Source organism: Xyrauchen texanus, chromosome 41 (genome assembly GCF_025860055.1).
Source record: "Xyrauchen texanus isolate HMW12.3.18 chromosome 41, RBS_HiC_50CHRs, whole genome shotgun sequence".
Lineage (NCBI taxonomy): Eukaryota > Metazoa > Chordata > Actinopteri > Cypriniformes > Catostomidae > Xyrauchen > Xyrauchen texanus.
The window spans coordinates 7,861,951-7,934,039 of NC_068316.1; the positions used below are offsets into that span (position 1 = coordinate 7,861,951).

The window sequence follows — 72,089 nt, forward strand, 5'->3', positions numbered from 1 at the left end:
CTTTTTTAGCAACTTGTTAGCAACATGTGCTTTTTTCCCACACTTTCACTCTGTTCGTATAGAGGAAGTCCTCATAGTTGGGTAAACATGACCCTCAACTACCATTTCTTTTTTCGTCAGTCAGTAGGCCATTGGCAATAGAAATGTACCATTTAATTTTAATGTGATTATAATAGAGAGAGAGAGAGAGAGAGAGAGAGAGAGAGAGAGAGAGAGAGAGAGAGAGAGAGAGAGAGAGAGCGAGCGAGCGCGAGCGCTGTGTACGAATGTGTGTGAATATCTCTTTAAGAATGAAATTGGATCTTCACGCCCCTCATCTCAGCCACCATCACATACTGCCATCATCGACTCACATCAGTTTCACATCAACATACTGGTCAACATGTTCTCACCGACTCGGGGTTATACAACTGACACAAGATCCAACTCGCTATTAACGGCGTTATTATAAAGACCTTATGTTTTTGTGATTGATATGAAAGCATGCATTTCATGTCACCGTGGAGGAGGGAGGATAATATTAAATGTTGCTGATTGACGAAAACACACGGATTTTTCAGCCCATGTTTTCAGAGACCATGCACAACTAACCAACATACATCATTGATGATTGATAAGAGGTAAGCATATGCATAAGTGCGTGCATTTTCATTGCATGACATGCAGCAATAATTTAATGCATATAAGCTGTGCGCTCAGCCAGCATTGCGGTGTGATCTGGCCTAAAGGAAAGCACGACAACAAGAGTCAATGTCCGTCCATCGCACTGTATTTAGAGAGCTTCAGGGATGTATGCACTTATTTATGTTGTCACATCGCCTTTGTATATTTTGCACATCTTCATAAAATCCACATCTAGCTACATAGACGTGTGCGTCTGTTACACAAGATGCAGTTCATGCCGCACACCACGGTTAAATGACCGAATCTATTGACAAATGAAGGCAAAAATGACATTAAAAGGCACAAATATGTGATTTAAACATGCACATAACTGCTTTGTGTTGAGTCTGAACTGAAGCAGCACGTGAATATGTTCCGGTTGCAATGTAAAGCATATTTCAGGTTTGCGACTGGAAAATCATGAACTTTCACTATGTCTAATGAAAGTATGAAAGGTTGCACAGGTTTTTAGGATGTATTTATTTTTGTTTTCTATTAAACTGTCCTGGTCTGACTGCAGAAAACTGGCCTACTTGCTCATGCATGTGGTCTTTCACCCTGCTCTTCCTGCTACGGATATACAGTTGAGACATACGCTTAGGTTGAAATCATTAATGCTAATTGTTTAACCACTCCACAGATTTAATATTAGCAAACTATAGATTTGGCTAGTCGTTATGGACATCTACTTTGTGCATGACACAAGTCATTTTTCCAACAACTGTTTATAAACACTGTTTTTTTTTGTTTTCACGTTTTAAATTTCAGGAATTGTGAAAAGTTTGTTTGGCTAAGGTGTGGGTAACTTCTGACTTCAGCTGTATTTATCTACATGATAATCTAACCCTTCAAAACAAGAACTTGTGAGCTGGTGAATCACTGTTTTAAAAGTACCAGCTCATAAGAGTCATTTAGTCATGAATTGTACTAAACCATTCACCATGTTTGTTGTTGAGGACAGCCGGTGAACATAACACAATAGAAAGGTACGCGGTGTTATTTCACAGTGCATGCTTTTAATGTCACCACATTCAATTCAGACTGCAATCTCATAACTTGGGTAAAATATGATTTCTTTAATGATGCTGGTAGTTCAGCGGTGGAGCAAAGGAAAATTGGAGCTGGAAAATAGAAAGATGCTTCTTTCATAGCAAACACTAGGCTAAAAAGATAAGTTTAGTTTTTTATGCCCACCAGCCACAGTGCTGTGAATGCCCAATTTCACCAGCCACTTTGACTGTTTTTTGTTTTTACCAGCTCCTTTGGTTATACATAAAGGTATATAAAACATCACTTCTGAAGCTGTTGTGAATTATGATGAGACATAACAATTCATTACTGTGGCTTCATGTCACTTGCTTTCAGGGGCGTCGGACTGGGGGGGTAAAGGGTACCGAGTACCCAGGGCCCGAGGCAGGGGGGGCCCCTTAGAAGTCAGTTTTCTATACATACATATTTGGTACGGGGGCCCAGCAAGATGGTTTGTACCCAGGGCCCAAAATTTGGTGCTACGCCCCTGCTTGCTTTGTATGGTTATGTATTAAGCAATGTTGTATTCACAATGCATGCAAATGCCAACTTCTCCATGGAAATCTAGCAAACTAAACTTGGAGCACCTCTTGAGATGGTCTGAAATAATTTGCAGCATTCTTATGGACGACACTGTTCTTGTAGTTGCAAACTATTTTCAGATGACTGAAATAGCAGAAACCGTGAGCACTCTGCATGTGTATGTTACATGAGAAGCGTTGCGCTTTTGGGTGGCAGAGTGCCTCTTTATACACAGCAAATCAACAGCTTTATTCTTTTGTCTATTCTTCAAAATATAATAAAGTGTGTTCAAATGTGCGTCTTTGTGTCTTGACAGCATTTCTTGTCACATGCAACTCCTAGATTTTAATAAGTTTCCCGTCACAGAAATAACCCACCACTGCAATGTTAGGTGGGCGCTGATTTTAATTTGATTAAATTCCATTGATCATGCAAGCTATAACATAGCTACATGCAACACCACAAATGTAAATGTTTAGCTGTTCTGCTGTTGCTAATAAAATAATATTCTGAATACATTTTGCCCAAGTTACAGGCTAAATAAACGTGAATGTTTTCAAACATTATTTTTTTTTATTTTTTTCTGCAAATCATCCCGCGGGTGGAGATGACTCGTATCTGGCCCGCGGGCCCTATGTTTGACTCCCCTGGTCTAAAGATTTTCGCTCTGTTTTATGGTTTTATTGTCAAAATAAACAACAAAATTGCTACCTAATACCCCCAACATACACAAAACAAAAATAACATCACACCCAAATAGAAATACATAAGTGCATAAAAAAGACAAAGTTCAACATGTAGGGAAAACAATGAAAATATAAAATTGTCTCCCTCCACTGCCCCACACTAGGACCCCTCCAAATGAAACAACTGCCACATTTTCTGTCATAAATCGACAGGTTCCCCAGCCATCTGGAAGCCATCTCCTTGAAAGCTGCCACTTTACCCAACACTGTGCACCACTCACGAAATGAGTGTACATCAGTTGACTTCCATTCCCTAAGGATTAGCTGTCTGCCAATCATCACGCTGGTTAGGTCCCAGCTCTTCATGTATTAATCTCCTATATTCAGGACCCCATCCATCACCCAAAATACACAGTCTGGGGCAAAATGAAAACTGAGTGTCCAGTATGTCACACACATAACGTTCCTGAATCTTAATACAACCCCAGAAAACATGGGTTGTGTCCCCATCTCCTGACTGGCATTGCCAGCAGGTGGGTCAGTCTTTAAGACCAAGCCTATACAATCTAGAATGGGTCCAGTAGAACCAATGCAAAATCTTATATTGCATTAGATGGATCCTTGCATCTCTAGATGCAGACCTGATGCTTTTTAGGATCCTAGCCCACTCTCCCTCCTCCAATACCAAGTTTAAATCTTTCTCCCATATTCTCTTGAGAGAAGATAAAGCTCCATCCCCCAGACTCTGAATTAACAGGGAGTAATAAACCGAAGCTTCATGACTTTTCCCATAAGCAGTAAGCACCATTTCCAGAGTATCTGCAGGTTTAGGTGGGTGAACACCACTCCCAAAAACAGCACAGAGTAGATGGCGCAGCTGTAAAAACCTAAAGAACTGGGATCTAGTAATCTTAAAATGTTGAACCAAATTATCAAAAGATCTCAACCCTCCACTCTCATATAGTTCACAGAGTGTAGCAACCCCCTCCCAATCCACTCTGACCAACAGAAAGGGGACTTAATAATATGTAATTTAGGGTTCAGTCGTAGGCTTGAGGCAACATTAAAATAAATGTCCAAATTGAACACTCGACACTGTAGTCCAAACCATGTGCAAATGCTTTGCAATGGCAAAATAGGGGCTATAAATTCTTGTTTAATAAGAATCCATGGAGGGGTCCTCTCATATAGAACAACCAATGAACCAAATGTCTAAGACCAAACACATAATAATAAAACAAATCTTGGGTTGGCCTAGCGCACCCTTGTAAATCGGCCTATGTAACTTATTGAAATGTAACCTGGGACGCTTTCCATTTTAAATAAAGGACTTCGCTATGCTATCAAATTGTTTGAAATAAGAGAGGGGGACATCTAAAGGGAGAGACTGCATTTCTGCTAAAACAATAATGACTCTTCCTGATTTATCATGAATCTGTTTGAGAATAGTGAATTGTATATGTTTATTAATCAATATAATAACTCCCTTGCTTTTACTTGAGCCAGCACTAAAGAAAACATCTCCACCCCATATCTTCCCAAATTTTCCAGCTTCCTGCAGGGAAAGATGCGTTTCTTGAAGAAACACAATATCATATTTCTTATGTTTAAGAAAGGAAATAACCTGGCTTCTTTTTATGGGGTGCCCCAACCCATTTACATTCCATGTGGAGAGAAATAACCTATTCATATTAATATTTTACATTTTGATATAATAGAAAAAATTAATTGTGTGTCAAAAACAAAACGATAAAGACCACATTTAAGCATCAGTGCAACAATTAAACCCGAACATCCCCCGAACAAAACAAATAGAAAAAAGAAAAACTTGCACATTAACCCCGCACACGACAGCGCCAACTGGCGTCAATCCCTCTAAACTCAGAAGGTCCATGTACGCCTACGAGAACCCCTGTGACAACTTTGCCGTCGGTTGCTCAATTTTGCCTCACAAATTTGTAAGGCAAAATTACATAACAGAAAATACTTTGTAAAATAAACCCAGCCAATAGGCAGAGTAAATACAAATAATGTGTAGATTAATTCACAAAACTGCCTTGAAAGTGTGTTCCTCCACAAAACAATATTCTAGCCGATATAAAGCCGGTCAGTGTCCTCGGACATTCAAACAAATTTTCAGTGAGCCGTCTGTCCGTGAATGTAGCAGATGAAGTCATCATTCCAATGTCCCACGGAAATACTCCACAAATCAAACACCAGCCAACAGGAGGCATAAGCACGAGAATACCGAAATACCTTGCGACCGTCTTTTGTGTCTATTCTCATTTTGGCCCAGAAACATAAGTGCAAAGGCAATCTTCCATTGATGTAAGATTTTCTTACATTCCCTGAACCGATCGCATTTCTCTCTTGTCGAATTTGCAATGTCTGGGAACAAGCAAGTATTGTGATTCTTCCAAGAAAGCTGTCCTTTGCTCCTCGCCTGGCGTAACACGAGATCTTTATCGGATGATCTCAGAAATTTGTCCAGGATTGATCAAGGCCTATCTCTCTCAGCAGATCTCCGAGCCGGGACTCTGAGTTTGCTCAATTTCCATTTTATGGCCTATTATGTCGAGCAGACTCTGGAAGAGCTCGTCTAGGAATTTCACCACATAACTTCCCTCCTCGTGCTCAGGAATTCCAACAATATGGACGTTATTCCTGCGGCTTCTATTCTCAAAATCTTCAAACTTTTCAAGGATATGTTCCAAATCAACTTTGGTCACGGGCGGACTAGCGGATAAATCCCTCTCTGATGACTCCAGATAATCTATTAGTTTCTCAACATCTGCCACTCTTGCAACAAACCCAGATAATTTTATTTCCATTGCCGTAATTAATCAACGTATTACAACGAGATCTTCCAAGTCAGCAAGAACCTTCGTCAGCATCACCAACATGCTGGATCTCCTCTCCCGCCACACCATCCAAATCGAGTCCCCGGTCTGTAGGCCTGTTGGGGCTTTCATCCAGAACACCTAAATGTATTTTAATGTCTCCAGAGCCTGAGGAGTTTTACTTCTTTGCCATGTTTTACCTCAATGAGCAAATGTGTAACTGGGTGTATTGAATTTCAACAGATTATAACATGAGAATTTTCACACTCACATGTCCGCTTCTTACATGGCATCACGTGACCCCCGACAAAAGCGTTGTTAAATATGAATCATAATTTAAAACACAATTGTTTCACTGCATTTTTATTTCCAAAAAATTTTTTTTCAGGAATTTCAGCTTTTAATATGACTGAATTTTTGTTTTTTTACTGTCTCTGGATACCAAATGTTTTACTTTAAAATCATATTGATATTTTTTCTGGGGTTTAAATTCTTAAACTCTGCTAATTATAGAAGAGGTGTGTTCAGGTTTGTGTAAATTGAATTTATGTATTTTTAATTTAACAGATCTGGAAAAGGATTTGCATGACTTCATTGACCCTTAAGACACATGGCCATATTAAGCACCTGTTACCCTCTATTATTGTATTTTATGATGAATTTTATGAAAATAATCCACATTATGATCAAGACATTTTATTTTTTCTAGATCTCTCGCTCACTGTCACAGACACATAACAGAACAAGTAAAGGACATTTAGTGTGTTTCTATGAAGCATGCTTAAAGAGTGGTGTAAAAAAGTTGTTCTACACACGCGTTTTATGGGTGAAACCCTGAAAATGGTTTGAGTTAAAAACATGTACACATTATAACTGTAAACTTTTCATAGCAATATCTTACATTCTGTTCTCTTCTTTTTAATGAAAGACAAAATATTTTCTTGAATTGTTCTCTTTTGAATTTCTAAAAGTGTGTGAAAAGTTTTAAAACTTACATTGCCTTCTGTGGCATAACATTCATGTGAACACTATGAAGGACAAATCAAATAATCACTAAACTCTATCATACTAGTGTTTTCAGAAAACCAACATCTTTGTGAGAGTGAGTGAGTGAGTGAGTGAGTGAGTGAGTGAGTGAGTGAGTGAGTGAGTGAGTGAGTGAGTGAGTGAGTAAAGCATCACCATGGCAGAATATATCCGAAGTGTCAAGATCTGATTGGGTGGATTTTTGCCATAGAAATCTGCAACCTTGACTAAATTAATCTAGAGGGGATTGTGGTTTACAAAGTGGGTGCCATACCCCGCTCCCCCTCAACGAAATTACTCAATGCCCATCCCTTACTTATTATGTTAGTAACAGTTATTAAAATCATTATGTAAAATAGAGAGACACATGCACGTTTTTAGTCTGTGAAAAGTACGTATGTTCCTGTATGTTATGTCACAGCTGTGGCCATACATTGCTACGTGACCTTTTTGGAGGTCTGCCCTTAACCAGCTTGAGAAACCCCATGCTCTGAGTGGGTGTAGTATGTATGCATATGTAGCCTATTGCTACATAAAGAACATCTATTTTTAGTGATGCCATGTTTTTTTTTACTCCGATCACCCCATAAGGAGATGTACTGATGTCATGTTTAGCTAACACTGTTTGACTATGTTCTGAAATCACACCAGCTCTGTTGAAAGTAAACATGTTGTTTATAATGTGTTATGTGATGTCCCATAAAGACCCAATGAACTTACTTTTGGTCCTTGTCTATGAGCTTTGAAGCCATCTATACGTGAGCTTACTCCTTAAAGGTGACAAAAAATGTCATTTTAGCAGATATACACATTTTAAACTTGGCGTTCTTCTAGAAAATGAGCTAAAATAATGATTACTCATTTTGTACGTAGTATCCAGTGTTTCCCACAGGATTTTGTGAAACTTTGCTGGGTGGACCCTGGACCCTGGACCCTGTTGGGGGTTCCTGGGGCATTCTCCCCCATAAGAAAATGTTATACATTTTAAAGTTAAATGAATCAATCTGGTGCATGTGTGTAGTGGTGGTGGCGGCATAGTGGGCTAAAGCACATAACTGTTAATCAGAAGGTCGCTGGTTCGATCCCCACAGCCACCACCATTGTGTCCTTGAGCAAGGCACTTAACTCCAGTTTGCTCCGGGGGGATTGTCCCTGTAATAAGTGCACTGTAAGTCGCTTTGGATAAAAGCGTCTGCCAAATGCATAAATGTAAATGCACGTTGAGAGCAAAATTAAGCACGTTTGTAGAAATTTGTGCTGTAGTAGTAATTTAATCAAACACATTGTTTGTATAAATATGAATGATGATGACATGGCAAAAAAGTCATACCCACAAAGCATAAACAAGACCGAGTTTTATGCAGTTCACAAATGGTCAAAACACAAAATCGACTAGCGCAGGTATTTAGCCAGGTCTCGACATTAAGCATTGTCATGTGCTTGTCCTATGGACAAGTAAATTGGTCATTCACTTGTCTGAGTAAAAAAGTTACTGGTCCGTAGAGAAAAAAAGACATTTAAGTTACATGCTAAAGTAACGTCAAATTTTATGTTGTATATTTTTCTAAAATTATGACCGATGCCCAACCTAATAGTGTACCTATGCAATCAACTCAATTCTCTGTGACAATAGTCGCCTCCCCTCCTGGGGAGGGGAGGAGGCTATTGTCATATGATCATTATTTTGTTACGTATGGCAGTCAAATAAAGAAAAGCCTCAATCGCCACCATTAACAGCATGGGTGCTCGTAATTTTTTGGAATGAGATCTACTTTTTCATCATGTTATTGCAGCAAGATCTACCCTGTACAATAAAGGCTATACATTATCACAATACCACAATTTCAGTAGTCTGTAGTGAAATTTTACTATCAATACCACAACAAATAATAACACTTAATATGTTATGGAAGAATGTTTACAAGTGCTTAAGTAATAATTCAAGACTAGTAAACAATCAGTAATAAAATAACAATAAAAAAAGCAATGACTAGAAATGGATTAAAAATAATAGAACAAAAAGTGCAAATAAAGAACTCAGCTTTTTTAAAACCGTATTAAAAGTTTTTAACAGCAGTAGGCTTTCAAGTATTCAAGTAAACATTCAGAATGAAATGCAACATAAAACAACTACTGGTCTTCAAAATATATGACTATAATTCATGAATACTTTTTAAAGCTACTGAAGTGTACTAAAGTATGGTTGTTTATTTATAATGACATACGACAGCAGCAGGTCTATTAGCTTATATTTATACTTCCTGCTGTTTACGTTCACTTTAGAAATCACTCTCTGTGTTTACATGAATACCTCACCAAGACGGGCATTTTGGCGGAATTTTCTCAGATTCAGAAAATTTGGGGGGGGACTGACTTGACGGAGTGAGAGAGGCTTTGCTGAAGCAGCAGCGCGAAACACAACATTAGAGATATTTTATGGTATTATGAGAAGTGTAAAAATATTTTCAGTTGAAACTGTGGCGGGACAAATTAGTCCGAAGACACCCCATGTTTTCTATTAGCTATTATGGGCCAAAGGTCACAAAACGTAGATCTGTGGGTAGTGGTGTCAGTACAGAGCACGCAGATGCCCCATGGAATATGGGTGGCATTTCTATTCTCAGAGGTAGTTTGGGGTAGAAAGGAAACCAAGAGGAAAGAAAGGGGAAATGATAACAAATTCTGGTTTCCCACACTGGGTCTTTCAGTGCAAATATGGCCTAGCCTCAGATTTAGCCCAATTGACCATGAGAATATTAACCCAATGGCATGTTCTCTAATAGACAACCATATATGGTGGGAAGTAAGAACCACTTAAATGCACTCAGAATAGCATGAACGAGATTTGCATTTAATTTTGTCTTGATGGCTTTTCTTCTGATCTCTTGATTATTCTCAGTGGGAAACGCTCCAATATTTTGCCCAAAGTTTTATCATTATGGATCATTGCTTTCTAATTAAGTGGTTTAAAGGGACAGATTTTTTGATCTGATACAGAATGAGACAGATATCAAGAGGAACTTTTAAACTGTAGCCCTTTTATTCTCAGACTTAAGATTTTACTTTCAGAACAACATTGGAGCTCAATAGTATGTGGGACATGTAGAACTACCATAAAGGTTCAGCCTATATATTTTATGATTTATGAACATAAAATCCCTTACAATGCTATAATAAGTAACATGTTTACAATAGAGCTGTGTAACATGTCTCAGATTTTGGATAGTGTTGAACGGCAACAAGCTCTTGCATTAAGCAAATTTTGTCAGTAAGACATTTGAAAGATGCCGGGGTCATACAGTATGCTGTGTCACGTATTTGTGCACAAAACCTGTATGCAAATGTTTTCTTGAAGAAATCATGATTCATCAGTAAGTTTTTTCTAAATTTAAGGTCAAATTTAAATCCAACTCAAACCACATTTAAGGATACGGTTGGAACTGTACAAGTGAGGTGGTGTGGAAAGCCCTTATATGAAGATGATTTGGGCATGAATCATGCTAATTACTAACTGAGGGAACACGCCCCCTCATTTAGAATAATCCTAGATAAACATTTTAGACCATCAACATTAGAACATGAACATTTATATGTGTAACTAGTGTGCATTTTAGTTTTTGTTATTTCTTTTTGAATTTTGTCTATTTTATCATATTTTTTTATAAAAATGTATTCAGATAAAATGGCATATATTAGTCAACAAATAGAATATTATGGTTGATGACAAAAATGTGTAAAATGAAAAGATATATAAATACATTTTAAACTGCAAAAGACCAAACTTAAAAAATTCAATTTTGGAACATGTATAAACATTTATTAATTGAATAAATTATCAAATATATAAAAGATAAACAAAATTCAACATAATTATTGTGGCGACATCCTTTTTGTGTCGTCTTTATTAGCTAACGAAGACAAGATGAAAAGACAATTAAGTGTTGTGACATGTTTTTTTGAAATTTTGTCAATACTTTTGTCATATTCATTTAAATCCATTTTATTCTAATTAAAATGACATCAACAAAAATAACATTATGGTTGATGACGAAAATGACAAAAAAGTGTGTCAAACTGTAACAGACCAAACTTTTTTTTTAATATATTTTGTACAATTTATAAACATTTATTTATTGAATCAAGTGTCAACTATATAAAAAATAAACAAAATTCAACCTGTAATTATCGTCATGATGCATCCTTTTTGTCATTTTTATTAGATTAGTTCACATCATATTCATTAATTTTAATAAATGTAATTCTAATTAAAATGGCATGTATTAGTCAATATAAATAACATTATCATTCATGACGAAAATGTGCAACATGACAAAAACAAGTGCCAAAGTTGAAAAAATGTCAAATATTTCAGTTGAATGAAACCCAGTGAACTTCTGTTCCCACAGTCAGTATTCTCTTTAAGAGTCCATGATAGATACGTGGGCTTTACAAACACCTCTTTTGTTTTTTTCCCTTTTAACATTGAGTTATACCAGCTGGCAGGTCTGCTAAACATTTACTACTGTAAGTGTTAGTTTCCACTGGGTAATGTTCACTGTGTGATCTCAACAGCACATTGTTCATGGCCTCATTTAAAGCGTCTTCACTTAGCTGTTGTGGTGTTTCTCTTGCAGTGGGGTCGGGTGGCCATGGACCCCTTCAGTCATCTGATTCTGCTCATCTCTGTGGTGAGTTTCTGTACCTTCCAGTGGCTCTTTCACACCGTCAGCCCCTGGGTGTCATCCAGAATCAGCCCTGGCTTCCTCAAACTCACCCACAAACAGAAGATCGAGTGGAACTCAAGGTACACAATTTATGGTCTATCTCCAACACTGAGAATGTTTGCACAGCACTTGTGTCATTTGTTAATTCATTTATTTGACCCATTTTTTTAACTTGCCTTCTAATAAAACTGATGGTTCTCGCAAATGTGAATACTTTGTGCAATTTGTACATAGCACATGGTTAAACTTGACTGGGAGTGGTTCATGAATAAGAAGGTAGGTTTTTGCACTGCAGTGCTGTGCTCAAAAGTGGTGCAAATGTTTAGTGAATTCACCCCTTAGAAAGAAAGTCAGAGAGGGCGAGAGAAAGCTGCCTGGGGATAGTACGCTCATTTTCAGTGGGCTGGCAAGAGTACAGGCAGCTGGAGAAGATCTTTAGATGTGACGCCCACAGCGCTTAGTTGATTGACAGCAGTCAATTGCCCCGTTTCGATTGTTTCAACTTGACATTGTTCTATGGTTGAAACAAAGTGTAAAATCTGTTGCCGTGTGTAATGGAGGAAATCTTTTCCTTGCATGTCTCTGCAGGACCGTGTCCACCCTCCACGCCCTGCTGGTCGGCCTTTTCTGCCTCTACATCCTGTTCTTCGATGAGGCCGTCAATCAAGACCCTGTATGGTGAGTGCTCGGTCTTCAAGACTGCCCTGTCACACTGGGAAAGTACTGCTGTATTGACAAACGAGATACTTCCTGTCATTCTGTTTGACAGGGTTCCCACGATCATTGAAAACCTGGAAATATTCTGAATATTTGCATTGTCATGGAAAAAGTTATGGAAATTAAAGGAATAGTTCAGACATAAATGAACATTCTGTCAGCATTTATTCACCCCTTTATGTTGTTTCAAATCTGCATGACTTTCTCCTGTGGAACGAAAAAGGAGATGTTAGGCTCGGTCACCATTCACTTTCATTGCATCTTCCCTTCAGTGAAAGTTAACTGTGACTGAGGCTAACATATACTGCCTATTAATATCTCCTTTTGTGTCATACAGATTTGGATCAAGATTTGGGGTAATTAAACAATATCAGAATTGTATATATTTTTTTTGTTGAACTATCCATTTCATATCTCAGAAGTTATGAAAAAATCACGGGAATATCTATTTTGAATATGTATATCTCCAAAATATTTTATATGCTAGATATTGCTCTTGTGAAGGGTAAAGCGTGCTCACAAGCCATAGTGATGGTCCGATTTGTGAGCGAATCATTCATTCATTCAATGAATCGGTCAAACTGGTATTCAGATCACCTGTATGATTCACAAGTGAGCCGGTCTAAATGTAATAATTAAAAAAACAATCCTTATAAAGTAATCACAAACGATTAGAACTGTTATAGACCGGTCGTAAAAAGTGTGGGAACCCTGCTTCTAATATGATCATGAACTCTGAGTAATTGTAGTACCTTCTGCTTATCTTTAACACAACAGGGGAGATCCTACTCTGGTGAAGATAAATGTGAGCATTACGACAGGCTACCTCATATCTGGTGAGCGCTTCCAGCAGCTGTATGGTACCTCTAATTTCGGGTCTTCTGATAGATGCAACATTTTTAATTGGTTACACCAAGCAACATTTATCTGTGCACCCCCAAATCATCTCTTTGTGGTTGTTTTAGCCTTGTTTTTAAGGATAACGTAAAGCATCAGTTATAGTTGGATGATATGATTGGTTTGAAGGATGTAGAATACAGAGGTATATAGAACAACAATATGTGAGATATATTAAAAAAGTAATTCATAGTTAACCCAAAAATCTTCATGTTTAAACCCGTATGACTTCCTCTGTGGAACACAGAAGGAATTATCTATTGTTGCTATTGTCTAAGGAATTATTTCCAGGTTTCTTTTTTTCCCATGTCTAACAAATGTTGGTCTTTATGGGGCTGTCAAGCTCAAAAATGACAAAAAAGCAACAAAAGTGCTCTATATAACTCATAACCTACATTTTGTGTTCTGTAATCTTTGACTTTGTGTGAAGAAGAACTAAAAAGAACTGATTTTCACTGAAAATCTTTCCTACTGCGTAGCTCTCAAATCTCAATGGTGCTTGTGGACATTTCAAAATTCTGCCTCAAGACATGATGGTGAAACCAAATTCCATTGGTTCTCCCGTTCCTTCAGAAGAATCATAACGTGGCACATTTGAACATTTTAAATGAAATGCAACCGGGAATATAATTTGAGAATCTTTATGGAATAATTAAAAAATTAGATATTGGGATAAAACGAGGTTAAAACGGCCACATTGAACCATTTTTGGAACGTCACTGGAGCAACATTTACTCGATTGATTGTGTAGGTTGGGCATGTTTTGAACTATCATTTCATTATTTGTAGACATTTGAAATGGACCCTTTTCACACTTCTGGTTTTCAAATGGTGTAAAACTCTTTAGTGGTGATGGGGAGACCACAGCACAAAACAACACAAAACACATTTCCACGACTTTCCAAAAGAGGAAAAAATTTAATACAGCAGCCAGAAGAGAGAAAAATGTCAAATCTACTATCACTCCCTCAGTAGCTGTATTAGAAACCCCATTGCAAGAGTTGCATATGAAAAAAAAAAAAATATTATGCAAGGCTAATTTAAAAGATATGTTATGAATGTAACATCAATATCAATATAAATATAGAAATATTGCTCAATATTAGTCTCTCTTAGCCAGAACTATGACTGCAGCTCCGACTATTTATGTTGCTAAATAAGGTAGAAATGCATCATCACATTGACAGTCTGTGAAAAGGGTAAATTGATTGAATTTCTTGTTTTTGAATTTTTATCTTTTCCACTTTTTTCTGTCTGTTTTTCAGATCTGCTGCTTATATTTTACTATTGGAGAGCAATAGGAGACAAGTTTTTTGTAGTCCACCACCTGGCAGCATTGTATGCTTACTACTATGTACTGGTGAGTTCACTGTTGTCCCATAACAGAACATGCAGGCAAGATGGGAAAGTGACAATCAAAAGTGAACAGTGGTGGCGCTCGGGTGTTCAACTGGTGCTGAGAGCACTTTGTTCCCCTCACTAACACTTTGTGGCATCGTTACAAATGTTGAGACCTAACACAGTGCTAAACCACAAACTATGGAGTAGGATGGTATAGAATACTGTTGGTTGTCAGAAGCTGAAAGTCAGATTTGTCCCATATGTCCAAGTCAGCACAGTTTCAGGCCAGTTTACATGAATGCTTACATTTGTGGCCGTTTTTTTCATGTAGTAATCAGGACTTAACAAGGATGGCCTTGGGTCACTGGCCGCATTTCCACTTTCGGGCTAGTGCGAGCCAAGGCTATTAACTGTTCAGCCAGACCAATAGCCTCAGACCTCGAGCAGCAAGACCAAAATCGGTGCATTCCCATTATTGGGCCAAAAGCCCTGCAGTGTTGTCCTAAAACCCACCCTTAATACACCGCCCTGGAACCATCGTCACACACCCTTCCCATTTCACAAGCAAGAGGGAAGATCAAGCTATGGAGATTAGATGGCCCTCAAAATGAACATGGTGTAGACTTAAGCTGACGTTTGTTTGCTTATTTCAGTCTTTGCTTGTTGGAAAGTGAGACCTGACTCGAAACGTCACCTCATTCCCCAAATGGCCTTCTTTGGCCCGCCGATTAACCTTGGGCCAAAGGCACTTGGCTGTTGGCCCTGAGGAAGTCCAAGAGGTGACAGTGGGAATGCGACTGTCCTTGGCACGCTCTAGCACACCCTCATTTGACCTGATAGTGGAAACTCGGCTATTGTGAGAGAATGGAACTGTCACATTCTTTGATCTTGTAAATGTGTTTTTATGCCATATAAATATTTGGATATCTGTGATGTATTAAATAATGTTGTCGGGAATTAAATGCTGATTTAAACTAAGGTTACATTATCTAGCCGGCCACCATAAATTAGGTTTGTCAAAATTGTGAGAATGGCAGTAAGAATGGATTGAAAATTACACATCAGTCAGTAAGGTTTTGCATTGTATGCCGTTGTTTTATACTTAAGTATAAACTTAACATGTGTTATTAACCACTAGGCTACACCAATAAAAGGCCACTGCTGTTCACTCTTGGTTCAGTTGAACCATTACCCTCTAGGTCACCAGGTTCTTTAGCTTATAATGGCTATGATGATAATGATGATGATGATGGTATTTTTTGCATGGAATGCTCATTGAAGGTTATGCAGAAGTCCATTCTCTCCTCTCAACACTTCTTCTGACCCACTGACCCCCTCAGCAACTGTATTGGTCAGTTCTGGCCAATTTTGGCCCAACTGAACCAGATTGTGTGCATGTGTTGATTCTCGCTGTTCCTGTTGCACTGGTGGACGGTTTCCTGTGTGCATGCTCTGATACCTTCCCCTGCTTTGAGCTAAACTTTCGCTTAAAGGGATCGTTCACCCAAAAAGGAAATTATTTCATAATTTACTCAGCTACATTCCAAACCTCTATGACTTTATTTATTTCATGGAACACAAAAAGGCTGTAGTGGTCACTCTTTTCCATGCAAATATAATGAATGAGGTTTCAGGGATCAAAAAGGATGCAAAAGCAGACAACTTGTCTGCTATATTCCAATCTGAAGACATGCGATAGCTTTGTGTAAAAACAGGCTGTTGCAACCAGATGCAACCATCATTAAGTGAGTCAAACTCGAGAAGCAGATTGAAAAGATCAAAATTAAAACGACGATAAATTGCGAATCGCGCCAGAGAGAGCTAGGAAGAATGTTACAATTTTCAGTGAATGAAAGTGGTCTGTATGACACGTGCGCTATATTCCAAATGTTCTGAAGCAGCCTGAAATTTAAGTTGTTGTTAACTTCTACCCTAGCTGAGAGAAGTGATGTCGGATTCGTGAATGAATCATCTTTTGACTTTGACTCAATGAAGATAATCTCTCTGGAGGTGAAGTTAATTGGTGAATAACAACATAAATTAAATCTGTTTACCACACAGACCTATCGAATGGCTTCAGAAGACTTGGTGTAATAAAATACTTTGTATTCAGCTTCAGTCCCCATTCATTGCATGGAAAAAAAGTCAACCATGCAACACAGCCTTCCAAATTTTCCTTTGTGTTTCATAGAAGAAAGTCATATGGGTTTTGAACAAAATAAGTAAATGATGACAGAGTTTCCATTTTTGAGTGAACCATCACTTTTAACCCTCTCACTCTCTCTCTCTCTCCTGCATCTCTCTTCTCATCTGCAGGATGAGTAACAGCGAGAAACCGCTTGTTTGTTGGGCTGTTTCGAGATCTCTCTGTTGAGGGTTCCAATGAGTCCTCGATTCACCCTCACTCACGTTATGGGAAGGCTTTGCTGATTACTCACCATTCCGATTGGCACGGAATATGCATTTTACCATTAACATGGATAAAGAGGACCATATGAATCTAAATTAGGCTACAGCTGACTCCGCATTGACATGGTATGCGGAACAGGTTGATCTGTTCCTCAACTATATGATAAACAACTACTCATGGGCCTTATGCTCTACTTTTATTAAAACATTTAGCAGAGAAATCATAGTTATATGGACAAATAACTTCTTAGGCATGGGTCATTCTATAAACTGACATCTTTTCCATTTTCAAAAAGAGGTTTTTAAATTACACTTCTGTGAGATCTTAAACATTCAATCAGATTAATAATGTACTTATGTTAATAAACTGCATTGTGCCATCTATTGCTAAATGAATATACCTTGTAGTAATGTGAGTTGGGATGTCAACTATAAAAAGTAATCGGTCGTATCTCAAAAATCTATTTTCTAATGCACATAATCTTGGCAATGAAGTTGACATTTAAAGATTTAACCAAAAGAGCAATGTGATTTAGTTGGGCCGTAACCATGCAACAACTCTAACTCACCTCATGATTTAAGTCATTATTAAAGTATTGTATGTTATTGACACACTTAAAAGGCAACCCTTGTGTAGAATGACTCATATAATGATTTTTGTTGGAGTATTTGTTCTTAGAAAATTAAAGAAATCCTTTTTCTACAAATCAGCAGTACTGAAATATGCCTGATACATTCAAATGCATTTGGGGCAGCGACTGTTGATGTTAGTGGCTGTGTTGTTGCTTACTTATCCCACAAATAACTTGCACTGAATGAATGGAACTTGAGAGTCGCTTGGAAACTGAACGTGCATTTTGTTGTCAGGATGTAGACCATACTGTCACTGGTCACTTTAATGACTGCCTAGGAATACATGGAAATGTTCAAAATTACCCTTATTACAAGATTGTTTATTGTAGCATCAAACTGGAAGTCTCTGTTGGGTCTCACTAAATAATTAAGTCTGTCGTTTAAGTCATAAGTGTCATTCGTTGTTATTGTTTCCTGTGTTATTTTCGAAATAACATGCTGATTGACGTTCTTTAGCTGTTTTGGGTAGCACTGTTCTTTTAGCATTTCAGTCCATTAGCGGCATGTTTTTAGGATTCTGTGTCGTTAAAAACTTGAAAAACGTTTATTTCTAATGGAAGTATTGTAGTAATTTTTTACAGAATCTACATATGGGTCGGGCGGTATGATTAATTGTGCTAATTTATTTTTATCGTAATTTGTTTTCCTTCACTTTTTAACATGCTAACACAAATTAGTATACAGGAAGTTTATGACAATTACTTTTTTTCTATGTTTGGGTATTTCAAAGGCTAAATTCAAATTTTCATCTAAATTCATCAGGTTAAGTCATTTGTAAAAATGAAGTGCAATAAACCCCCAACAATTTGTTTTGGTTTAATAATTGTGCTTCATCTTTAGAACAACTTTTTGATTAGATTTAGAGCTGACAAATAACTTTTTTAATTGACAAAATCTAAATTGTCAGTGTGTCATGCGGTTTGTTCCTCGTAGTGCATGTCAAACGAGTCTTAAATGTGGTGTTGCTGCTGCTGTGTCGTTCGGTTCTTCTGCATTTAATCTGCACCTTTTTTCCAAGAATATGTCTGTCAGTCTGTCTCTGTCCCCACCTAACATGACTTCTTGAATAACGTAGTCTCACTTCCTCTTATCAGCAAAACCCTTCATGCAAAAACTACCAGTGTAAATGTTAGTCGAGTTAAAAGATAAGAGCCAGACTTGACTGATCTAGATAGAATCTCTCCTCTCCTGTCTTGTCTGCTGTCCTGCTGTTATGGAACTCTGAGCAGTTACTGAAGCCCAGTTACAGTATGGACTTACCAGTACCTAGGGGTACCAGCATGCATCTGTTAGCCAACCTGATTGTTGATTTTTCTTTTATGGTTTAAAATGGAGTAAGTATACTAATGTGTTTTTATTGTATTCCCTAAAGGTAAGTGTGTTATTGAAATGCAAATGTTTGACGAGGAATTGGAATGTACACTGCAAAACGTTTGCCAGTGGGGTGAAAAACAAATTAATTATTCAAGACTTTATATTATGCAATTTAGCTGTTTACGTAAATATATCTTGTTTTAAAATTGTTTAGATATTTATACTTGGAAACAAGACAAAAATACTAATTAAAAAGGTTTTTCCAGTGTAAACTTTACTTAATTGAGGCATGGTCATCCTATTGCTGCTTTAAATAGAAATAGTAAGGGCTTGGTATTGATACAGATTTGAGTTTGAGATATATATATATATATGTATGTATGGTATGTGTGTGTGTGTGTGTATGTACATACATACATACATACACATATATATACATACATACATACACATATTACATTTTCATTGTTTACATGCATAATTTATACTATTTAAACGTATTTACATTGATGTGTAGAAAAAGTGCTATATCGGCAATGTCTCTTTAAGAATGACGGCAGTGTCTCACTGGAGTGTTGAGTGAACATAACGAGAGAATGCTTTCTTTAGCGCATCCGTGCTGTGTGTTATTCGAATGAAGTGTGTCTTTTGTTGTTTTTAAATCAACAACTGACTGTAAAGGATATTAAATGGAAAGGATATTAAGAGACATTATTCAATGAGAAATTGTTTGATCTCATCTTATTACACGAAACGAGTCAAACCATACTTCTACTCTCAAAACGCTGTGAAAGGATGTGAAATCTGAAAGTTTACCAGCCAGTGGCTATAATCAGTCATTTTTAGTTATATATCGTGAAATTTGGTCGCATGTGCGAGTTTTGAACTTTCATTGTAGAGGGTTGCCACATGATTTTTAGATTTATGAATCAATATTGAGATCATTCAAATGAAGATTGCGATGCATCAGAAAATCTATATATTTTTTTTATCATGTCTTAGTAATGATAATTAAACAATTGGCAAAATTGTGGTTTTTAGAGGAATGCTTAATTTGAAATCTTCATTTTCTGAAGTCACTTGGATGGCTGTCCATTGCTGCACTGATAATATACAGATTTCATTTCTAACCGTAGGCTCATCATGGTTACATTTCTTTTGGTAAACCATTTAAGTATTTAACTAACTATATTTTAGGCACTTAAATGGCAAAGATTAGTAATCTGCACTGAAGTATGAAGTTCCTTTCATCCAACAGTTTTACTGTTTTAATGGCCGTAACAGATTATCAAATTTGTTCTGCTCTACTGTTTTATTTAGTTTAGCACAAAATGGAACATCATTTGTGTCCCAAATGTCACGCTGTATTATCTTTATTATCAAGATATAATTGTAAGATTTAAATCATATTAATATATTATACATAATTTGAACATTTATTATTCTAATATCAACACTTCCATGTATTTCTGTCCCTCCATACAGAAAATATGCATTGTTTTTGAGGGTTATCACTGCTGCATATACACTGTTACAGATCTTATATAACAGGCTGAATAGAGACATAATAGTGAGGCTCATTTCTTTATCTTAAAATAAATACTATATTAAAAGTCTTTTTGAAATGAATGTTCAATAATGTGCATCCACTCAGAATTCAGAAGTTCAATTCTTCATCAGTACAATTGCTGTTTGTGGTTTGTTCTTTTCACGTTGCTCAGAGTGGAGTACCATAACTCAACACCCAAGCAATTACTCTGGGCACCTGACAGCTGGACATATTTAAACTATTAGGATGAAATTGATTCATGAGAGCTGATTCTTGAAGCAGTGCTTTTCTATAACTCTTGTCTGTGTCATTGTCTGTTTGTTCTTCACCTTGTTGTTCCAGGGTCAAGGAATGTTGCCTTATTTTGCTAACTTCCGTCTGCTAGCAGAATTTTCCACGCCTTGTGTGAACCAGCGGTAGGTATTTGTCTGATTGTGTTTAAATATATTGTGGTTTTGTTTCTGGTCTCTGGGCTTATTGGCTGATTAGATAATCGCATGAATAAGTGGATGTACCTAATAAAGTGCTCAGTGAGTGCATATGATTTTTTTTTTGGTTTTACTATATACAGTAATTAAGAGACACTAAGCTCTTTACTTAACTGCTGATCTCCTGGGATTTTCACACACAACAGTCTCTAGAATTACTCAGAATGGTGCCAGAAACAAAAAACATCCAGTGAGCATCAGTTCTGTGGATGGAAACACCTTGTTGATGAGAGAGGTCAACAGAGACTTGTTCAAACTGACAAAGTCTACAGTAACTCAGATAACCGCTCTGTACAATTGTGGTGAGAATAATTTCATCTAAGAATACTATTCTGAGATGAGGGTTGGTGCTGATTTGGCGGCATGAGGGGGACCTACACAATATTAGGCAGGTGGTTTTAATGTTGTGGCTGATTGGTGTGTATGTGTATATACACCGGTCAACATTTTTTAAACACTTGACTGAAATGTTCTGAAGGCATGTGCTTAAATGTTTGAAATTATATATATGTTTTAATTGTACAAATTTAATTGTGCCACCATATTAATTTAATTAAAAACTAAAATAAAAATAAAAAGTTTATGAAATTGATAACTTGGACCAAATAATAAAGAAAAGCAGCCAATAAGTGTCAATAACATAGATGAGAACTCCTTCAATACTGTTTATCCCAGGGTGATACCTCAAGAAGTTGGTTGAGAAAATGCCTACAAATTCTAGGCAAAGGGTGACTACTATGAAGATGATAAAATATAACAAAGTTTTGATTTATTTTGGATTTTGTTTAGTCACAATATAATTCCTATAGTTCCATTTGTGTTATTCCATAGTTTTGATGACTTTATTATAATATTTTTTTTAATTTTATAATGATCGTAAAGAACCTTTGACCAATTGTATGTGTGTGTGTGTCTGTATTTATATATGTGTATGTATGTATGTATGTGTATATATATATATAATATACATACACACACACACAGTATCTCTCAAAAGTGAGTACACCCCTCACATTTTTGAAAATATTTGATTATATATTTTCATGTGACAACACTGAAGAAATGACACTTTGCTACAATGTAAAGTAGTGAGTGTACAGCTTGTATAACAGTGTAAATTTGCTGTCCCCTCAAAATAACTCAACACACAGCCATTAATGTCTAAACCGCTGGCAACAAAAGTGAGTACACAGACACCGATCAGCCACAACATTAAACATATATATATATCTGGTGTATATGTAGGCCAAAAAAAAAATTGTTGGTAAAAATAGAGCATTGTAACGGATAGTAAGTCCCCAGTGTATTTCAGGCTTGTTTATATTTAAGTCCAGTGTTATGCACCAAATCTGAATTTTTCTGGTTATTTTGTGGATTTTGGTTGCACATTAAACTGCTTATATTACATTTATTGTTTATATTAATTTTGGACACTTGAAGCCTCAGTGTGTCTGCCTGTCATAGTAAGGAAAGACTAAGAAATATTTTTTTCTATAAACTATCGGATGATTAATTGGTCATCGCCCTTTTCCACCACCTTGGTTATCGGTATCGGCAAATCCACTATCATTCGATCTCTAGTTAAAAGTCCACAGTTATGCACCATTTCTGAATTTTTCTGGTTATTATTGGTATTTTGGTTGCACACTAAACTGCTTATATTACATTGTTGTTTATTGTATATATTAATTTTGGACACTTGAAGCCTCAATGTGTCTGCCTGTCATAGTAAGGAAAGACAAAGAAATGTTTAATTATTCTATAAATAGATTAGTTTTTTTAATTATCGGCCAATTAGCTGTCCCTTCCATTTTGATTATCGGTATCGGCAAATTCCATTTATCTTTTGACCTCCTAGGCTTTAGAACATTTAAATTTAAGTGTGGGTGTGGCTTCCCAGTGCAATGCAACAGAAATAGAAACTAAGCAACATACTGTCACTTGTCACAGTCGCAGCTGGTTAGGACAAGAACTATTGCTTTACTGCTTGTTGCTGTATCTCGTGTAATATGTAACAAGACCACTTTTCATGATCCAAAAATGTTGAAAAATGTCTCTTTACATTTATTTCATACTGATTATTTATTCCCTCTGAAATGCTTTGGAGTACTGATGTTAAATGTGTGTTACAAATATGCTTTTGTCAGACAAAAAAAATTACAAAACTAAAATGAATTATGAGAAGGTTGATTCGTTTACTTTGTCATTTTGCTCACTTGTTTTCCAGCTGGTTCTTTGAAGTATTAGGTTACCCCAAATTCTCCAAGTCCAACATGACTAACGGGGTTCTAATGGCGGCTGTATTTTTCCTGGTGCGGATCGCCGTCATGCCAGTGTATTACAGTCGAATGTCCTCTGTTTACGGCACTGAGGCCTTCTACAAGGTCTCTTTTGGTGGCCGCAGCGCGTGGATCTTCTCCAGTATCTGCTTGGACATCATGAACATCATGTGGATGCATAAGATCGCTCGCGGCTGCTATAAAGTCCTGCGCTCCAGCCGAAAATCCAAAGCCATGAGTCAGGAGAATGGAAAAACAGATTGAGCACAAGCAAAAGGCCTGAATGCATTTTAAATGTATATGCCACTTGCTCACGGACAGCATTTGGGGTCTTGTTGTCGGTCTTCAAGAGCAGGTATACGTTAGTGGGTGAATGGGACAATACAACCTTGTGGAGACCAGTACAGAGAAGGCAGACTTCCCAAGAGCAATATTTTCGGTCCATGGCCAGATCTTTCAACTGAGAAGACCTAAAACCTGACAGACCTCCTCCCTTTTTGTGCTCGTTATGAAACTGTACACTGAAGGTGCAAATAATGCGCTATTCGAGACCACAGCTAAAGCACCTGAACTGTATTTTAACCATGTTTGTTTTTTGACCCCAGAGGCTGGTTTTTAATTCTCAAACTGTGGGCAGGTAAACCACGTTATTTATTCATCAAAGTCCGTTCAGTCACTCTGAACCACTGTACTGTGCAAAGGGGTCAAGAGGTCAGCGAATCGCCTGATGTTCTTGTTCACTTTGAAGCCGGGTGTATTGACTGTGAAAGATGAATCAAAACTGCACTCGGAAAATCAGAGATAGCAGGGTTTGCTGGAAGAAGAACCCTCCCTATGGACAAACAATTCTACTCGACTTGATTTATTTGTGAATCTCTTGGAAAATCAACCATCACACTGAACTTGGGATGTATTAGATCCTGATGAAAATGATGGACATGCAGATCTGACTGCTTGTTAATATAGTTCTTAAAGGGAAAATCTGGGATAAATAGCCAAAATAATCTTCCGCCTATTTGATTTATGTGAGATTGGAGTAGTAATGCGGAACCCTTCTCACTAAACTGTTAGGGTTAGGGTTAGAACTGGTTTTGTTTTTAGGAGTCACACATCAGTTTACAAACACACAAGATTCAAATGTATGTTAAATAGCCAAAAAGTTGGTAGTGTGAAACCCTTCTCACTTCAATCCTGTTAATACGAAACTAGTTTTGGTTTTGAATGAAATCTGTTTACACCTGCACCAGATCCCGTTCTGATTCCGTTCTGTTCCCACGAAACAGACTCTACACTATGTTCGCACTGTACAGGTAACTGCATGCGACAGTGTTGTTTTCGGAATGTTTGCATTGTACATGGAACTTTTATTGAACATACGGTAATTGTTTTAATTATGTATCCAGTCATTATTGCAACTATGGGTAATGTTTTGCAAAAGGGATTTAAAAGGAATTCTAAAAGAGCTCGAGTTAGCTCATGAATATTAGAGAATTTTTGGGGCTTTGGTGTCAAATAGATTTCCTGCATCATACCTAATTTATTTAACCAGTTTTACACTTGGAGAGCATGGTAATGTTTGAACTACATATTTATTATTTTGTAATGGAAAGATATAAATGGTGTCAATTTATGTGATTTAGATATACAGCATATGAGAGAATACACAATACAGAGATACTTTCACAAATGCATTTTAAAAATGTATTGTCACTATATATGAGGAATTATTGTAGAATATATTCACATGTGCATTCAGTGGCGACACAGATATGAGCACTTAGGTTTTATTGAATGAAATATTAAAAGGTATGAAAGACAGTTGAGATGAAAGAATGCTTTTCATCGCTCTGATGCATAACGGTTATGTTTTTAAAGAACAAAGTACTTGAATTTGTATCTATATTATTTCGAGAGAATCCTTGTTGTGATTTTTGCCTTTGCATTCAATCACTCAAAATGCCTTTTTGTTTGTTTTTAAATAAAGATATTTTATTTACTTGGTTTAGTGTCATATTAACACATGGTTCATTGTATGTTCATGTAATGGATGTACAAACCAACTTTGATTGTTTTTATGGGTTTTTTCCTCGCCAATGTTACAACCAAAGGTCTGAAGTAAAAATGACTGTTTGAAAGATGTGTTTTTAATCTTAAATATGAAACTAAATGGTGATACACCAACACAAAGAAGGTTTTTTATACTATTTTAAAATGCAAACTGCATATGGGCCAACAGAATTGTTGCATAGAGTATAAAATACAGCAAAGGGAAAGCAGGGACAATGATTTATTCAATATGTTTTAAAAACCTCTTGCAAGTTATTTCCACAGCACTGATTCGATTATAAAGAGAAAAGCATCACATTTTTTGTCTTCTGTTTGCCAAATCAATTTTGAATTATTCTTTCATTAAAATGCTAAATCTCCAGTGTTAGGAAGTGTATCCTTGCTAGATATTAGAGCTTTAAAATATTTTTATGTAAAATAATGTCTTAAAAGTGTGGACACTGGACCCTGCAAATACATTGTAGTCAAAATGTTCAAATTTGACACGTGGAATGTGTAAAGATCGAGTATCATGACCGTTTCTGTTTTTGTTACTGACACATTTCATGTTCTGATTTTATGTCACAGGAAATTGTTTCCATGACTAGGTTTACATATATTACCAAGGTGGCTACAGGGTTTGTGTTCCCACATACCTAAGGAATGAATGACAGTCACAGTAATGTTTTTTTTTTTTACATTTATTCTTTCAAATGTCTTTTTCACATTTTTCATTTACATTGTCATTTTCCTCAATAAAGCAATATGTTCACCTTGATCCATGAGCACTTTGTGTTTGCTTGTCAGGGTTTATGTCAGTATGCACATCTGTTATAATTAAATTTCATGGCAACTGCATCACAATTCCTTTTGTGTACTGAAAATGATCAGATGCTGACATATTACAACTGAATTTTAATCTGTTACCAGAAAGCAAAGAATTACATACAGCCTGATCTTACGCTAATCTTAATGCCTTTAAAATAAAGGTTCCACATTGAACCCAAAATGCCAACTTTTTATTCTCTATTTCTCTGAGCCATCTAATTACTGGTTCTTGAAAGCCTGAATAAGAAATAAGCATTGAGGCCTAAATATACATGTTTTATGTTAAAGGAATATTCTGCATTTTGCTCAATCGACATCATTTGTGGCATAATGTTGATTACCATAGAAATTAATTTCAACCCGGCCCTCGTTTTATTCTCACTGACTCACTGTAACCAAGATTTATTTGTATTTTTTTAAGAATGAGGGACATTTTTGTGGTAATCATCACTATGCCACAAATGCTGTCGATTGAGCTTAACTACTATATATATATATATATATATATATATATATATGTAATTTGCACTATAAAAAATAATACAACAGGTCAAACATTTTAAAGTAAACTAATATATATATATATATATATATATATATATATATATATATATATATATATATAATAAAGTATAGGCTATTTGCAATGTTTTATTAAATCCGAATGCAAAAAAATAAAAAAACCCACATTAACGCATATATTTACATGTTATCATGCAACACTTGCCCAATCTAATCAATATTCATGATCTACGCTATCGCCCCGCCCCTATTCACTGTGCGTCCTGGGTGACCGGAAACAGCATTGCACGTTGACGTTGTGGTGCGTCCAACAGTTACAACAGATACAGAGAGGTGAGTAAAACTAATTTGTCAAACCTTCAGTCAGATATAAAAATCTGTTTTAAAGTATCTGTTAACAGAATAAATGAACATGTGTCTGTTATTCAATGACATTTTTTTTTGTGTGTACTTGCTTACTGCCTTCCATGACTTGTTTAAATGCATGGATGATGATACACACGTCTCTTGTAACTCTCAAGTGTCAGGATTGTTAAAAGCCTGACATTTGTAAATATATTTGATACTTTTTTAGATTAGAATTAAATAGATTGTTTGTTGGAAGAAGTACTCTCAATTACAATATATATTTTTGCCCTTTAAGACCATTCTCATTCAACAGATTGGTGCTTTAATGAAAGTAAGAAAGGACAGTTTAGTCTGCAAATTTTTGGTCAGATACTTCAAATAAACCATAAGTAGTCATATTTTGGTCAGAGGTTTGGAAACACTTGCTCATCCATTATTATTGCTTTTTAGAATAATATTAAAGTTTTCAAAACCATGAAATTACATAGTGGAAGGATGGAAATTATGATGTGACTAAAAATGAAAGTAATCAAAACTATCATTCTCTCAAATAATGGCATGATCCAGGGATGCTTTTTAAACAGCATTGAACAAGTTTCCATTTATGCTGTACATTTGCTGGCTGCTTTTCCTCCCCTATCTTATCTCATTTTTATTTTTGCTAAGAACTGTTTATAAAACTAATTTTAACCATTTAACCAGAAGCCTTTAGATCAAAAATAGTGAATCGGATAACACACAGTCAGACCATCTTGATGCTCTTGATCTTCATGATCGGTGTGCATGCTTGCTTTTTTCAGGGGTTCCTCTGACACTTTGAAGGTCCCCTGACATGCTTCTTTTTGTAGGCTTTGATATAGGCCTTAGTGGTCCCTAGTACTGTATCTGAAATCTCTTTTACAAAATTCAGCCTTGGTACAGAATTATAGCCACTACAAGCCAACCCATAATGAGCTTTCCTTCAGACGTGCCGTTTCGGTGTCTGTAGCTTTAAATGCTAATGAGGAGGCGAAAGGCGGGGCAAGGTGTAGTGTGGGTGTGGTCTTGACCAGCTTGCAGCAACGGTACCATGCATGTTTACATTGGATATATTGCAATGGCACTTAGACACGCAGTCGTTCAAGCGTTTCAGTTTGACCCAGAGTCTGATCCGGATGGAGAAGCAACGGAAAAGTTTTCATTGTCTGGTCCTGCCACCACCGTTAGGGCAGAGGCTGCAATGGCAGCTCCACATTTTGGTGGGGTGACCACACCCCCCGGATGTCCCATGCATCAAGATCCCCCCCAAAACTGAGTCATGCACCATCTATTAAATTGAGCATGATGATATCAAATGTGGATTTATGTAATAATAATTAGTCAATGTAAACCCAGGCTCTCAGCTGCCCGAGTGCCCAATGCATCAGGCTCAGACGGCACCGGCCGGACCAGTGCATCAGGACAGAGCGTATGAGTTGGTCCAATGTCCCATGAGAGCTGCTGATGGAGCCATCGATCCCACAAACATGGTAAATGGTGCTTTTTGCAGACTCTTAAAGGGATAGTTCACCCACCGAAAAATTACAATTATGTAATTCTTTACCCACCTTCATGTCATTAGGCATGTGTGAGGTTCTTTCTTCTTAAGTAGGTTGACTCTGCTCATTCCCATACAATAAAACTTAAGTGAATGGTGACTGAGGCTGTCCATGGAAGCGTTCCACTGAAGAAAATAAGTCATACAGGTTTGTATCGACATGAGACTTAGGTAAATGATGAAAAATAACTAAATATCATAGCATGAGGACTGATGGGAAAAAAAGTTATTTTGTACATCTAAAACTTTTTGCACTTTTGTTTTTGCAGTTTAAAATAACAGAACATTTTAAATGTTTGTACTGTATATAATAGAACATCACAAATTCATATTATGCATATGTTGGGAAATTCCACAGAAATGTTAACCACATCATGGAAAATTAAAAAGTTGCCAAAGGAGCAAAATTCCCTTTTAAGTTCTATCGAATGTATAATACCATCCAGACCGCTAGAGGGTGCCGCTTGCTTACACAGGGCTGACTGAAACGCTCCTTGGCTGAATGCAACCTATTTGGAAAAAAAGTTTAAAAGTTATCATGCAAGACCATATTGCAATTTCAGTCTTAACTCAATCAGTTGTGCACCCTTAATGGATACCATACCAATGTCAACACTTAAAGCGTTTTGTTTTACTTCATAATAGAGTGCATCCAGAAAGTATTCACAGCACTTCACTTTTTCCACATTTTGTTATGTTACAGCCTTATTCCAAAATGGATTAAATTCATTATTTTCCTCAAAATTCTACAAACAATACCCCATTATGACAACGTGAAAGAAGTTTGTTTGAAATCTTTGCAAATTTATTACAAATAAAAAATTAAAATTCTCATGTACATAAGTATTCACAGCCTTTGCTCAATACTTTGTTGAAGCACCTTTGGCACCAATTACAGCCTCAAGTATTTTTGTGTGTGATGCTACAAGCTTGGCACACCTATTTTTGGGCAGTTTCTCCCATTCTTCTTTGCAGGACCTCTCAAGCTCCATCAGGTTGTATGGGGAGCGTCGGTGCACAGCCATTTTCAGGTCTCTCCAGAGAAGTTCAATCGGGTTCAAGTCTGGGCTCTGGCTGGGCTACTCAAGGACATTCACAGAGTTGTCCCGTAGCCACTCTTTTGTTATCTTGGCTGTGTGCTTAGGGTCATTGTCCTGTTGGAAGATGAACCTTCACCCCAGTCTGAGGTCCAGAGCACTCTGGAGCAGGTTTTCATCAAGGATGTCTCTGTACATTGCTGCATTCATCTTTCCCTCGATCCTGACTAGTCTCCCAAGTCCTGCCGCATGATGCTGCTACCACCATGCTTCACTGTAGGGATGGTATTGGCCAGGTGATGAGTGGTATCTGGTTTCCTCCAGCCATGACGCTTGCCATTCAGACCAAAGAGTTCAATCTTTGTTTCATCAGACCAGAGAATTTTGTTTCTCATGGTCTGAGAGTCCTTCAGGTGCCTTTTGTCAAACTCCAAAAAAAAAAAAAAATCAAATCAACTGAATTTACCACAGGTGGACTCCAATCAAGTTGTAGAAACATCTCAAGCATGATCAGTGGAAACAGGATGCACCTGAGCTCAATTTTGAGTGTCATGGCAAAGGCTGTGAATACTTATGTACATGTGATTTATTTTTAATTTGTTTCGTTTTTTATTTTAAATAAATTTGCAAAGATTTCAAACAAACTTTTCACATTGTCATTATAGGTTATTGTTTGTAGAATTTTGAGGAAGATAATGAATTTAATCAATTTTGGAATAAGGCTGTAACAACAAAATGTGGAAAAAGTGAAGCGCTGTGAATACTTTCCAGGTGCACTGTATGTAGGTAAGCTTTCACAACTGTCACGTCTGTAATGTTTTTCTTCAGTGTGAGAAGGGGGATGATTACAAATTAAATGTTACATGTTCTGAGGAGTGCTAACCCTTATCATTATTTCTGGATTGTGCATTTGAATCCAGAGTTTTTATAAAGTGTGTTGATAATTATTAATTTGGTCAATAATTGGCTGATAAATATCGGCACATCCCTAAAATCCTTCTTTATGATTTTTCTGATAATGTGCATTAATGTTCTGCTTTCATGTGTCCTACAGATGCCTCCTCCAAACCAGATGCCTGCCCCTGACCAGCCCTTCCCTCTGTCTGTGAAAAGAAAGGAGTCGAAAATCCCTCGATCAGGCACAGAAAAGAACTGGGTCTATCCTTCTGAACAGATGTTTTGGAATGCCATGCTGCGGAAGGGGTGAGTTTTTGCTGGGGTAGACCTATATATTTTATGGGACAGTCAGTATGTTTACATGCACTTTAAAAAGTTTGAAAAGTTGGACTAAAAAAATATCTGTGTTTTTAAAATGCCATGTAAACCCTTTAGTTTGACTTAAATTGTACTGTACTCATTTTTGTTAAGTTGGACTAACAGACCTAGATAATGCGATTGTTGCTCTGCTTTGTCCAGCATGCATACACTAATTGGACCATAATTGCCCATAGTAAGGCTGTCAAATAAAATTTCGAAATGTGAATATTTGTTAAATTTAAGGTAAAAATGCACATTTGAATGCTAAAATATGTGTTCAAATTTTGGATGTGTGACAAGCACTGATGATGACTTGCGGGCTGTTTAAAGACTGACCAGTCTAATAAAATGCTAAACTGACATGATGCATACATATTACGCATTTTTGTTAACTGCCAGATAAGTTCTTTGCAATAAACATTGCTGTAACACATGCTTTTTGGTTTATATTGATTCATTCCACCGTCTTGTGGTCATGGGAGACAATGTCGATTTAAAAATCAGATGTCTTGCAGCTACATTTTCCCAATCTGAAATAATGGTTTTAACATTTTAATTTAATTAGGATTTTGTTCATATTTAAATGAAACATTTTTATTTGGTTTTCAACCCTGTTGACAGCCCTAGCCTGTAGCGCTGTGCACATGCCTGAAAGACAAAGGTGAAGCTCGGCATGTATTACCAGCGCTTTCTCAGCTGTCGACCTTCATTCAAATACTCGCTTTTGCATTGTGCCATGTATACTTGGGCAGACAGATAGACAGAAGACTGTAGCCTCACAATGCAAAAACCCGCTGTAGCTCGATTATAATTGGGTATGTAAACATAAATTGCTAGTTTTTCCACCCATCAACAATACTTGTTTCTAAATCCGAAATACATTCTACAACCGGTGATGACACCTTTGTTCATGTTTTAGAGAATAGAGCTCTAATTAGACCATATACATTATTTGTTTGCCTCATAAATGAGCTGATATCTTATTTGGCTAAGTTTCAGGAAGACTGGGAGTGCTGTAACTTGATTACTATTGAAAAAACACTGTACATTTTGTCTCCAGTGTCAAGAAAGAGAACGCATACATGGAAAAAAACAGTTCAGCCCAATCCCATGAAAATCTCATAACACTTTGCATTACTGCATCCCAAAATGACTAAATTTGTGGCCTGTATTCTCATTGCCATTTCAAAGGATAGCTCATTTTCATTATTCTCTCACCCTTATGTTGTTTCAAACTGTATGACTGACTTTTTCCATGGAACACAAAAAGAGATCTTAGGCACTAAATAGAGAACATCAGGCTTCTATGAAAAAATTATCTTGAATAAAACTCAAGATCCTCTGTTACAAGAAACCAATTGTAATAGTTTTTTTTTTTTAGGTGGTGCTAGAAGGATGATAATCTTGCTCCTGTAGACATGTCCAACGTAATCCAAACCCACAATCATAACAATGATCAATCCTGGCAGGAAATCCTGAAATGGGAAGCACTACATGCCAGGCAAGATACAATAGAACTTCCATTCTCATATAGCCAATGATCGGAATTCCTTTATGATGGAAGCGTTATCCCACAGTGATCCATACTGTATAAAAAGTGTTCCATTGCAATGTTTATGTTGTTAAGAGAAGAAATAAATAATGGAGACTAAGCGATTGTAATGCCAAACGCAATTTAATTACATAAAAGCTGAATCATCATCTCTCTGACTCACAAAAACAGAATTGTTTTGAGCTTGTCAAGATTTTCTTCACTGTTGATTACTCCCAAAACGAGGTGATAATATTGTGTCGGTCGCCTTCTGTTTATTTGATGGTCACTGGCAGAATGATACTGCAGTCCTACCGTTTAATGTATTTTTCCATATTTTGTTTTCGATAGCGAATGTCCATGTGGTCCATCTCTGAAGATTTGAGGGCAAAGCAAAAGAGTTTTCTCCAAGAGCCAGAATACGACACTGGATGGGGTGAGATCATTGAATGTGTATCTTGTGATCAATGTGTGCCGCTAACTGTTTTTAAGCTAAAGAGTGCTTGATTTCCCTCCCAATTTTATTTCTGTAGATAAATTACCTTACGACAGACACGACTCCTGGTTGTGCGTCCAGCCATTGATTCTCTGGAGGCGGTTTTGGACATTGTAGAATTCATCTTTACACAGTTTTAACCTTGCTGTACAGATATAAAACGTCACAGAAAAATGTCATATGTACCAACATACTAGTATCTCCTTAGGTAGAGTCTTATGTAAACACTTGCTCACATTAGTTGTTTGTGATATATCTGGCTTTAAAGGTTTACTGGAGAGTTGTCTGTTGTATTCATTTTTTTCAAGCTTCAAATCAGTGCAAATTATTACACAGCAATGGAATAACAATGAATTCTTGGTCATAAATGTTCTAATTCAGAGAACCACAAGCATTTTATTTGCTTCTTAAATGAATGCTTTTAAATTGAAACAACCACTGATCTGATCTGATCTTACCGAGAGGTTAAACATATCTGGTGGTTGTTTTCTTTCAAAGCCTGGCCATTGAGTGTTTTAGAGGAAGTGTAGAAAAAGATTTGGCAGCTGTTATACGTTTGTAGCTCAGTGAAAATGGTTCAGTGGTCTCTGCATTTTTTTAAGCATATGAATGTGAATTGATCAGCCTCATGCAATGAAGCATATGATATCATATTTCTTTTTTTAATTAGTCCTCTTTCCTCCCATATTCACCTTGCCAACTGTAACAGTTTCAGCTCTGAAATGATGTAATTTCTTGCAAACTCTTTCTGGGTTTATTTATTTAGCAGAAATGTCTGTCTGTGTATATACTAAAGTGCTGATATCTGTGATCTCTATGAGTGAGTGTTTTATAAAGACTTTTATCCTCTGATTACTCAAATAAATAAATTGTATCTGGCTATGAAACATGAACGGCTCGCTGATTATTTGTAAATCTGTCCTGTTCCAACTAATTTTGCATAGTCAGTATCAGTGTACATGTTTCCATGATTTGCTTAATTGTAAGCTTTCAGCTACCCATCTGTCAAGAATGAGAAGTAAGGATCACTGTTTATATTGCCACCAGCAGGTGACGCCATTCCCTTAAAAATTCAATTGGCTTTATTTCACCATACTTTTGAATGATAATGACATACCTTGATAACATAATGGCTAAATTAATTATTAAATAGCTGTGAAAATTCTGTGTCTCTTCCTGTGGCGCTTAGTATAGACAAACATATAAAAATATATAATTAAGGAATATTTCTCACTGGGTTTAAAGGGCTTTGTATAAACATCTCAGGGCCCTTCGTGAAGGGATTTAGCTTACTTCGTTTGAAACAAGGAGCTCTAAAATGGTTTGAATCGACCCTTCGAGTTGCGTCCCCTTCCAGCAGTGAAACTTCCGGTCCACATACTTCCGGTCCTACTTCCGGGGATAACCTGCGCCAGCTGAGGAACTTCTTTTTAGGTGAATGGGAATGCCAACGGATAGCTTCCTCCAGGTTTTGCAGACTAATTTGTAAACAAAACTGCTAATGTTTCCTAATATGTCCAAAGTAAAAGAATATGAATCTATATGAATAGCAAGAAACCTCACAGTGGACGAATTCCAATTGAAAGTGATCATCCCTATGCCCTTCTCCCCTCGAAGGACAGATCTCTTGTGGGCACTCTAAAGGAGCATGAAAGTGCTTTATGAATGTACTCTTCACTAATAGTCTTGTAAAAGTGCTCTTCATGCAAAAATAAATAAATAAAAATAAATAAATTGGCATGAAAGTCAGTAAATGATAAGAGCTTTTCATTTTTTGGTTAACAATTCCTTTAAAGGCTGTTTCAACTGTGCCTGATCTCATGTTTAGATTATAATTACGCTATATTTGGGGGTCCAGTGCATCCGATTTACATGCATTGTTCTTTTGAAAACAGGCCATTAATAATGTATGTGTGTGGTTACAGAGATACTGTATGTGGTTTTCCTCAGGGCTTCCGTTCTGGCAAAGAACCAGAAAAGCCCTTGTAGAGCAGAAAGCAGATATACAAACAGCCTGTGGCAGTTGAGTCTGGTGGGGGCATTCAAGCCCCCTGCAATTCACACAGTCTGTTTCATTTACATACCAAAAGATGTCCAGCTGTGCCAAGTACATAAACCAGGCTTTGCTGAGATTCCAGAACTGTAACATTAATTACTTGAAGTAACTGATTGAAAGAGAAGTAGACTTTCAAGCTAGCAGGGCACTGGTAGTCCATGGCGTAAGTGGATGTTTAAAACGTTTTTTTGCTGCAATGTCAGTTGTTAACTGCATCCATTTCAACCCCAATTAATTCAAATTACTCAAAATTATGATGTTCCAACTTCCTTTTGAAATATGATTGTTAATGCAAATGTAACCACAGAGGTTGCTCAGCATAATACATTTGGACATGTTTCATTAATGGTTGAAAACCAGAAAGTTTTCAAAAACATTGGTCTCAATTTTTAAAAGCGTATCTATTTTAGATTCTGAGAAATTCACAAAACTGAAATGTTTTGCTTTTTAAAATGTGCTTGTGCAGTCTTTCTTTACATGTCAATTGGTTAGATATTTTCTTATCTAATGTATTCAAAGATATTTTCTTAACTAATGCATGACATTCATATATCTTTAAGTGTCGCTTAAGTGTCCAACTATATTTTGTGGCCACTGGATATTTATCAAGTAGGTATATGCCCTGTATTGTGCTATAACTTAAGGAGAAACGTTCCGCCCTGGGCGACTGCCCATGTCGCCCATGCCTAAATCCTCACCTGCTCAAAGTTCCACGGGGACGGGTGTTGCGAGGCATGGTGCGAGCTTCCAGGTGATCATCTGTGTTCTGCGAGAAACAGCAGCCGGTTGAGTTTCTGATGTCCCCCCTAGGGTGAGATGGTGCCCCCCCAGAGAGTTGGTGCCCTACACAGACTGTGTCATATGCGTATAGGGAGTGGCGGTACTGATCAAAGTAATGCATGTGTCATGGAGAAAAAAAAATCTGGCCACTCCCCATAAAAGAAACTTTTGGATTTCTGGTGGATGATTTGTCGGACCGTTTTTGAAAAGTCTGCGGTTATGGAGAGCACTTTCGGAAGTCTCTGTTTTGGGTGGAGGAAAACAGTGTCCATGTGTTGATAAGAGCCGTAAACATATCAAAACGTTTTCAAACGAAATCGGATTTGCTTGAATGTGTCCTCAGTTTTTGCCAATGGAGGAAAATGCCGTTCTACTGTGGATGAGAGTGCAACGTTTTTAGATAAAACCGTATTAGTGTGGATGTGGCCTTAGATATTTTTACAAGACAAAAATAGATATCATTCCTTGACATCAAATCTGTCTTGATGTAGCCACCCTTAAGCTGAAGAAATCCAAAGACATCAGGAACATTCAGGAACAAGGTTGTATGGCTTTCTCACCTCCAATAATTTATGCACCCAGCACACCGCCAGAGGGCTTTTGAATAAATTAGGCACTATAACTGGACCTCACACTGTTAGTTAGTCATGAAAGTGTGTGAGTATTTGTGAGCCTGCTTCATAGGTCATGTTGTGGAATGACCTTACTAGTCTGTGGCCAAAGGACTGGCATGGATCCATCGCAGATTTTCCTAAGGGAGATTTGGAACACATCCCACTGGAAATAGAAAGAGGGCGAGGGGCTTCCACAAGGCCTAATCAAACCAGTTTCAATTTGTGCTGTGAGCTTATCACACCACTGAAAGTGATGAGTTCTTGACTTTTATAGAGCAGTCAACCAGCAAGCTGAGATAGGCAGGCCATCTGCATTGTTTTTAATGAGCTCTGATGGAAACGGGTAGAAAACAAACCGGTTTAATAAGTGCAAGGGGAAACCAGTCCATGCATAATGACTACTGCAGTCATCAGACCAGCTCCCTCTCGCTACGCCCAGATCAATACACTCGTCCCCTCTTCACCGAGCCTCTGTGAGTTTGTGTGGTTCTTATCATAGTGAGACAAGATGAAATATCAGCAGCTGTAGAATAATTGTTTTGTGTCTTTGTTTGCACCATTGTGACCTTATTTTCTCCCATCATCACAATTGGATTAATGCCTCATTGCAGATCCAAACAAAAACATGCTCCTCACCTTCTACACTTAATTATAGTTGTTGAAGCAATTAAATTCAACCAAGCATTTGGAGCCCCAACACCTCCCATGATTCCGTGCACATTTCTGAAACAGAGATGAGCTTGCGGCATGATGTCCTGTAGATGTAAGCATGTAAGTTGCTCTTTCAAAGCTCAAGATACTTATTGGAGATCTCAGTTACTCATTTACATATCAACTTTGTTTCAGATGTTTCTCCCAAAATTACTCACGAATAAGATGTTATTCTGTTTAAATTAATGTGGACACATGTGAAATTCTCAGGAGAAAAATCAGAGAAGCAGGAAAGAGCAGCAAATCTATCCATGTGATCTCCATTCATCCCGATCACACACGAATGCGTCACAATAGTACGAGGTGGCGAATTCGCACCAATTCATTCAAGTTATACACCCACCAATGAGATTGTATGAATTCGCTAACTCTTAGTATTGTGATGAGTTCTCATGAGACTATGTTGTCTCCATTTAACGTCAATGCTGTCTTGGAGAAATAAGGGAGATATTAAAGAGATCGGTAATTTGATGTTATAGACTATCTGCCTTAATGCCTTAATATATTTTTTATATATTTTTAATATATTTTAGTGTTAAAAGTCCCTGCAATTGGGTCTATTTTTCACTATATTACGTCTGATTGTATAAGTCAGTTTGTTCAGATATTTTGAGCACTACAAAATTATTTCACATACAGTATGTGGCAGTTTAAACTATGAAGGAAGAAAAAGTTTTGGATCCATTGGTCTCCATATTAACCATAACTCTAATCGCAGAGTCCTTTGCTTTTCTGCAATGTGTTTTAGTGGAAATTAATTCTTGATGTTGAATTAAAATGAGCTCTTTTGGGTGTCTAAAGAGCACAGTGGATTAATTACACCCATCTCATTGTAATGGCCGACCATTGCGCTTCTATCTGGCCATGAGTGCTAATAGCTTTAGATGATGATCTTTTATCAAATTACTGCCTGGTGACCTGTGAGGCTACCTATGTATGCAGGCTTAGGTTGGATTCATTAGATAGATAAACCTGCTACTGACCTGCCAGATTGGGCTGGATTTTGGGGCCACGGGAGGCCTGTGCTCTAAGGAAAAGGAAACTGAAGATTGCTCACCTCCCCCTCCCAATTTCCAGATATCAGCTCTTTAGCTGTGATAAATCAGCTGAAGTGATCTCTGACCTTATTCAACAGGGACTGGGTCAGATAGACAGAGAGATATATGACCACCGAAGACAAGTGAGGTGGTTAGATTCTTATTCTCTCTGTCTCTCTTGCTCTCTCAGGTTAGGGGCCCCAGTGGCCCCTGGGAGGAGGGATGTACGCACAGCCATTTTCAAGCACGACTGCTATTATCTCTGTAGGTCTTTAATAATAACAGAGTGTTTAAGAGATAGAGACAGTGTGGAGATTACTGTAATCAGGAGTTACAGTACATAAATGGATGCCCTGCAGCATGTCAGTAGGTGGGATTCTGGGATGCCGAATGGATGCCGTGTTCCTGGAAAGATTTTAAACTCCGAATGAACCCTTTTTTGGCATCACAAGCGTTAAAAGGACTAGAATTAGATGAAGTATGTAGTTTGTTAGATAATACAAATAATAAAAAGTTAGTTTTGTGACTTTTTGTACATGTCTGTTAGCTTTGAGGCCATCTAGTGTACTCTTACATGATGACAAAATGTACTTATGATAAGAGATATATGCATTTAAATTTACAGTCTCCTCTCGTAAAATAGTACAAAAATATTTATGACTCATCTTGCCATAGATAGGTTTTTGTCCAATCAAATATTCTCTAGAATGTGGATGTCCCTCCCCCTAATACCACCTGTAACCAACTAGCTAGTAGCAAATCATGGTTCATGGCATGGATCATGGCATTAAAAAAGGGACAAGCCCTTCGATATGCCCAAGAAGGACAAAAAATGTGAAAACTCTTGTTTCAAGAGCAAGTATGTCAACACAGGAAAGAAAACTCTACTTACCTAGCAATTTAATGGGGTCTTTAAAATGCTTTCGACCCCATTTGGAGGTCTCCGGCCTGCTGCTATACCAACTTGGTAATTTGGAGAAGGATATAGCTGCACGCAGAGCTCCAAAAAGGGTCAGGGGCTCCTAACAATCAGTAAAGATATAGGGAGCCCCTAACCTTAACCCTTTCCTTAAACGTGAGTGAAAGTGACGCCCTCTTTTGGACTTGGTGCAACCCTGTTTTGGAGTAACCCTGCTTCCTTCTGGAGTAACTCCCCCAAAAATTCTAAACCTCTTGTTTCAAGAGGAAGTATGTCAACACAGGATAGAAAACTCTGCTCGCCAAGCAATTTCATGGGGCCTTTAAAATGCTTTTGCCCCCATTTGGAGATTTCCAGCCTGCAGCTACACCTACTTGGAAAGTTGAGAAAGTTTAACTTTATGCAAATTAGTTCCAACTTTCGGCAGCAACAACCAATAGGAGTGAAAACAGAGTCAGTGAAGCTCACACCATCTGTCTCCTGTGAGATAATGCCGTCAAGTGTAGACAAAGATGGAGGAGAAGCTTAAGATTCTGGTAGCATTTTTCACAGTTCTATATGATTTGTCTGTAAAAATAAAAATGATGCCTGGAAAAGAAACTGTTGTCAGTCTGAGTAAGTTTAATTCATATAAGGATATATCGTTTATCTTGTTAATTATATGATGCAATGAGCACTGCTGCAGTTCATAGTAAATCATGCTTCATTGCAGAATGTTCATTTTTAGTGACAAGAAAACAGATTCCTCATCAGATTAGAATGACGTTTCAGAAATTCTATGCACAGTGAGTTTGATTCGTAAATATCGTATATTCATAGATCGTTCATCATCTGGTTAATGATTGTATGCACTGCTGTAGTTTATATAAAACACTCTCCACTGAAGAATGCACATTTATAGCAACAAGAAAGCTAATACTAATTTGTTAAATTAAAATGATATCTTCGTTTTACTGGCAATATCCCTCATCTGTGATAAATATACAGCCAGATCCCTGCTGAAAAAAACAGCTTAACCAGCATGAAATTCCCATGCTGGTCTAGGCTGGTTTATACTGGTTAGTGCTGGTCTAGCTGGTGGACCAACATATCCATGCTTTTTTACCAGAAAAACCTTGCTGGTGAAGCTGATTGACCAGCTTGGTCTTTTTAATGAATCTGGTTAAGCTAGTTTAAAAGCCTGATGGGCACACCATCACACCAGCATTCCATGCTGGGGGACCAGTACTCAAAACACAACATAAGCTGGTGACCAGCAATGCTAGTCTTTTCAGCAGGGATGCGCAGTCCACCAATAATGTTAGATCGACAGCAGTGTGTTTCAGCCCACTACCAACTTCACAGTACAGAGACTAGTTACTAGTGACAATAATGTAGCTGCATGTGTGAAAGGAGCTTAACTCCTCCTAGAGTTTTCAAGCCACCTAAGCTGAAGGTCACCATCTATTGTTGTGTTTTGGGTGCTGGTGCCCCAGCATGGGATGCTGGTCAATCAGCTTCTAGACAAGCACTAAACCAGCATAAGCCATCACAAACCAGCTTAGACCAGCATGGGAATTGCTTGCTGGTTTATCTGTATTTTTTTTGTAGCAGAGACATCCACCAAACTCGGCACAGTCCATCAGACTGTTCTGACTTGGTGTACTATGTCTTTTCTAACTGATCGGATTTACAGTTTTTGCACAGTGGACAGTCATAAACCAGAATAATCCCATAGACCATAATCTGTCAAAGTACCATTAATGGATGGCCTTTAAAATGTGGTGTATACTCACTGAGCACTTTATTAGAAACCCTATGGTCCTAATAATGTTCCCCACATGGTCTGCTGCTGTTGTAGCCCATCTGCCTCAAGGTTTGACATGTTGTGCGTTCTGATATGCTATTCTGCTCACTACAATTATACAGAGTGTTTATCTGAGTTCCCGTTGCCTTTCTGTCAGCTCCAACCAGTCCCATTGACCTCTCTCATCAACAAGGTGTTTCCTTCCACAGAACTGCGGCTCACTGGATGTTTTTTTGTTTTTAGCACCATTCTGAGTAAACTCTAGAGACTGTTGCATGTGAAAGTCCCAGGAGATCATCAGTTACAGAAATATTCAAACCAGCCTGTCTGGCACCATGGTCGAAATCACTAAAATCAAATTCTTTCCCCATTCTGATGGTTGATGTGAATTGGCTGATTTGCATGAATATGTAGGTGCACAGTTGTCCCCAATAAAGTGCTCAGTGAGTGTAAGGTGGTTATTAAGGTGGTTTATAAAGTGTTTTTTGCATGCTGAAAGTGAAATCATTACAATTTTAAAATGAGTATAGGGTTTTCATCAGGTTCACATTTTCTGTTCTCTGGCTTCATTAGTGGAACATTATTAGCTTTAATCTCATTAAAAACATATCATACTGAATCAAGTATTTTAAAAAGAGTTGTGAGAAAAACTTTGTGAGAACTTTATATTTATCTGGATTTCTGCATTAATGGCCCCAAAATGTAAGCCACACTTAATGAATGCATGTTCTCGCATTGGATAACACAATGTGAAACTAAGAGGCCTTTATTTTATAGACCAAAAGAAAGTAAAATATTTTTAACTTAAACAAAAATAAGCTGTTTAGGTTTTAAATGATAAAACAGTAGATAAACTTGTTCATAAATTTGACAAAATGTGTCAAACTTAGTGGAACTTTATAATTATCTGGATTTCTGCACTAATGGCCCCAAAAATGTATTCTAAAAAAAACATATATATATTGGATAACAATGTCTCTTCATCTTCAGTTTTAAATGGTGTTGCATATGTACAGAGTTATTGCAGTTCTTTCACAGTGAAACATGTTCCTCCACTAATTGTTTACCTCGTCTTAATGTCTTGCAGTTCAGCAGACTATAGTCTGAAACAATAATTGGGCAAAACATCTGTGCACATGTACCCGGCCTCTTCCTAATCTGAATATCAATTTTGTAAAATTGAATATTCAGGATTCTGAATCCAAGATACTACACATGTCATTGAGATGTAGTTCCAAGTACCAGCCACTAGAGGACACCGTTTCCCTTTAAAAAAAAGTCCTTGCTTTCTGAATGAGTGGGTGAATGTGTCACATTGAATCATAAGGCTGTTTTAAATATAAACTAAAATTAATGAGAGTGGATTGACACATTCTGTTGAGAATTATGCTTAATTGGACTTCTTTAAATAACACTTACTGTCAGACCGTGTATAAACCTTTAGAATTGTTTATTTCTGCCTTCCACTCTTGCACAAAGTGATGGTGTCTTCTGTCAGCAAATTAACTGAACTGTCTTTGCAATTTGATTAAGCTTTTCAAATACACATTTCTTAATTGTCTCTTTTGGTTTTAGTTTTTACTTTCTAAACTACACTTTGCAATTTTTTGTTGGTTTATTTCTTGTCAGAGATTTGTGTGTTACAGTTGTATGGAAAATTGATGTTTGCTTTTTTCATGCAAGGCTACAACAAAAATCTATCTTGGCTCTTGAAATGTATTATCTCTCTCTCTCTCTCTCTCTCTCTAGCTCTATTTCTTGGCTGACACATGCTGTGCCCTCTTGTTTGGTTGGCACCAGGCCCTTGCATGCCCAGGCTCAGCCCTGGGTCTATTGCATTTAGGCCAGAAATATTGACCCTGTAATTCCCAGAGCGTTCAGATGAGATTATATCGGGCAGTACAGCTCAGAGGGAGAGACAGTGATGTTTTGGAGGAATAAAACTCTGCATCTGCATCTGCCCTGCTGGGGTAGTTAAGGTTTGTGACTGCAGGGGGCATAAGAAACAGTGGAAAAGAGAAATGGAGCACTTGTATTTAAGAGAATGGGAGAAATTGGAACAGCCAATATGGCAGATGTAGAAAAGAAAGTCCTGCCTTACAGCTAAAAGAGCCAATCACATTTTAGATGAAGAAATAACCTGTCAGTCAACTGGGGAGTGTGCATGCGAGTTAACAGGACCTTTATTAAAAGTAGCGTTTCTAGTGTGAACTTAAATAATATTTAAATAAAGCACAATTTATGATACCTTTGTTGTCAGATTTTACTGCTGAATTGAAATATGTCCTTTGATCGCATTCTTGGCCCATCTTTCGGGAGATTTTGGTCTTTCCCCATTCAAGTAAATAGGAGCTGTACTTTTATGCTGCTTCTATCCATAGGAAATAGCTGCAAGGTGGCGGCCGTCAACACCTGTTGGACCATTTAGATGTGTGTGAGTGTGAATTCTTTGGTGTGACAGTCGTCACTTGTGCAACTTTTTGCAGTGTTGCCCTTTGCTCACTAATTCTGATAGATGATCCCTGTCAGGAGGGTCAGTCACCTCCCCATCGTGCATCAGGGGCCAGACAGAAGGCCACTGAAACAATCAATGACAAACCAATCATTGCAGTTAGATTTAACTATGTGTGCAGACTCAGCCAATCAGAATACGGCTCTCTCTCTCACTCTCTCTGCCTGACAGCGTCAACAGAGTCTCAATGTTCTGATATGAATCATGTCAAGTCATTTTTATTTGTATAGCACTTTTCACAACACACATCGTTTCAAAGCAGCTTTACAGAAGATCATGCATTAACAGAAGATAAAACTGTAATGTCTATAATGTCTTAGATTCATCATTGTGTAGTTTGATAAAATACGATTGTGAATTGTGTTTAAAAATAAGTAATTGAATAATAATTGTATTTATAATCCCAGTGAGCAAGCCAAAGGCAACTGTGGCAAGAACACAAAACTCCAGAAGATGTTGATTAATAGAGAAAAATAACCTTGGGAGAAACCAACTCACTGTGGGAGCCAGTTCCCCTCTGGCTAACAAAATTAATACAATGCCAATATTACTTATGTATAGTGCAAGTCATGGTTTAAAATTATTAAACTAAGTTAGGTATAATTAGGTTAGGTATACTGAGGTATAATTAGTACCTCTGTTTTGTCGGAAATGAGTAGAAGGAGAATTCTGGCCATCTAATCTTTTATTTAATTGATACACTGCTAATTTGGAGAATTGTGAAATATCTCAAAAGATCTTTGATATTAGAGCAAAAATCTTATTCTTGATAATAATTTTTGTATTGGTTTCCTGTAAAAATATCTAAATATCCTTAAAACAAGATCAATTTGATTGATTTTGTTTTTAGAAACAACACTGTATAAGATATTTAGGTTTTTCAGAGAATGTATTTTTAACATGTGTGTTTTGCCTTTCTGTACTGGCCGAGTTTTTACAGTCAAAACATGTGAAAATCTACCACTGCTGAAGAAGTAATCCAAAGTATTTAGAATACGTTACTGACCTTGAGTAATCTAACAGAATATGTTACAAAATACATTTTACAGCATGTATTCTGTAATCGGTAGTGGAATACATTTATAAAGTAACCCTCCCAACCCTGCTCCCAGGGGAAGCATATACAAGGAGAAAAGCAGAGGCCCTAAAATTGATCCCTGTGGCACTCCATACTTTTGTTTGGTTTGACAATTCCTCATTTACATAGACAAAGTGGTAGCGGTCTGCTAAACCATGCTAATGCAACTCCACAAGTGAAAAATAATTCTCTACCCTATTCAAGAGAATGTCGTGGTCTATCATGTCGAATGCAGCACTAAGATCTAAAAGCACTAGAAGTGAAATGCAGCCGCAATCAGATGATAAGAGCAAGTAATTTGTAACTCTGATAAGTGCAGTCTCTGTACTGTTGAGGCCTAAATCCTGACTAAAATTGTTCATATATACTATATATATGTTTGGGAGGATAATACCTTTTCTAGTATTTTCTACATAAACGTGAGATCTGAAATTGGTCTATAATTAGCCAGTTCTCCAGGATCAAGTTGTGGCTTCTCAATAAGCAGTTTGATAACTCTCATTTTAAAGTTTCTTGGGACATGTCCTAAGGATAGCGAGGAGTAAATAATATTAAGAAGAGGTTCTGAGATTACAGGGAATACCTCTTTTAAGAGCTTGGTTGGTATTCGATCTATGTTGTGGCTTTTGATGTTTCGATAAGTTTTGTTAGCTCTTCATGACCTATGACAGCGAAGGATTGAAGTTGCACATGAGGAAAATTATTAGACACTGTTTTCTGAGGTACCGTGACAGATGGTTGCATAATTACAATTTTATCAGTAAAGAAATCTGAAGGTGAATTGGGCTCCCAAAAGTGACCCCTAGTGTCACTACATCGACACAACATTGAGTGAGTGACAGAAGGGGAATCATGATGTCTTTACTATTGTGCTGCACCAAAATATCTGGTTCAGTCAATGTTTCATTCCGAACCAATTTAGACACAGTACTGAATTAACACCTAGGATTGTTGTGGTTATTTTCTATAAGTTTGATAAAATATGCTGACCTGGCAGCTTTTAGTGGCTGTCTGTAGCTAAAGACACTATCCTTCCATGCACCACCAAATACCTCTAATTTTGTATTCTTCCACTTGCACTCCATTTTCCAAGCTGCTCTCTTGAGAGCATGAGTGTGATCATTGTACCATGGTGCAAGGCTTTTTTCTTTAATTTTCTTTAATCAAATGGGGCTACACTATCAAGAGTGCTAGAGAAGACTGTATTTATATTTTCTGTTATTTCATCAAGTTCTTCTAGGCTTTGGGGTTTACTGAGTGTATGAGATAGATCTGGAAGATTATTAGTGAAGCTATTTTTAGTGGTTGAAAGAATAGTTCTACCTGAATGATAGCGTGGTGTAGATTGAGTAACATTAGCTGAACGCAGCATACAAGAGATGAGGTAATGATCCGAGATGTCATCGCATAATTTCTGTATATCAACTTCAACTCCATATGACAGAATTAAATCTATAAATATGAACCCAAATGAAAGGATTTATTCTTTGCTGTTTAGATTTGGTGTGAAGTTCATCATTTGTGCCACACTGCGTGATCTACAGTATGTGGGTTCTTGAATTTCATGTGAAGTAGTTGCAAGCGTGTTTGTGTAAGAGTGAGCCTGATTAAACAGCTAGCAGCTTGTAAGAGCTTTCATTATCCCTTTGCTGGGTGCCACAGTGGCCTCCCAGACCTCAACATTTTTTACACGTCTGCAAAACTCTTAAGTAACAAGCTTATTTTGAACACACATTGTTAAATCCTAAACTCAGTTGGATCTGGTTTCTGGTGTCTCATTCCTTTGTTCTCTGCACGCCTGAGGATGCTAGCATAGCAGCTTGCTGTGATTTTGTCTGACTCATGATCTGAGATTTTAAGATTCAGTTTTGTATAGTTTGGGGCAAAAAGTCATTGCATTATAGCACAAAAAGTTTGGATCCAAATTCACCTTTAAATGGACTTCTGTGGAATTCAGTATTTCAAGATACGTATACAACAATGATGGCAGCTATTCCCAAGCTATACACCATTTCAAGCATGTAAACACTAACAAAGGAATTAGAACACAACTATTCCTAAAGCACTTTCACATGTTGTTGATACTGAGCATCTACGCGAGAGAGGTGATGAAGATGCATCGTAGTTTAGATGCTCACAATTATTTTCTCAGCTGGGAGATCAGGAATAATTGATATTCAATTTATATTCAATTTATATCCTGTTATATTCAATTAAGCTGTCTGAGTGACCTGCGTACAAGGTAAGGAATTTGTTTTTATGGAAAAAAAACAAAAACATATCTCTTTCTCCTGGATAAAATAGTCTGCTAAATTACCAAATGTTAAATGAAATGACTTGCGCAGCTTCATTCATTATAAAGGCAGCGATTTATAGTCACTTTTACAACTCTATCTCTCAAACTCACAGTTATTTGGCATACATTTAACTCACCTACCAGAGATAATATGTATGCTACAGTTGTTATAACTGCTCGTATCCATCCAGCCATCACACTTCACTGAATTGATTCATGCGTCCAGATGTGGTTGCTTTTTCTGAGATCTAAACACTTTAATCTCCGTTAGTTTCAGGCATACAAGGAGCATCCAGGGACCATCCAGCCACCGAACAACATGGTCCACATTTTAATAATGATATTTTATAACAATCGTGTTAATGTTAGTAACGTTAATTGTGTTAAAGACACTTTGAATGAAGCGCCTCCATCATTGTTGTTTTGAATGAGGGTGCGTTCCATACAGAAGTGATCATCCATTAACACTTTTCCCTTCGAAGACTTTACCATCCACTGTGAAAGCTTTGAAAGACTAAAAGGTATGGTGCTCAAAACTAAGAGACATTTGGAACTCACTTTTCAAGTAATTTTTATTGGAAATTCTGTTTGACGTGATCTTACAGCATAAATATCACTTGTTCTCCCTTCAAACTGCCCTTCGGAGGGTGATTTATCCCGCTCTTGCAGTCTGAGTTCGCATTTAGATGGAAATGTTCAAGGAACAATAGATGTCACTTCCTTAATCCATCTTGAAATCGTCTATATCTAAGTGGCAAAGCAATAATTAGCCTTATTTTTACAATGTTTTATTACCTTATATGACAAATGATAATTGATACTCATGCTGTATGTCAATATACAACACTAGCATTTTCACAGTCAGTTTTGCACAAGTAAACACTGCTCACATTTCCTTTAGTTTATATCATTCTCTTTACATACCTTCTTGTTGCATGGTACCTCATGAATGGGAGTGTATTGAACTTTGGCACTTTTAGCATTGTGGATTTCTAGGAAGTAAAGGAAGCCATTTTAAATGTTTTAAAATGTACACTTTGTTTTTATTTGTCGTCTAACAATGTCCAACAGTGTATTGGACATGCATCACAGGACACTAACTATATGTCTTTTTTTAAAGTCATGAAATTCTCTCTCTCTCTCTCACACACACACACAGAAAAATTTATGTCTGTTTCCTTTATAGAGGTGGAGCATGCTGTCATACACAACAATATTGCAATGCATCTTTGTTTCTAACTTATCTTCAAAAAGCATTTCCACTTACATGCATATTTCTTAGTTTAGCTTAACAGAAATTTTGAAGGCGATGGGGTCTAGTGAGCTGCTCGGTATTGTTGCTGTTTTATGCTCTCCTGTGTTGTATGAAGTGATGATGAAAATGTACTCTGATTGGCTGAGATGTCATCTCTGACTAATCTGGCAAAATTAAGTACAAGAGAGCATTTTCAAAAATGTCCATCCTGGGTAGAGAAAACGCCATTCTACCGTGGATAAGAGATGTTAACGAAGTAAAACTAAACGTTTCAACTGAAAATGTATTAGTGTGGACATGGCCTTAAAAGGCAGCTGCCAATCTAGGCAGTAAACAGTAAGGAAGCTTACTAGGTACTAGGAGTTGTACAGACTAGTCAACTACAACTAACATGTTATAACATGTCAGCCTGAAGTCAACTAGTTGCTCACCACCTGTTTATAAAACGTGTATGTATTAAATACAGCCTGATGGCTCTGCACTGAAAAGGTGCAGTGGCTCATATATAGACTGTGATGTTCTGTCAAACTCACAATGTCACGACTAGTCGAATTCGACTAGACTAATGGGCTAACCTAGTCAACTATTAAAAATCAGTAGTTGTGCAACCCCTTCTAGGTAATAGGTTTTGGAACAGAGCTGTAGATTTCACAAAAACATTTGATATCTTAATGAATCATATTACCCTACGGTTCCCCCTTAAAAATGGAACAAAACAACCCCACTGGAAATGCTTTTATGTCATGGTGTAATTTGTTGCATTTTAGCAAGTTCCCCTGCAGAGAGCATGGTGTCATTAGAGTGAAACGAAAGCGTGACACAACCCAGCATCAGGATGGAATGATCTGTTTGAATTCTTAACAAATGTAATTTGTCAGCGTTTATTATGGCAGGTGGGGAGGCTTCACTCGCTGAGAAAGGGGTAAATAGGTACATCCACATGGATTAGTGTTGGAGACAGTATGCAGGGCCTGAGAGTGTGAGCTGGCATCAACCACCTACAGGCTGTCTGGAGTACAGTCTACTGAGTACTAAAGACTGAGAGAGAGAGACAGAAAGAGAAAGAGAGAGAGAGTCATTCCACTCCCTTGTTCCCTATGTCGTTAATTATGGAAAGGAAACATGATTCACCCTGGACAGGTGTCAAGTCCATCACAGGTAACCCCCAATAATCAAAAGGAGCAATTAGAACCCCCCCTAATATTTATACCATTGAAGGAAACATATAAATGAAAACGCGATGAACGCATTTACCAATTTTTTCATTCGATTCTGAATTTATTTTCAGTTCCGTGTGGGTACTGATTGGAATAGGACAGAACCATTGTCATTACACTGACACACACACCACAAACACACACAACAATGATTTTTGTGTCAATGATCAAGTGATGGAGAAAGGACCTCTTAATCGTAATCTTTGTTAAAACAAAACCAGATGGGACCTGTGTAAAGCTACAATCACATGACTCAATGGACGGAAGTATCAGCGTTTTCCCTGCTCCATGTTGCTCTTCCATCTTACTGGACAATTCGGATAAAGTATCATTTATGGATACAGTGCCAGTGCTCAGAGCAAAACAAGACGTTCTCTGCAGCGCCTTTTAGGTGGAGTTCAAAATGGTGCAAATCATGTCAATGCAACATCACGATTGCTGTAATAGCAAAGTGAATAGCCACGATTATTATTATGGAGGATGAGGATTTAAGAGAATTGATGCCCATTGCAAAGTGTAAGCAACCTATGTGGTCTAGTTCTTTCAATTATTCAAACTCCCACTTAGACTTTGGAAACTTTTAATATTTCTTGAATTAGTGATATTTTATTGCATTTCAATATTTATGCTGTGAAATATTTAGTTTGGATAATTTTAATAAACCATTATTGTTAGAAAAGAATAAATAAGGAGCTAAAATGTATTTTTACAGGAAAAGAAGTATTTATTGAGTCAAATTTCGAAATTTGTGATTAATCACGATTAAATCGCAGCAGATCTAATCCGCCAAGACCGATATTCTATCTATGTGTCATTCCCACATTAACATGCTAAATCTTTCAGAGAGTTTTCATGACTAAAATACATTTACACTTGTTCTCTGATGACTTGACTTAAGAAGACATGGTGACATATCTGGAAGGTAAATAGCGAGGAGCCAATGTTCAATGGTTTCTACGATACCTTCAAGAAAATTCTAGGGAGCGAACATTTCAGTGCAGTGTAACGGTTTTGACAATGGGACAGTCCTAGAATTGGCAGACTCTCTCAGCACAGTGGGCAGTGTCTTTACAAATGAACTAGGGAGCGGCTTGACATTCTCAAAGAACATTTTAAAAGAAAGAGAGGTTGAGGAAATTGAGACCAGGAAAGGCTCCCTCCATCCATAGCGCTGGTAAACAGCAAGACATCTTCCAACAGTCTGAAACTTCGGTCTCCAAAGGTGACATCAGGGTAGACAGTTGAGGGGGACTATACACTTGTATAATCCTGCTCTTAGGTGGACAGAGTTGTGTGTAAAAGAGAAATGTTTATTGGCTTTTGCAATGTTAAGAGTGTGTGTATGTTGTATAACTGTGCTTGGGCACAGAGGGGTGTGGGGATTATCGCACTTTTTCAATTTCCTTTCTGTAGCATCATAAGCTGTTTATGAAAGCTCACATGGGTGGCTTGTACGAAAGCAACCTTTGCCGATTTCCGAGTGTTCCACGTTGAATGGAGATCAGGCCAGACCCCAACATTTCCCTGGCTTAAAAATCGAATGGGCACCCAGTATAGCAGACAACACACTGAGATGAACATCTACTTATAACACAGCATCTATTAGCGCAGACAAAGCCTTCCTCGGGTAAACAAGTCCACAGTGAAGCCACTTTAAAGAGAGGAGACTTAGCAACAAGAAGCAATGGCAACTCAAGATTTACTGAAAAGAAATAGTTTATCCAATAATGGAAATATTCATCATTTACTCACCATATAAGTGACAGAACCTCAGATATCTTACTCCAAATGCTATTTTCAGCAAATGTGAACAGAGATCGCATAATCACAGATTGTTTAAGGGGGCTGACAGTTTAATCACAGATTTTTAGATGAAGGATCTCTCAAGGGGGGGCTCCCATGAATCTAAATCTAGGTTCTGGCACCTATGACTTGGACTACTTGGTCTTTTTCAAAAGACAAAATGTATTATTAAAATGAGCAGACAGTAATGGCCTCTTTAAAATTCAAATAGACTTTCGAGATGGACAGAATATTTTGCTTTATTTAAAATAATATATATATATATATATATATATATATATATATATATATATATATATATATATATATATATATATATATATATATATAATACATTAAGATGATTCTTCTGGATTTTACAGCCCTCAGATTAAGGATTAAGTCTCTGCTGGTTATTATGTTAAGGACGGTTCCCACATAAGATAATAAACACTAAGTTAAACAAACATTCATATTATCATTTAGAAGGTCTTGCTGTGTTGTGCTGTGCTTCGTGGAAGATTTCTCCCATCTCCAACTTTAATGTGAATTATGATCTCCACCAGAGACTGTGGGTGGCTATTCTTGATTATGATATGAATTTATTTAATTTGTGTTTCTCTCCAGAGCATAGGAGAATTTTCGCTTATTAGAGTCTTCAGAGTGGTGCACAGATCATACCCCGGCAGATAATGTATTCAGAGAGCCTCTATGCTGCATATAAACCCATATCATTAGATAACGAGGCTGCCCATCAGGGCTTTATTTTCAGAATAATTTACAAATCAACACGTATATCAAAGTGTATATAACTTACATGGCATATTAATGAGACAGTGTGCATGTGTTAATGTCTGCTTTAATTTAACCCGTGTTCAGGCAGTAGATCAAGAATTTACATGTACTGTACAGTATAGCCTACTTGTATGCTAGAAGCCAACAGAGCTTTCTCAAGGGAGAACAACACTAACATTTAATAATACAGTAAGTCATTAGCAAACAATGTTATGCTTAGCAGATCAATGGTTAATGTACCTTGACATATTTCTATATTTGAAAATATTTCTAACTTGACATGTATTACTATTTGGATGCATATGTTAATGACAGATTAATCTCTATATGCAGTTATAATGTGTGTTGATTAGTTGTTACTGCAGTCACTGTTATTGGTGCTTATACTTGGGGTTGGATAGATGGATAGATCAAATCACATGGGTTTGGATGATAGACAGATAGATAGATAGACAGACAGGCAGACAGACAGACAGACAGACAGACAGACAGACTTACTTTCAAAAGTGACGACCCCTATGGGGTCAACATATCATTACGGAGACTGGATGTCTGCGACAGATCTGTGCGCTTGTATGGAAAGAAGGAACCCTTTTGAATATTCACATTCAGACCCCAGCTCTGGTGTTCTTTACATAAGGAAGTGACAGTTAATTTTTACACCGTCAGGAGAAAATGTCAGGGCCACTTTCCATAATGTTTTAGACAGAGATAGTTACACAGAGAATGAAAGCAAGAGACAGAGAGAGAGAGAGAGAGAGAGAGAGAGAGTGAGAGAGAGGAAACAGTGAAATGCATACAATGGAAAGATTATCCAAGCTAATCAATTTCTGTATTTTCAACAATCTACAACTGTTACACCCCACACACACACACACACAATAGAACATTCATTGAATGGGTGTGTAGAGGGAGGGGCTCTTGAGATCTTCAGGAGGTGGAGAGAAGAGGAACAGACTGATGGCACAGATGGCCCAGTCCATTTCCAGTACCAATTAATCCCCAGTTAAATCCGACACATTTTAACCTGCACTGGGTCCCATTCAGCACTACAGGAAACCCCATATGGCAAGAAGACACTTTCAGGCAGCAATTTAGACCTGGCAGGGTGCCAACCCTCTTCTGGCTGCAAACACACACACACACACACACACACACACACACACACACACACACACACACACACACACACACACACACACATTCCTGCTAATAATCATGTTTGTTCTACACGTCTAGCCAGCATGCGGTACTGCTGTCCGCTTGTTTTAATGAGGGCCAGTTTTGATATAACCTTGTCTTACATTTATGCATTTGGCCATTGCTGAGATATGAGGTGAGGAAAAGCACACAGCTGTAGAGTAGAGAGCTATCTAGTGAAGGAATAGTTCACCCAAAAATGAAAATTCTGTCACTGACTCATGTTGTTCCAAAACCTGTTTGACTTTCTTTCTTATGCAGAACAAAAAATGATTAGATGTTTTAATGAACAATGGGGCCTGCAGCTTTAAGGACGTATGCACTGTGTGTACCATGAGTGCTCCGACTGACCTGAGAACTCTCAGAATATTTCATCAATCATGAAGTGTGTCCTGTGGCTGTTTAAAAGAACTAGCGATGACCAATTTGCGAATGAATAATTATTTTTGAGTCGGTACAAGATTATCGGGATACACACCTGTTCTAAACCAATGCTTTGGTGATGTTTTTGCAAAACAATTCTCCCGGGGGAGCATGCCCACGGACCCTCCTACATATAAGGCTATGCAAAGCAGATTTGTGTGCGTACCCTCACATGAAATCCTATAGGGGCCCATGTTAATGAATATTTTGTTTCTTCTTTTCATTACAATCGCAGTTGATAGTGACTCACTGTAAAGCAGGGGTTCTCAACAGGTGTGGTACCAACTCCCCATGGGGCGCTGAGAGCAAATTAGTAGAGAGGGGGCATTAGGTTACAAAAAGGGGATGTTTTTCTGTCATAATAATCAAATCTATCGTCAAGTTCCTCTTTGCATTAAAACTTTTATTTTGACTTGGAATATATCAGTTGGTTCTCAATTATATGAGTTGGTACACCTTTGTACCATGGTTCATCTGATTTTGAAGTCTAGCGACGCATCTGAAGTATCTGGTTTAGCAGCGTCAAATACACAGGTCGAGGCACGACCTCCACTAATGCACTTATATGGCTCTGTAGATGTCATCTCAGTGGACAGAGCAGCGTGAGCGGAAAGCTCTTAAAGCTCAAGCTCTTATACTCGCAGCTAGTGAGAATCAATGCAAGGTGCGAGATGCGGAAACCATTTGAATTCAGCATAGAATTCTACATGAACGCCATTTTTTTTGGGGGTACAACAAAGTCTCTTTATGTCACATATGTCACAGGGCTGAAGTAAGGGAATGAAGTTGGGGGACATTCATCTAAAGAAATTTGAGAACCACTGCTTTACAGCTTAATGGAACCAAAAGTATCATAAAGTAGTAGTCCATGCACCTTCTGTGTCATAATGCAGTTCTAAAGGCATATGATTTGAAGCAATTTGTTCAGTGAAAATCTTGATGTCCATTGCTTACGCAAGAGTGCAAGAGAGCAACTTGTTTAAAGTGGCATGTGTGTTCATGCTACAAAAATGTGTTGTTTTTAGCTCTGAAATAGGGAGTGCTCCGGAATTAAAAATGGCATTCAAAATATCCACATCAAAATTTATTTATGGCTATAATGACATATATTCTACAAATCTTCCATATACACCTACTAAGAGCTCTGAGGTATATTCTTCGCTAGAAGCCAGGATTTAGAGTGGTTTTAACCTTATTTTTTTTTAACTAGCACTGACATTGAAATACCTTTGCAAAACAATTCACAACCATCTACTGAAGATTCGCTTTCTACTTTTTTCACGTGCACAATGTCACAACTCGGTTATCATTGAGAATTCTGAGTATCCCACTGGTAAATACAACTTCGCTTGGTCATTAATGTGGATGTAACAAGTAATTAAGATATTCCAAAATTCATCTTAATGCCATATTAATATTGAATGTTGCAGCTAGGTAACGTTAGCTAACAATAGCTATGGGATGTTGTAACTAGGTACATAGATACATCTAGCTAACTATAGATACATATATTTAACTATGTATTCCACCATAAAAGAAGTTAAGTGCACAGTCTTATACCTCTGTCTTGTATAGGTAGCTAACTAACTAACTACCTTGCTAATGATAGTTAAAATAGGATGTTGTACCTCGATAACATTAGATACTAATAAATAGCTATTTCATCATAAAATAAATTAAGTGCAGTCTCATACCTTTAAGTACCTGTTTATACAGTAGTTAAAATGAAATGTTGTATTTAGGTAATGTTAGCTAACAATAGCTAGCTACCTAACTAGCTATTCTGTCATAAAATATGTTAATGCACAGTCTTTTACCTTTGTCTTAAGTAGGCAGCTATCTAACTAGTACCTACCTAATGAACATTAAAATAGGAATTTTGTAGACAGACAATGTCAGGTAACGATACATAGCTAGCTAACTAATTAGCTATTCCATCATGAAATACATTATTTACACAGTCTTAAAAATTTGACTTATGCAGGTATCTAATAATTGTTAATATGGGATTTTTTAGGAAGGCACTTTATCTTACAATAGCTGGCTTACTTCCAGTCTTACACACAGTCATTTGTCTTAGGTAGGTAGCGATTGAGCTATTTAACTACCTAACTTACTAGCTATTCCATCATAAAAGTATGCAGTCTTTTAAATACTCTTAGTTTTAAAACTAATTTTGGGATTCATCTGGAAGTTGATTGGTTTGGTTCAGTCCTTAGTACAATTATCTGAACTGCATATGGAGAACAAATAAATAGGTGATATACTAACACATAGAAGATGTATGTAATAGTCTCATAGCTTCTTAAAATTCACATGCTTGAGCATTGCCATCATTCTACACTTGTTTTGGAGGGAGAACTATTACAAACCATATTACAGGGTCCCACCAGCAACTCCTAATTGGGATACATTTGTCACATCTACAATGAGCTGAAAGGCAAAGCAATCTGTTTAACTGGATTTAAATTTCACAGGCGTTTGGCAAATCCAATGTGATTTTAGAAATATCACAAATCTATCAGTCCTTATTTTAGCAGAGGAGTTTCCCATTTATTCATTTTTAGCTGCGCCAACATTTATATACTGGAGCATCTAAACATTACAAATGTAACCACATTAAGTACATAATATTCCAACAATTGCTTTATTTATAACACACTGCTTGAACTTCCATTGTTTCCCTCAGTGGAATGTTACACCATCCAGTTGCTGTCGTACTTAAATGAGTACATGTTAACATATGCAGGTGAGCTCTGTCGTGGTTTTACATTTACATTTATGCTTTTGGCAGACGCTTTTATCCAAAGTAACTTACAGTGCACTTATTACAGTGACAATCCCCCCGGAGCAACCTGGAGTTAAGTGCCTTGCACAAGGACACAATGGTGGTGGCTGTGGGGATCAAACCGGCAACCTTCTGCTTACTAGATTTGTGTTTTGGCACACTATGCCACCACCACTCCATAATGCAGATTATTCCCTGCCTACCTGAGTGTGAAAGGAGGGGGACGTGGAAACTTGAAGTGACCCAGGGAAAGTGGATTTCCAGCTCTTTATGGAGGCGTTGAAGTGTGCCGTAATTGTAATGACTTCGGCTGAACGTGCCCAGCAGATGTTCTCTTACTCTAATATGTACTTTGCTTTTCACAGGCGTGAGTCGTCGGTTTGAATGCAGCCTGATATGTCTGCTGTGAAATTCTTCTGTTGTGCACCTGGATTACCTTGTGTGGAAGATATGGCTTGTTCTGGTGAAGGGAAGCATTTGATTTGAAGGCTCTTTCAGAAAGAATAATAGCATTCAATAAGTAGTGTGCGTAATGAGAATGAAAAAAGAAGCACAGGCTAAAAGACTTGGACAAAAAGTAACAAAACTACAGTACAAACAAAACCGTTTGAAAATACACACAAGTTGTGGCTTATCCAGAAAAGTCACTGCTATAAGTGAGCGAATGCTGATTTTAATCAAATACAGAAATATCTGTTACTGCATACAATTCAATTCTGCTGTAAATAAAACAGTCGATATGTTAAAACATGCAAGAATAAAGAAGTGATATGAAAATTCTTACACGTCCTTGTATTACCAATTAATGTAATTACCGATTCAGAGGAATGTATGACTTCCACCGATCCAGACTTATTTTATTTCACATAATTCCATTGTTTTTAAATTGTCTACCAACCCTTCATTGAGAGCCAAGCCAACTAGCATGATCGTGCCATATAAAAATCTAATGCAATTGTAATTTCATCTGTTTTAATCACATCTAATCAGATATTATCTAAACTAATCACATCACATATCACATTAACCCACTCTAATCTAATCCTGTTGTCATGGTGATTTCTGGTATCCCTGAAGTTTTCTCAGAACATGCTTGGCTTCTGTTTTTGTTTTTTTTCTTTTCTTTTTTAGCTTAATTTAGAAATTAAACTAATTATTCTCAAACAAATGTCAGAACCGCTTTGAAAAACTATTTTTCCACGGCTTCTATTTCAAAGTATAAACCTCACAATATCTTGTATCATGTCTTACGACATATTCTCAAGAAAATGTTGGTTTATCTTTTTGAAGCAGTAAGAAAGTGATAATTTGCAGTGTGCAAAATCTTGGTCTTGGAGAGGTTTACCAGCCTGCTTTATAAAGTGTCAGAATATTGGAAAAATGATTTCCTGTTCTTTGTTGACATTTATTATAATTTACATGCATTTGCTGGAGTAGGAAACTTTATCTCTATTGATTCTGTTTTATAAGTCTTAAAAATGGCTTGTTTTGTCTCCATCAGTACAAACTAAGTGGGCTTGTTTCAGATCACCTGGTTTTTTATGAACAATAAATGACTCCCAGCAAGCATCGTAATTGCTCTCAGCAGACTGATCATACTGTGAATTCGCCAGCAGTATTTCAATAGTTCTTCAGCTAAAATTGGTCTGTGCTTACCGAAATTTGAACCACTTCCCCCAGTGGCCGAAGGTGGAAGTTTTGTTAAACGTATGTGGCAGGGCAGAGGGCGGGGCCGGGTTGTGATTTTACACACCCAGTCCCTTATCAGGCTAATTAAGCCTCCGAGAGGGATAAAGGCCGACTGCGGATGGTGGTGCGGGAGAGAGAGAGAGAGAGATCTTTTATGGGCAGCTGACCGTCGTGTGTGTGTTTGTTTTTTTTGTTTAAGTCCAGTGTCAAGTAAAATTGAGCCACGCCCAACCGATCGAGTAACACATCAATGCGCGGCATTGGATATGCGTCAAATTTGGACTCCGCGTTCACTTTCCGGTAATCAACACAGAACCGGACCGAGCCGTCACTCTTCGATACCAGCACTACCGAGCTGGCCCAATCACTGTGCGACTCTTGTATTACACCCATTTCCAGAATTGCTTCCAATTCTTCCTGAACAATCTTTTTCTTGTGTTCAGGAAGACGATAGGGGCGGCTACGAACCACCAACCCCGGGGTGGTCTCGATATGGTGCTCTATGAGTTTCGTGCGACTGAGTAGGGGTGAAAACAAATCTGCGAATTGTGCTTGCAACCTGGCAATATAATTTGGAGCTCGAGGTGGGCAGTAATACAAGCATATAATCTCCCTGTGCGAATTCGAGGAGACGAGAACCGGCTTGACAATATAAATAATATTTTAATGAAAAACTTAAACAAAAGACTCAAACACTCACACGACGGTCAGCTGCCCGTAAATGTTCTCTCTCTCTCCCGCACCACCATTCACAGTCGGCCTTTATCCCTCTCAGAGGCTTAATTAGCCTGATAAGGGACCGGGTGTGTAAAATCATGACCCGGCCCCACCCTCCACCCTGTCACAACGTACATGCATGTTTGAGCTCCAGTTTACAGGTGAAATGTCCACAGAGGGGATGTAATACAATCAACAGGAAAGCATACAGTATTTTATTAACCATACACCCTATCCGAAACCCCAACCCTAAAATTAGCGCTCAATGGATTAAAAATGTATTCTTAGAGAGAAAAAACAACCTCTGAACAATGCTCATCATTGATTATATGAATGTGATTACTTCCTGGTTTTCACAGGACCAGAACTTGTGTTTTTTAGGCTGCTAGCGCAACTCATTCTCTCACAAAAATCAGGAGTTCTGGCAAACTTGTTGCAAATTATCCACTTGTTATTTTCACATGCAAATGAGTTTTGTGGCAAATTCTTAATTGTTGCCAAGGTTCACCACTACCGGTAAAAAGCTGCAAACTTCTGGCAAACATTTGTGCTGAATTGCAAGCTCATTTGCATGTAAAAATAATGAATAGGAAATTTGCAACAAGTTTGCGGCAAGTTTGTAAACACATTTGAATTGATACAAAAATGCCTGATGGGAGTTTCTGCTTGTCAGTAATTTGGCAGAATGGGGTTGATGCCAGGGTATCGGAAACATTTGGTAGAAACATGTCAACTTGTTGTGTGACATGTTGCTCTCAAAATCATTGGATGCTTCACAGTTTTGCTTTATTCAGTTTTATGTGAGGCTGGGCAATGGCAAAATGGCTTTAAATCTAGAACTTTAACCATTATAAACCAAACTCAATTAATCTGTAAAGCTCTTTGAAGTCAACATGAAATTGTAAGGAAGCCATTTGCATTCCATTTGGTGACACTAGTGGCACGGACCACTATTCATATTGGAATACATCAGGGGTACAGAAATACAAAAACATTCAGAGATGATCAAGGGTCTAATATCAAGCCTTGAATAATTGAAATCTCATAATGGTAAGTCTATCGTTGTCTAATTAGCTCAGTTGATGAATATAGAATAACAGAAATCTGTCACTAATGGAGAGAATCAAGGGAAATATATAACAATTGTGTTTGTGTTGTGAGTGGTTACCAGGGCATTGCTATGTGGATTCTAAGATTTTCTGAGTGATTTCTAGCATTTTGCTATGCGGTTGCTAGGATGTTCTATGTGGTTGCTAAGGGATGAGTTATGTAGTGAAGTTTATTTATTTTATTTAGATTTTTATTTTAAAAGACAGATTCTCCCTCCGTTTTATCATGAGAAATTATATATTTGCTATTGTAAATAATTTAAGTTTCAATAAAACATATTTAATTCTTAGGAAGGACAAGACAATGTAATAACATTTGCATAGATGTGCATTAATTATACATTCCGCTTTGTAATGTTAATCAGGCCTTTCCATTCTACATATTCATTTAGTATGAAAACAGCAGAGCATCACTTGAATAATAAAGAAATAAACATAATTTTTTTTTGCTATGGCTTTGGGGGAGATTTTTAAGATAAGCAAACACTCAACAGGAATAACGGCCCTTGCTATCCACTCACACTGTGTAAAACATAATACACTCCATTAGAAATAGAAAAATATTACAGAATTGGCAATTGAAGCAGTACTCGTCTTACAAAATGTGCATTTGGACAAAAGGGGCTCTTCATAAGATATCATCTCCTTATCTAGTCTGATGTTTAGTATGGCCTCTTTTATGCCTACCCCATTCTGTAACAAAAACTAAAAGCCTACAGATAAACAGCTATGAAAATGCATACTGAGTGCACAAAAAGCACTTTGGAAAGAGAGTGGGTGCTTCCATTTTTTTTGATTTATACAAGTGCTCAATTATTTATAGGCAACAAAAGATATGTATACCCCTCAAATATTTTACAACAAAGTTGTAAAGCCTTTGTCGCTGTTGGCTGTCATCTTTACACAGTGTCCATTGAGACAAACGGCAAGCAATTAATTACAGCCATACCTTTTTCTGTGGCCACCCATTCCCCACATCTACAAACTGCTTTCACACATCCAGTTAGCAACATTGTTCATTAAATGCTGCACTACTTCAACTGCCCAGGAGTCTCTGAAAGGGTCTTATTGGGAGTCATCAAATAGAAACACTTGGATAATGACACTGTCAGGAGTGAGTGGAGTGATATCCTGAGAGAACAGCGTATGTACATCGAAAGGCAGAGGTTTAAATCAGACTGACATAAAACATTCGTTTTCTGTAATGAAATCTCAGAAAAGAGCCAAATCATTAGAAATGTGACTTTGACTTTCCAAATTTTGTATGTGCAACTTGTCGTTTTTGCATACCTTGGTACCAGAGTTCATTTAGGGTGAAAATAAGCAAATTCTAGAGCTGTGACAAGACATTTGTTGTTCAGCTTTTTAAATGATTAAAACAGTATTTTGCCTGTAATTTGAGCACGATTAACAGAAAAATATTTTCACTCAATTTGATCAAGTACATAAAATATGCGGAGATTCTATAAAATTATTCAACCTAGTCTCATAGCATCACATTACTATAATTAATTTCTGCAAAATATATTTTTATGTGGCTCGTTGTACGTATCACAACAGTTAAACCTGGTAAAATAAACGTTAGAGGTGCTACAACAACAATGACCTTTATTCTGCTATGTTCCTGCTCAGCTTCTGTTCGGATGCTCTTGCTTACTGCTCTGTGCTTTTGCTCTATCGCGTTTATATTTTCATATTTTATCTCCTTTTATCAACTAATTTTAACTAATTTTAACGTAAACAAATCAGCACAGTGCTCAAAAGCTTGGATTACTACAAAAAAAAAAAAAAAAAAGCAGAATTCTTTTATCCGACCAGCCTCCCACTGAAAGTTTTCATTCCAGGGAAGGGAAAACACAACTGCCTACATTCAAAAGGATAAGAGAAAATGCCTCTTCTGGAATCTACTTGCTGCACTAACTGCCACAGACTTTTACAAAGGATTGCAGTTCTTGAAACAAAGTTATTTACAGAACCACCAAACCAGACGGAACACACAACAGAGCTTCGTCATGGACGCCCTCAGCATACAGCCGGTGAGTCCCATGAATCTAGTGCTCCTCGACAGGCCATACTGAGTGTAGAGAAACAAACCGAACGACTTACAAATCGATGGCAAAAACAGGGAGCGAGACCAAAAGGCACTCGAGACATCAGATTGTCACGAGCATCTCATATTGCCGCAGTAGCATCCTCTACCCCAGATACGGCTCTGACAAGGAATGCAAACACTGGTTTCCTACCACCGCCTATACATCTTGAGAACAGATTTGAAGTATTAATGAATGAGGAATCCCCAAATGTGATGAATGTGATCGAACACAGACTGAATCAGCCAGTAGCTAACACTGATGTGAACTGGCGCTCAAGGTCGAGCAGACAGCGGCATTCAGCTCAGAGCGCAGCCGGGCCCAGGACTCTGATAGTGGGTGACTCCATAATCAGAATCATTAGCAGCAGGGATACAACTACATGCTGCCTTCCACAAGCAACAACCTCGGATGTAAACAGGGAACTTCAGAACATTCTGATGAAACATAAGACTGCAAATCGACTCATCATTCATGTGGGGAAGAATGATATTCATAAAGAGCAGTCAGAACTCCTTAAAAGGATTTCAATGAACTTTTTGAAACTCTTAAAAGACTGAAAGTTCAAACATTCATCAGTGGACCACTTCCAGCAAGAGGAACAAACAGGTTTTCACGGTTGCTTGGGCTTAATACATGGCTGCAAAAAACCTGCAATATAAAAGGAGTGAACTTCATTGACAACTTCAATCTTTTCTGGAGTCAGAGGCAACTGTTTCGACAGGATGGCCACCACCCAAACAAACTTGGTTCAAGAGTGCTAAAGGACAATATCTACTTCTCCCTCAATCATCCTTCTGCAGTGTGTGCCAATCCACTCAATCTGAATGGCACACACACACCTGGACACAGTATGAATGACCACAGGACTTCACTTCAGCACCTGAATGGACATGCAGTTGACAAATCACACAAGGACAATGATAACACCACTCAGCCACAACTATTTCTGCTCATGGACACGATCTCATCTGAGCCCTGCCCACAAAGTTCACCACAGACAAACTGTGACATATTAGAACTGCTCCAAGATTCAGCACCCAAGGACGACTTTCTGGAAAACATCCAGGAAAACCAGGACAGCATATTACAGCCCCTCTCACCAGACACGTTATCCCTCTCTCCAGCATCTCCACATCTGTGTTTCTCAGAGAAAATGGAAGAACTGGTGTATGCTGGAACCAAACTATCCCACTCTTTTGCTGCAAGCCCCCAGATATCAAGCAAAAAACGTCAGGCCCCTCAAGCACCTGCGGGCCCAGCTCGCCCTCCCCCTCCTCCTGTGAGAGCTCTTCGACCTCTGCCACAACGCCAGGGCTCACACCCTCCTCCATCTGCTCGAGGTGAACCAAAAACAACTGATACCAGCTCTCAGTGATATGTGTTGGGTCCCTGCTATGATAACAGTAACTTTCTCAAATGTTTACAAAACAAGCGTGTGCCCAGTGTGACCCTCTATTGCTGTTCGATTACATCATAGAAAGTCTAAGGCCTTCAAAAGCCGTACAGCAAACCCATCTAATCTGGTGCCTATTACACGCCAAACTAAGATTGCTGTGGGGACAAAAACTGTTAAGTTAGCACTTTTAAACATCCGCTCACTTAAAAATAAATCACTTCTAGTCAATGACTTAATAAGCACATACAACCTGGATTTTATGTTTCTAAATGAAACTTGGCTAGAAGACAGCTGTAGTGCAACAGTCCTTAATGAAACATCCCCTCCTAACTTTACTTATTTGAGTGTCTGCAGAGAAGGTAGACGATGTGGGGGTTTAGCTGCTCTTTTTAAAGATGTCTATCAATGTAAGCAAATATCATTTGGGAATTACCCGTCTTTCGAATATCTGGGTAGTGTGTTAAAAGGTGCTCCACGCATTTTACTTATCATTATTTACAGGCCTCCAAAATACTCTCCAGCCTTCGCTGAGGACTTTACAGAACTGTTATCAACAATTACCTCAGAGTTTGACTGTATTGCCATTGCTGGAGACTTTAACATTCACATAGATAATGCAGAAAACAATATGACAAAAGAAATCATAACTGTTTTAAAAACTTTTGATCTGACTCAGCATGTACATGGACCCACACACAATCATGGACACACTCTAGATTTACTTATCAGTAAGGGTCTAAACATTTCATCGATTGTTATTAAGGATGTAGCACTGTCTGATCATTTCTGTGTTTTCTTTGATATATTGATCTCTCCTGCTATTGAAGCTAGATCTGTGTCTGTCAAGAAGAGATGCTTAAATGAGAACACTAGTGTACTATTTATGAAGGCTATATCTTTAACACCAAGTATATCTGCTGACTCTGTTGATTTTCTCCTTGATTCTTTTAACTCAAAAGTTAAAAGTGTAATTGATGATATTGCTCCTGTAAAAGTCAGGAAGAAGAGTGGCAGACAAAAAGCGCCTTGGAGAAACTCAACAGCAGTGCAAAATATGAAAAGACAATGCAGAAAAGCAGAGCGCATGTGGCGGAAGACAAAACTTGTAGTCCATTATAACATCTACAAAGACAGCATCCATGCTTTTAATATGGAACTAGGCAAAGCTAGACAGACTTTCTTCTCAAATATTATAAACAGCATCTTAAACAACACACGCACTCTTTTTGCGACTGTAGAGAGACTGACAAACCCCCCAAGCCAGATTCCCAGTGAATTGCTCTCAGACAGCAAGTGCAGTGAGTTTGCTTCTTTCTTCTCTGAAAAAATCAATAATATCAGAAAGATGATCAGCACATCCTTGAGTTGTGCTGGGGTCAAACAAATCAAACCACAACCTGAGAAAGTAGTTACTATGTCTGATTTCAAAGAAATTGATGGCAAAATTTTGGAAGAAACTGTACAGCACCTTAAAACATCAACCTGCGCCCTTGATGCACTTCCCACATCTTTTTCAAAAGTGTGTTCAACTGTTTAGAAGCAGATCTCCTAGAAGTGATAAACTCTTCACTTCTCTCTGGGAGTTTTCCAAACTCCCTGAAAACTGCAGTTGTCAAGCCCCTCTTGAAAAAGAGCAATCTGGATAAGACCATATTAAGCAACTATAGACCGATCTCAAATCTTCCTTTCATAGGCAAGATCATTGAAAAAGTTGTCTTCAATCAGCTGAACAAATTCTTGAACTCAAATGGATACTTTGACAATTTTCAATCTGGTTTCCGATCGCATCACAGCACAGAGACAGCTCTCATAAAGATAATAAACGATATTCGCTTAAATACTGATACAGGCAAATTATCAGTACTGGTACTACTCGACCTCAGTGCTGCATTTGACACTGTTGATCACAACATTCTTCTTGACAGGCTGGAAAACTGGGTGGGGCTTTCTGGGATGGTCCTAAAATGGTTCAGGTCATACTTAGAAGGGAGAGGTTATTATGTGAGTATAGGAGACCATAATTCTGAGTGGACGTCCATGACATGCGGAGTCCCTCAAGGCTCAATTCTTGCGCCACTCCTGTTCAACCTGTATATGCTCCCAATGAGCCAAATAATGGGAAAGAACCAAATTGCTTACCACAGCTATGCAGACGACACACAGATCTACTTAGCCCTATCACCTAACGATTACAGCCCCATTGACTCCCTGTGCCAATGCATTGATGAAGTTAACAGTTGGATGTGCCAAAACTTTCTTCAGTTAAACAAAGACAAAACTGAAGTCATTGTGTTTGGAAACAAAGATGACGTTCTCAAGGTGAATGCATACCTTGACGCTAGGGGTCAAACAACTAAAAATCAAGTCAGGAATCTTGGTGTGTCTCTACAGTCAGACCTTAGTTTCAGTAGTCATGTCAAAGCAATAACTAAATCGGCATACTATCATCTGAAAAATATTGCAAGAATTAGATGCTTTGTTTCCAGTCAAGACCTAGAGGAACTTGTGCATGCTTTCATCACTAGCAGGGTGGATTATTGTAATGGACTCCTCACTGGCCTTCCCAAAAAGACCATAAGACAGTTGCAGCTCATACAGAACGCTGCTGCCAGGATTCTGAGCAGAACCAGAAAATATGAACATATCACACCAGTCCTCAGGTCTTTACACTGGCTCCCAGTTACATTTAGGATTGATTTTAAAGCATTATTACTGGTATATAAATCACTCAATGGGCTAGGACCTCAATATATTGCAGATATGCTCACTGAATATAAACCCAACAGATCACTCAGATCATTAGGATCACATCAGCTAGAAATACCAAGGGTTCACTCTAAGCAAGGAGAATCTGCTTTTAGCTTTTATGCCAGCCGCAGCTGGAACCAGCTTCCAGAAGAGATCAGATGTGCTCCTACAGTAGTCACATTCAAATCCAGACTCAAAACACATCTGTTTAGCTGTGCATTTACTGAATGAGCACTGTGCCACTGTGTGTCCGACTGTTTGTACTGTATTTATTTTATTCTAAACTGTTTCAATTATTCTTATTTTTTATTCTTATTTTAATCTCTTCTATGTAAAGCACTTTGAATTACCATTGTGTATGAAATGTGCTATATAAATAAACTTGCCTTGCCTTGCCTTGCCTATTTCCTTTCACAAAAATCACAAGTAAATTGGTAGATTATAAATTCATAAACACTTACCTATAACATGGTAAGTGAGGTAATACATTTTAACTAGGGCTGTTGATTTAACATGATTATTCAGTGTGATTATTTATATAAAAAATAATGTGTTCAAAAAAATGGTCCCCAGACCATAATAAGGAATATCTTCCTACTTTCTGAGCAGTTCAAGCATGAAGTACCACCTGTTTTCTCCAGGCGGCAGTAAGCAGCACTCCAGCTGTATAGGCAACATGCAGCTTATACAGAGAACAAACCACACTCACCGACAGCAGACAGCACAAGATGAGAACACGTTCTTGCATTTAAACACTTAAGGGAGCGCAAATCCGAAGACAGGGATCTCAAAAATTTCAAAGTACATTGACAACTTGACAGGACTGCTGGGTCCTCAATATGGATCTTGAAGAATAAAAACTGGTTCAGAGTTTATTGATTGTTCTCTGCGGGTTCAATACGCATCACATGTCGATAAGATCCAACAGTTAGAAAGACAGGAAGTCGAAGTGCAGATTTACAAACTTTCCAAAGCAATTATAGTCATATGCAAATAAGATTTTTTGAATTTCTCCCCTTTTCTCCCCAATTTGGAATGTCAAATTCCCAATGTGCTCTTAGTCCTCGTGGTGGTGTAGTGACTCACCTCAATCCGGGTGGTGGAGGATGAATCTCAGTTGCCTCCGCGTCTGAGACAGTCAATCCGCACATCTTATCACATGGCATGTTGAGCACGTTACCGTGGAGATGTAGCGCATGTGGAGGCCCACGCTATTCTCCACAGAATCCACCCACAACTCACCACGTAGCCCACTGTGAGCGAGAACCACACATTATGGTGACCACGAGGAGGTTACCTCATGTGACTCTACCTTCCCTAGCAACCAGGCCAATTTGGTTGCTTAGGGGACCTGGCTGGAGTCACTCAGCATGCCCTGGATTCAAACTCACGACTCCATGGGTCGTAGTCAGAATCAATACTCGCTGAGCTACCCAGGCCCCCATCGTACCACAATTTCTAGCATTTTGGTAGGTCAACTACTTCAAACATTTTTACATATTACAAATATGGACTGTTTCCATCTTTGTGCAAACAATATTTGTTAGCCACAACATGAATCGAGGTCCCATCCTTGGTTGAAACAACTCGTGGTCAGATATCAAAGGTTAGCTATAAGTTATGGATACTCCTTATTTCTTTACGTCAAAGGGGTACCAAGGAGGGCAATTTATATCCTTGGAAGTTGTTTTCGACTATGGCAAAATCACATTTGAGAGGGCACAATAATCGTAAATAATTCAGAGACATGAGTTATTTAGACATGCAATGTATAGGTGTCATCTCCTTCTCAAGAATAGAGGCCTTCTCCCCAACCTTGCTGGAATGCCGGGTCTCACCATCTGTGGAACATTAGGACAGAGCACAGAGAGAAACAAGAGAGCACAAGAGAGCACACTATTGCTGCATCTAGTTGAAGTAAGTCATGTTTCAATTCATTGATGACATGAGGTAGATGTGTTGTCATGGCTACTTGTACAAACCATAAAACAAAGATAATAACAAAATACATTACTACTTGTGATTAATCAATCCTCAATATAATCAAATGGTTAAATAGGGTATATGATTCATTATGTAATAAAAATAGAAATGGAATAAATGCAATACAACATAAAATGCACATTCTCCAGAGGTCAGGCTAAATGAGTAAATACGGTTACTGCACTTCTGACATGGCCCAGACCCTCAGTCACCCCTCAGATTACATACATATTACTTGTACCTTTTAGGAAAAGTGGAACAGAACATTGATTAATATAATAAGAATAAGTGAGGATTATGAAATATAAGATATAACTTTCATTTGTCCCCTTTAGACCTAAAAACTGTATGTTTTGATGCGATGTAACCAAAATGAGATGCTCCAAAAGCATCCGTCTGATTCAGGTGTACATTGACGCATCCTAAAACAAGCACTTATAATAAATCTCTGACTGATTGACAAATTCAATTGCAAAATGGATTGCTGTGGATACCTTTGTTCCGTAACATGGAAATAAACAATATATTGAATTCTAAAGCCACTTTTTGTCTTATTAATTCTTTACTCTGCCACAATAATGTATTGGATTTTAATTATCTAAATTATAATTTTTTATATTATATTTGATTTGTAATTATTTCATCATTATCATTTGAAGGGCTTTTTTGTGTGCTTTTATGACACTATTGGTTAGGTTTCGGTTAAGATTTAGTATAGGGGTCAATTTTATTTACTGTTAACATTACCTTAACAACGTCATCCATTTTCCATCTCACATTTGCTTTTTATGACACTTTGTTGGCTTTTGTAGGTTTTCAATAGAGCATTAACCTTAAAAACCTCATCTGTTTGGGACAAAACTTAACTCTATTGTAGCGCCACACCTCAGAATGTGCAATATGTGCAATACACCATATTATAACATTTCCCTAAAATGTTACTATAGTCAAGTAACTTTCATGAGATCAGGTTTAAATGTTTGTAGCAGTGCCATGATAGTTTTTGGAGTCGTTCTTTAACTTTATTTCTTTAACATTTAATCTTATTTCAACGTTAGCTAACCTAAAAATCCAGTTACCGTTAACTCACCCTTATGTTGCTCCAAACCCGTATGACTTTGTTTCTTCTGTGGATGTGGATGCTATAGTCAGAATTATTACTCTGCTCGTTTTCATAATGGTGACTGGGCTGTCGAGCTCCAAAAATGACAACAAAGCACCGTAAAAGTCATTACAACTTGTGCGCTCTATCCCTTTAAATTTTTTCTCTGCTGTCCTAATAGACCATGCAATATTTCCAAGTTATCTGTCAAATTTAACCAGGATCTTTCCAAACTCAATGAATCAATGTCCTTCCAGCTGATGGCCAGGATGATTGTTTGTGTAGGATTACAACCTGTATTGGTTTGTTAGGGCAGGGGATAAAATCCAGAGCCAGATGCTCATCTTTTATTGACCTGGGGTTCATTTTTCTTATCAGCTGTTTGTGTGTGAATGTTTACCATTGGCCCAGGACGGCTGAAGGAATATTTGCCTGAGGCATTTGATTGCATCAGTCTCACTCTTTTGCCCTCCTCCTCCTCCTTTCCAGTGATTTACTTCCTGCTGTAATTACTGCTAAATCTCCTCTCAATTCTCACCCACATCCTGCAACCTCTGGTCAGCCCAGGAGCTCCCAATATCCAATACTTCAAATTTAAAGGAATTTTAGTTCACCCAAAGATGAAAATTCTGTCTCTATTTACTCACCCTCATGTTGTTCCAAATCTGTATGATTTCCCTTTTTTGCTTGGCACAAAAGTAGATTTTTAATAAAAAGTATAATATTTACATTGCTGTTTTTCTTAATGGGTACTGGTAATGTCGGGCTACAAAAAGTACATAAAAGCGCCATAAAATTTGTCCATATGACATATGTGTTATAGGTGCCAAGTCTTCTGAAGTGATACAATAGCTTTGTGTGAGGAATGATGTGGAATTTAAGTTATTATTCACTAGAAATCTTGTCGTTAACTCAAGAAGAGGATCATCGAGTCACTGAGTTCGATTTAACAAATGAACTGAAATTGATCCGGTTCAAGAATTGGACTGATTCGGTTCTTGAACTCGCTGACTTAATGATCCAGTTGAACAGTTCTTGAGTGAACAGCTCATTGGATGGAAAGGTTATCAGTGAATAATTACTTTTTTGGTCTGTTCCTCACACAAAGCTATCATATAAATAAGGCAGACTGTCTTATCACTTCTGTCATATTACAACCCATAAGTTTGAGTGTTCTGTATTATTACATAATTTTATTAGATGCATTTTTAATATACAGGTGAAACTCGAAAAATTAGAATATCGTGCAAAAGTTCATTAATTTCAGTAATTCAACTTAAAAGGTGAAACTAATATATTATATAGACTCATTACAAGCAAAGTAAGATATTTCAAGCCTTTATTTGATATAATTTTGATGATTATGGCTTACAGCTTATGAAAACCCCAAATTCAGAATCTCAGAAAATTAGAATATTACATGAAATCAATAAAAAAAGGATTTTAAATACAGAAATGTCGGCCCTCTGAAACGTATAATCATGCATATGTACTCAGTACTTGGTTTGGGCCCCTTTTGCATTAATTACTGCCTCAATGTGGCGTGGCATGGATGCTATCAGCCTGTGGCACTGCTGAGGTGTTATGGAAGACCAAGATGCTTCAATAGCGGCCTTCAGCTCTTCTGCATTGTTTGGTCTCATGTCTCTCATCTTTCTCTTGGCAATGCCCCATAGATTCTCTATGGGGTTCAGGTCAGGCGAGTTTGCTGGCCAATCAAGCACTGTAATACCATGGTCATTGAACCAGGTTTTGGTACTTTTGGCAGTGTGGGCAGGTGCCAAGTGCTGCTGGAAAATTAAGTCAGCATCTCCATAAAGCTTGTCTGCTGAAGGAAGCATGAAGTGCTCTAAAATGTCCGGTAGACGGCTGCGTTGACTCTGGACTTAATAAAGCACAGTGGACCAACACCAGCCGATGACATGGCTCCCCAAACCAACACAGACTGTGGAAACTTCACACTGGACTTCAAGCATCTTGGACTGTGTGCCTCTCCATTCTTCCTCCAGATTCTGGGACCTTGGTTTCCAAATGAGATGCAAAATTTGCTCTCATCAGAAAAGAGGACTTTGGACCACTGAGCAACAGACCAGTTCTTTTTTCTTTAGCCCAGGTAAGACGTTTGACATTTGAAGCCCATGTCCAGGACCCGTCTGTGTGTGGTGGCTCTTGATGCAGTAACTCCAGCCTCAGTCCACTCCTTGTGAAGCTCCCCACACATTTGAATGGCCTTTTCCTGACAATCCTCTCCAGGCTACGGTCATCCCTGCTGCTTGTGCACCTTTTTCTTCCACACTTTTCCCTTCCACTTAACTTTCTATTAATGTGCTTTGATACAGCACTTTGAGAACATCCAACTTCTTTTACAATTACCTTTTGAGGCTTTCCCTCCTTGTGGAGGGTGTCAATGATGGTTTTCTGCACAACTGTCAGGTCAGCAGTCTTCCCCATGATTGTGAATTCAACTGAACCAGACTGAGAGACCATTTAAAGGCTCAGGAACCCTTTGCAGGTGTTTAGCTGATTAGAGTGTGACACTTTGAGCCTACAATACTGAAACCTTTTCACAATATTCTAATTTTCTGAGATTCTGAATTTGGGGTTTTCATAAGCTGTAAGCCATTATCATCAAAATTATATCAAAGAAAGGCTTGAAATATCTTACTTTGCTTGTAATGTGTCTATATAATATATTAGTTTCACCTTTTAAGTTGAATTACTGAAATTAATGAACTTTTGCACGATATTCTAATTTTTCGAGTTTCACCTGTACATTTATTATTATTAATATATTTTTTTATTTATCTTTTTACTCTTTTATGTATTTATGTATTATCTTATTTTAGAATTTGTATTATTATTATTATTATTTTAATTTTAATTTTATTTAAAAGTGTTTTGATGTTATAACTACTGCATTTAACAACTTGGTTAGGTCCTCTCTTGGACTAAGCGGTTTCCATTTTTGGATGTTTATTTATTTCAGGTATGTAATATGTTTATATAAATATGATTTTCACGAACACTGTCAATGCCAAAAAAATGCAAAAAAAAAAGAGAGTTTGAATTAAGCACAGAAGTCATATGTACTACTCTTATGATGTATCTTTTGTCATCTTTGGAGCTTGACCGATATGGTCACTATGAAACTGTCCTTATGTGGAAAACTGTAGATTCTTCCAAATATTCCTTTGGTGTTCTACAGAAAAATAACAGCATACAGGCTAGAACAACAGGAGGGTGAG

General features: G+C 37.7%; 1 protein-coding gene and 1 pseudogene across 1 annotated transcript; both read left to right on the plus strand.

Annotated features, from left to right (window-relative positions):
• Positions 1–350: 350 nt before the first annotated feature.
• On the plus strand, positions 351–25,936 carry LOC127634159 (TLC domain-containing protein 4-B-like). Its single transcript, XM_052113575.1, has 7 exons — positions 351–620; positions 11,401–11,570; positions 12,079–12,168; positions 12,985–13,043; positions 14,370–14,464; positions 20,693–20,766; positions 23,066–25,936. The coding sequence occupies exons 2-7, from the start codon at positions 11,416–11,418 to the stop codon at positions 23,379–23,381; spliced, it is 789 nt and encodes a 262-aa protein (XP_051969535.1). The 5' UTR covers positions 351–620; positions 11,401–11,415; the 3' UTR covers positions 23,382–25,936.
• Positions 25,937–26,764: 828 nt separating this feature from the next.
• On the plus strand, positions 26,765–32,702 carry LOC127634109 (holocytochrome c-type synthase-like; annotated as a pseudogene).
• Positions 32,703–72,089: the final 39,387 nt, after the last annotated feature.

Excerpts from the sequence above, each read along its gene's own strand:
- LOC127634159 (XM_052113575.1), top strand. The coding sequence starts at position 11,416 with ATGGACCCCTTCAGTCATCTGATTCTGCTCATCTCTGTGGTGAGTTTC. Across the intron at positions 13,044-14,369 it reads GACAGGCTACCTCATATCTG|ATCTGCTGCTTATATTTTAC; the intron begins GTGAGCGCTTCC and ends TCTGTTTTTCAG. Across the intron at positions 14,465-20,692 it reads ATGCTTACTACTATGTACTG|GGTCAAGGAATGTTGCCTTA; the intron begins GTGAGTTCACTG and ends TTGTTGTTCCAG.